At 43.8% G+C, this 71367-nt stretch overlaps 3 protein-coding genes across 5 annotated transcripts in view; all 3 read left to right on the forward strand.

The window, feature by feature from the left end:
* Positions 1-12244: 12244 nt before the first annotated feature.
* LOC121099730 (N-acetyllactosaminide beta-1,6-N-acetylglucosaminyl-transferase-like) lies at positions 12245-57784 on the forward strand. Of its 3 annotated transcripts, XM_040645038.1 has the most exons (3): positions 12248-13642; positions 37079-37137; positions 57514-57638. In XM_040645038.1, exons 1-3 carry the CDS (start codon positions 12718-12720, stop codon positions 57541-57543), a joined length of 1014 nt encoding a protein of 337 aa, XP_040500972.1. In that variant the 5' UTR covers positions 12248-12717; the 3' UTR covers positions 57544-57638. The 3 variants fall into 3 exon arrangements, with proteins under 3 accessions (XP_008691047.1, XP_040500971.1, XP_040500972.1); XM_008692825.2 differs by lacking the exon at positions 37079-37137 and having other exon boundaries at positions 12245-13642; positions 57514-57784; XM_040645037.1 differs by lacking the exon at positions 57514-57638 and having other exon boundaries at positions 12246-13642; positions 37079-37417.
* LOC121106075 (N-acetyllactosaminide beta-1,6-N-acetylglucosaminyl-transferase-like) lies at positions 39657-41437 on the forward strand. Its single transcript, XM_040645039.1, has one exon. The coding sequence runs from the start codon at positions 40283-40285 to the stop codon at positions 41297-41299; it is 1017 nt and encodes a 338-aa protein (XP_040500973.1). The 5' UTR covers positions 39657-40282; the 3' UTR covers positions 41300-41437.
* A 4903-nt stretch (positions 57785-62687) lies between the features above and the next one.
* Positions 62688-71367, forward strand: part of LOC103664926 (glucosaminyl (N-acetyl) transferase 2 (I blood group)) — a 31012-nt gene continuing 22332 nt past the window's right edge. Inside the window, exon 1 of the mRNA XM_008692822.2 lies at positions 62688-63915. Coding sequence (XP_008691044.2) covers positions 62838-63915 — 1078 coding nt within the window. The 5' untranslated portion in view covers positions 62688-62837. The remainder of the gene's footprint in view (positions 63916-71367) is intronic.

Here is a 71367-nt window from a genome sequence, read left to right on the forward strand (position 1 = left end):
TGGGAGCTGCAGCAGATTTGTCAGGGTCTTCACCTGAGGTTGGCCTACTCACTGTCCAGCTTTTGCTCCGTTGGCTCCAGTGGCTCATGTTCTCAGATCTGCTCAACCCCTTCAATGTCAGAGAAGAGCTGCAGACTTGCAGTTGGCAAAATTTCTTAAACGAGTGGCAAAATTTCTCTTCTTGTTCAAAATAACAAGTGGGAGTAGATTCCCTAACAATCTAGGGATAGACCTGCAGACTGACTTCAGCGATGGTATGAAGTCCAGCAAGTGACAAACAAAGAAGAGATGGTAGGAAAAATGAAGCTGAAGGTATTTAGGTTTGTCGAAGGACTCGTAGCCATTTCTATAACTCTTTTGTTCCTATATACCAATTTAGTTTCTCGAAAATACCTGCAAGTGAGGAAAATCTCAAACTCCTGTATTTGCAGAAATCTATGACATGAAAGGAAAGAAAATCCACTGGGATGAAAATATACCAGTGACACTGTAGGGGAGGAAAACGTTTCCCTTCTTCCCTTCTAGGTTCTTTGGCAGGTCTAATCATTAAGTTGACATAAGACAGATTAACAGGAGAAAAACAAATTTAATTTCATATGTAGGGGAGCTCATAGAATATGAGACTCAAAGAAGTGACCCAAGCAGGCAGCTTTTATACCTTTTAGACAAAGAAACAATAAGTTTGCAAAGAATCGAAAAGGCGAACAAGTTTGGGCTGGGGTAATAGATTCGTGAAAAAGTAACAAGGTTTGCTTATGCTGCCTTCTTGGCCCTAAACTCCCTATCTCTGGTGATAAGGATGTCTCTCTTTCTCCTAGTAAGTACAGGGAGGGTACCTTTCACATAAGAGATGTATTTCTCGCTTCCAGGAAAACCTAGGAGGGTCAGTGCCTCCTTCTCGCACCAGCTTTTTCTTAAGTAATTTTAATTCAAAATAATCAATCTGCCAAACAGGCATTTTTGGGGCAAGCTGCCCTGAATCCCATCAACACCACTGAGAACTATAACTTGGCAACAATACTGGCTCCAAAATCAATACCTAATGAAACCTCTGTCTGAAGATGAAGCTGAGTTCTCTTTGGTATGTGTCACGGTCATCCACAAAGATTTGGATACATTTTCAAGTCTCTTCAAGACCATTTGCACACCTCAAATTTTCTACTATGTTCATGTGGATGAGAAAGTCATCCCTGCTTTCAAAGATGCAGTGGGAAGGCCATTAGATCTGCTTTGCAAATGCCTTTCTGACTTCTAAGAGGGAGCCTGTGGTTTACACAGACATTTCCAGGCTTTGGTTTTGACCTAAACAGCCTGGTGGTACTTGTAGCTTCTGAATTTCCATGGAAATACACCAGCCATACCCGTGGGTGAGATTTTGCCTGAAAACCAGTGAGGAACTTTAGTATCTGAAAGCATTTTAAGGGAAAACTATAAGTCTAGGGGTGCTGCTTCCTCCTTATATTATCAGATGGACCAAATACATGCACTTAGAGCAGGGATGCTGTTTGTTTTACTTTATACTGCAGACTTGGATGAGAAAAACATAATCTGACATTTGCTTTGGCTCTGCCGATGTGTTCCTCACAAGAGAATTTGCTAATGTTGTTCTTCAAGACCAGAGGGCTATTGATTTACTTGAGTGATTGAAGGACCCCCTACTTTCCTGATGAACATTTCTGGGGGACACTCAATAGCCTTCCAGGTATGTGAAACTTGATTTCCATTCTACGTAAAGTCTGGAAGCAGTGTGTGTGTGTGTGTGTGTGTGTGTGTGTGTGTGTGTGTGTGTGTGTGTGTATTTTACCCTTTGAAAATGTGCTTGATAGCGTTATGTATATTCACCTGTTTCCAATCTTTATGGGCATCCTGTAGACTCTTTTATGTGTCTATTTCAATGGAATTCATATAAAATAAATTATTACACTTCTTACATATCAATAATACACTGCTTATAGAATATACTTATTAAATTTTTACTGCATGTTATGTCACAAATCTTTGATAGGACACATGAAACTTTTTAAAGCAATTATAGTGTGCTGTTTAGGAATTTAATTATCTTCGACATGGATAATTTGGTATGGTCTCATTTTGGGCAAATTTGAATTGTATCAGTTTGGGAAGTTCGAGATCTAAAAAATGTCAATAAGATCCCTATAAGAACAATTTGAAATAATGTAAATCTGTCCAAATTAATTTTTTTTAAAGTTATCAAGAATTTCAAGAATTCAGCACTGTCAGCCAAATGAAGTATAGACTGTGTTTAGGCTTGGCCGTGTGGCAGCCTCACTTAACTTGGTGGCTAGAAATCCCACCATCCATGGTCAGCTCTGTGCCCCAGGTGTGCCTGAGTCTTCAGGAACTCATCCTTCATGTAAAATTTGAAAACCCTATACTAGTTATTGGTGGGCAGAAAATTTTAAAAAACCACTTTTTTCTTATTCTAAAATACAGTCCTATTGTAGAAAATCTGGGAAATGAAGAGAAGAGTAAAGTAAAATTGCTAAATAGATAGAAATTGTAAGAAAACAAAAATTATACATCGTAAAAATTGAGAAGTAATTACTGTGAAAATATTTGTGTTACTAATCTCCTTCTCCATGTATTGCTTTATGTAGTTAAGTTATATATATACATTTTTTTTTTAAGTGGGCTCCATGCCCAGCATGGAGCCCAGTGCGGAGCTTGAACTCATGACCCTAAGATCAAGACCAGAGCTGAGATCAAGAGTCAGACTCTTAAGCTACTGAGCCACCCCGGGACCCCTGTAGTTAGGTCATATTGATTTATATAATTTTGTATCCTGCTACTTTCTTCTAATGATATAAGAGAATGATTGCCCTGTCTTCTGGGAAATACGACGTAACTGCTTTCTTTTTCGCTATGGATGCAGCATAATTTGCCAGTTGTTGAGCATTCATTTCCATTTTCCTACTGTGGAAAATGTTATTATAATCGATGTTGAAGGACATCGAAAGTAAGTAACACCTTTTCACATAAAGCTTTGTCACATTTTAATGTTACTGCCTTCGGAATGAAAACTTCATTAATTGAAAGATAGTGGAGTCACTATGTCACGTGCCTGAAGCTAACGTCAACACCGTGTGTCAACTCTACTTCAGTAAAAACGTCATAACACCCATTAAAAAAAGAAAGTGAGGGGCGCCTGGGTGGCTCAGTCAGTTAAGCGGCTGACTCTTGATCTCCGCTCAGGTCCTGATCTCAGGGTCCTGGGATCCAGCCCAGCACTGGGCTCCCTGCTCAGCAGGGAGTTTGTTTCTCCCCCTCCCGCTGCCCCTCCCCATGCTTGTGCTCTCTCGCTCTCGAATAAAAATAAATAAAATCTTAAAAAAAAGAAAAAGAAATGGAGAGATAGGAACATTTTAAGTTCTTGATACATATTGCAAGATAGTAGGTAAGGAAAGAGAAAACCTTGAGTTTACCCGCTTAGGTTCTTCTCCAAGGGTTCTAGAAATTACACTGACAAAACACAGGTTGTCAAGAGAAAAACAGTTTATGACCACATGCAGCACATTCGCACGGGAGAGACTCAGCAGTGAGTAACTCAAAGGAATGGTTGAAACTTGGGGTTTACACAGCATCTTAACAAAGAACGATACGTTTGTAGAGAAGGAACAAGGCAAAGGCAAAGAAGTTTAGGCTCCTTAGGGGTGGTAAATTGTAGTAAAGGAAAGATAAGATAAGAGCGAGTTAGTGGGGTGTATGATCTAGATTCCTCTGGTGCCTTGTCCATAAGGGTCTAGAGTTGTCTCAGTGATTAAGAATCATCCTATCACTTCATGACCATTTGATGAAGACCAAGCGTGAAGAATCATCCTGCCGTTCCTGCTAGACAGGGGAAGGGCAGGGTTTCCTGTGTGTGCTTCTTCCGAATCCCTTCAGCTCACAATCATCCTTACGTCAGAGTGGCAGACTTCGGGTGGCATACCCTGCATGCTCGGAACCCCTTCATTGCCTTCCGAAATATGCTCTAATTTTCGATCAGACCACCAGTGTACAAGAGGGCTTATGTCATCACACCGCTGCTCCCAGTGGATATTCTTAGAGGTTTCTTTTTAAAAGCTATTTGAATTAAAGAGAAAAAGAGCTACACTGTTGTTTTTATTTGCAATTCAGTGAAGGTGAATCTTTTTTTTTTTTTTTAACGTCTACTAGCTCTTTTTCTGTGTTGTTGTGGGTTGCCAAGTTTTCTCCACGGTGGGCATGGAATTAAATGTTCTCTTGTTAATTATGGAGAAGAGCAAGTAAGGTGGGTCAGGAGAAGGAAGGATAAGGGTATTTAGAGAAGAGAATGGAACCCCTAAAGAGCAGGGAAGTCCCAAAGTAATTTGAATGGGCAGGATCGGCTAAGTGGTACAGGGAAGTAATTAGGTCATGGCCAAAGAATGGAAAATCAGCTTTGGCTGAGATCATTTGGCTTGACTGGCTCTTTCAAAATGAGAGGACCCAGTCCTTAACCTTCAGAACAGCTGCTTCATCTCCCCCTACCCCCTCCACCTTCCAGCGCTGGAAGGGTCTGAAAAACACCCATGTATACACAAATAGTTATCTGATGATTTTATTCTTTTGTTAGTAAGAAGACGTAGAATCTCATAAAGCATTCTATTTACTTCTCGAGCAAGAGTCCTGTGGAGTAGGGTCTATATTTGCAGACTTTTGCAAGTGGTATAGAATGCCAGGCTGTGAAGAAATTGAGGAAGTTGAAGGTTAATGAGGAAGTTGAATTGTCAATCTATGTCAGACACATGCAGCTCTTCCGAGGATGAGGGGACAGATAACCAGCCGAAGCTGTTACAACTTTTCTTTTCTGATTAGAAAAGTAATCCATGACCATAAACACGAAAAACAGGAACAAGTATATAAAAACAGGAATTTCTCAGAATCCCAACACTCGAAAGAAAACGCTATTACAACAGTTGAGCTTCTTTTAGTCACTTCAGGAAAAAAGTTATTTAAAGAATTGCTGACTTGCTTTTCCTTTGGCATTTCTTGACTCTACTGCAAATTTTGTGTATGTGTGTGTGTGTTTAAGATTTTATTTATTTATTTGACAGAGAGAGAAAGAGCACGAGCGGTGGGGGGTGTGAGGGGGGGAGCTGCAGGCAGAGGGAGATAGAAAAGCAGACACCCTGCTGAGCAGGGAGCCCAACACGGGCTCGATTCCACAACCTTGAGATCATGATCTGAGCTGAAGGCAGACACTTAACTGAAATTTTGTTTTTGAAAACCCATTGGATTTTATAAGTTGCTTCGAGCCCTTTTTGGGAAGAGAGGAAGCTGGGTAAAAGTATAAGAGCACCTAGCTTGTTCCCTGGAACATGAATCATAATTCATTCCTGGAAGGGTATGTAAAGAGCACATGGGCCTTTTTGCCTGGCCTGAGACTCATGGTGAAGAAACTCGCTCAAGGTATGTAACTTGCATTATGGACGATAGAATCCAGCCTCTTAACTCCCAACCTAGGGCATTTTCTACTAAATCCTGTTGCCACCTTGTGATTTCCCTTCCTTAGTGGGCCAATCTGTGTGAGGAACACAGATCTAACTCCGTTATAATTCACTCTGGATCTGGGGCTATAGGATTTCCCATCTGGAACTAAGTTTAAGGGTGAACCACAAGCACCAATAATCTGTGAAGAGAATCCAAAAAGCCCTTCTCTGACGAAAGCAACCTTTGAGTGGGGAAAATGGCAGGGAGTCTCTGAAAAATACCAGAGAATAATTCTTATGCATCCTACATTAGAGCTTCCTAATGGGAGATCCAGTAATGTCAAGCACAACAGTTGCCCTGTGTAACTGCTTCGAACCTCTCCGGGGTTGGAAGCATTAGATTCAAAGCCCTTCTGGATTCTGTAGGGAAGGGATAAACTGGTAGTAACTGGATAACAGTAACTTGAGACATCAAGACTCCAGGCACAGAGGCTTCTTAGGCTCCCAGGCTAGCCCTTTGGGGGTGGGACTAAAGGCAAACAGAGCTTTGGGCATTCCAACTTTTGTTATCTCACTTCTAAACATTAAGGTTAATTTGGTTAACGTGCCTTTGCCTTAAAGAGAAGGAGGTATTTGCTGTAGGATGCATCTGGGCAACTTTATCTTCCTGGGAATGAGAGGGAGAGAGAGAGAGAGAGGAGAAAGAAGATTGGAGGGAGAGGTGTACAACATTCATTACACCCCCTTAATCCCGAGCAGTATACAATCCAGTAGGATTAAGCTCATGTGGGCTGCCTTTATGTTTTCTGTTTCTAGAACCTAGCACAGTGCCTGGCATAAATAAGCACACCAAAAAATGACTGTTGAAATGAGTGATGAATCATTCAATAGTGGTACACGGGATTTCCATTTCTAAAGGCTTTTCAAAGAATAGCTCAGGGTAGTGGGGGGGGTCTCCTTATGCCATGTACTTACTGGGGACTGTGATTTTTTTCATTTGCCTTGTTAAATCATTAGTATCCATACATATTTAACTTTTCAGTGGTTATTAAAAAACAATGTTCATTTTGAATTTAATGGTTGACATTATGTTCCTCAGTTTCCTTCAGGCAAGGGAAAATGCTTTCAGAATTTAACAAAGTACTTGGCACTGTGTGGTGGTTAAAACATAGTTCTATTTCATGAGTCCCCACAACATTCCTGTGAGGCATGAACTCCAGTGGAGAACAGGGAAAACTGGACCAACTAGAAAAGCAATGAGGTAGCTTTGTAAGTGATTTCTATGAAAATCCAGCTCCCAGAGCTAAAGACAGATCGACTACTTAAAGTCAGGTTTTGTCAAACGCAGAGCCACTTTTCTGTTTTCCTATGTTTTCAATCTGGGCCTGTCGCGAGCCCGCTCTGAAGGCAGGTCATGGTTGTATATGGTTCCACAAGGTCGGCTTTATGCAAGCACAGAGCAAGGTAAACACAGTAGTAAAGCAGGTTCAGGATTCCAAATTCAACGGCATTTCACCGTGCATTTAACTTGGCTTCATCCATGGCACCCAGAACAATGCCCAATACAGTTGAGGAAGGAAGACACAATAAGGAGTAAGAAGTAATGAACCAAAGGCGAAGTCAACCCACGAGCTCGCGGTGAGCTCTCGGTGACTGCTGCTTGTTATGTTCAAGCCGTGGAGGATCTCTGTCATGTTCAGCGATCAACCAGGCAGAGCCTTCGGTGGCCGCTGCCTTTCAAGTGCCGTCAAACGTGTGGAGAATTTGACAATTTGCTGCAAGAGTCCTCCCCTTTTTAAGACTTTAATCAGTCTTGGGACTTTGCAGGCCTCTTCTGAGTCTATTGTTTATTATCTCCAGGTTCTTCTAGGTTCATGTGGTCTTACCGATTCACAATCCTTAGTCCTGTCAGTCTGTGTCGCGTTGGGTGATATCTGGTCTCAGCAGCAATGTCCTTGGCTGCTTTCCTGATTATGTCACTACCTGACATGAGTGACTCCATCTTGCCCTCTGCAGGGCCTTTGGTAGTCACCTCTTGTAAAGAAGGCTTTTTGGTTTTTTTCTTTGCCATCCAGTGGTGGATTGGCCAAATAGGGAGTAGGCATCCAAGAATTTCTTGTAGACTGTGGGCTTTGAGAAGAAAAAATGGGGACATTGCAATTCCAGCACCTGGGGACCCTACCGATTAGGGGACCCCTGCTTTGCACTCTGTTCTGATTGAACAGCATGTTGCAATCGGAAGAAGGGAGGCTCTGTTCTTTCGTCATGTTATTTTCAAGGGATCAGAACCTCAAGGTCACCGCTATAGTAGGAACACTTGTGGCAGCAGCGGCCTTAAGTTCCTAAAACTTCCAAACCAAAATCAAGGACTTCTAGAGGAGTAGAGTGGAAAAGGGAAAGAATAGAAATCTTGAAAGGTAAAAAAGCCAAATTGGCACTGGGATTGGACCCCTCTTCTTTCTTGCCTGACACCCAATCTCGAAAATCCAGCCAAATCTCAAGCCTGAGGATTTTCTGAACCGGGAGAGGTTAGATTGTCCAAGCACCTGAGGTCCGTGGGCTCAGACTCCATTAACCCTCAGCATTTAAAGTGAGGGTGACCAGTTATCTCTTCACATGCAAATGAGCTGGAAAGTGATTCGGTGCCACAGACTTGACTTAACGCTGCTGCAGGGATGCTATTCATCTCTCAGCCCTTTCTTCAGCTCTGCGTCGTCCCAGGGCTATTTATTTTTTATTTTTTTTATAATAATATTTTTTTATTATATTATGTTAGTCACCATACAGTACATCCCTAGTTTTTGATGTAAAGTTCCATGATTCATTACTTGCGTATAACACCCAGTGCACCATGCAATACGTGCCCTCCTTAATACCCATCACCAGCCTATCCCAGGGCTATTTAATCAACTGCTTGGAAAGAACCAGCTTTTCCATGCATTTCCATGCTCTCCTACATCCAGTTACTCTGTGTTAAACTCCTGCAATCTTCCCCATGTGTTCCCTGCACTCTGTCCTTTCCTAAGCCTTTCCCTCAGGCTCTGATGTCTCCGGCCAGCCCTGAGCTGGGTGCTGGATTCCTCCCAGAATCCTCCCACTTCCACCAGGAGGTTGATGATGGAGCCTAGGTTTTGGAATTGAAAACCCGAGACTCAGAGGTGTGCGTGGCCTGGCAGAGAAGGAAGCAGCCACTGAGGGTTGGAAGCCCCGGAGTAACTGCAAGGGTGTTTCCTCAAATTTACCCAAAAGGGAGCTGTGAGGGGTGAGATCCAGTGTCTTGTTCAGGGGTTCCAAGCTGTCCACAATGGCGTTGGTCCAACTGGAGACTTTCTGACACCCAGTCCGGGGCTCTTCTCGTCTATCTTAAGCCCTGTTGCTTCAGGCTACTTCCTGTGGTTATAAAAAAAGCATTGACGAGGATAAGACAGGGTACTGAATTTAACAATAGTAAATATATCAATAAACAGAGGAAGAAGGAAGAGGAAGAGAGGAGAGCTAGGGCAGGGAAAGAGCTGGAAAAGTGAAAAAAGGCTAAATGTCAAGAGCACGTAAAATCAATTTAATCCAAGACACTCATTCCCCACGACTTCAACCAGGCTTCCATAGACTCTGAGCAAGTTTCCATGTGGCTTCCCTGGTTTTTCTGACTTGAGCGCAGAGGCGACGTCACGATGAAATATGTCAAATGTGCTCTGGGCATCCCGATGCCCCAAGAATAAGTAAGATGAAGACCACGGGCAGCTTATCCATGTCTGTAGAAGTGAAGCCTTTCTGCTCCTTTTCTACAACCAGTTGTTGAGATTAAACTCTAAGTGCAGTTTTCTTAGTGGAACAAAAATTAGTTTAAGTCTAGGGGTGAGAATTTATAGTGTATGTTAGTAATGGGCTCCTGTCTCGCTCAGTGGGAAGAGCATGTGGCTCTTGATCTCAGGTTTGTGAGTTTGAGCCCCATGGGGTGTAGAGATGATGAAATAAATAAATAAATAAATAAATAAATAAATAAATAAATAAACTTAAAAAAATACTAATAAGCAAGCCTATGTTGAACGCTGGGACAAAAATTTACACCCTGGCATTTATTGGGTGACCAAGCCACAAGTCTGAACTGGTTTCCAGTTTCTTCAGAATGCCATGCTACCGGATCCTTGCCTCCAATTTAGGATTAAGGGCATTCATTTTGATCTAATGCTGCAGCTGGGATGAAGAACCGCACTGTTCTTTCTGGTCCTCCATTACCCCCCCTTCTATTATTTCACACAAATGCAAGAGCCCAGAGCTCAGGATTTAGGAGGATGATTAGTGGTACCTTGCTTAGGGACTCAGGAAAACCAGGAGGAGCAGAACGAGCATTTCCCACGTGTCTTACACGAGCACCAAGAAGGGAAGCATCAGATAAACTAGGTTGATGGGGAAAAAAAAAACCTGGATTGGTACTAACTCTTTAAAATATGTGTAGCAATGTTGAGGGGCACCTCGGTGACTCAGCCCATTGAGCATCTGCCTTCAGCTTAAGTCATGATCCCAGGGTCCTTTTGGGGGGGGGGGTCCCTGCTCAGCGGGGAGCCTGCCCCTCCCTCCCCCTCTGCCACTTCCCCTGCTTATACTTTCTCTGTCTCTCTCTTTCCCCATCCAATAAATACATAAAATCTTTAAAAGAGATAAATAAATAAAATTAAACATGTTCAGCATTGTTGAAGGCTCTATTTTAAGTAATTGCGAATGTTTCTACAGCTCGAAATCAGAGTGCCTTGTAGCATTCAGGGAGGTACCATTAAGGACTGCACGGCAGCAAAATACTAAACAGTAAATGTTCTTCGCCCTCTAACGATAAGTTCAGGGAGCTGTTGATTTAGAGAAGAGCCAGCCAACTGTTAGATATGCATTTCTGCATGAAATGTCTGGAGGGATGGGACCGTGCTAAGAATGAAAGTGAGAGCCAAAATAAACACAGGCCATTATCTGGATATATTAGGAGAAGAAGCTGTAAAGGTTTGACGAGTTCAGGTAAGCATGGTTAGGTACTGATGGCTTGATTTAATCACCCCCGGTCCCTTTCATTTGATGTGGTCAGTGGCTACTTAGAGGGATAGTAACATTTTTTTTTTAAATGAGAGAAATTTTAGTCATCATTTCAGAAAAGATTCTTCTTGTACAACTACTCTATTGAAAAAATGACTTATTCAAAAGAAGTCTAGTTACACACATGAGAGATAGTTACGTGAATAGGTATTTGGGTTGATTGAATTCTATTTCGGGTCACATAGACAAGACTGTGCATCTGACTCATGCTATAGAAGCCAGTTACAAAAACAAGTAAGACTGACTCACCTAGTTCTGGAGAATTTCCCTGGGTCCATTCTTATCTTCATTTCCTGCGCTCCCAAAGATCCCCTCATCAATGCATAAAGCTATCAACTGGCGCGGGAAAAAACCAAATAATAACTCCAGTCTTGTGTTCTAAGGTAATGATTGTGAAGACAATACCCAATGAAGACCGAGGAGCACCACGGAAATGTGAAGCTATGACACTGACTGCACAACGCAGGAGGCACACTTGCAACTCCCGTGTTCTTGGTGAAAATCGAAACGTGTATGTCTACAGGCAAGAGGTAAATAGACTACCAGACATGAAAACACTGTGTTTACAAACACTCTGTACTATTATGTTGTCTTTATAACTAAGATGCATCGGGAAAACTGGTACGTTCAACCTACCCACAACCACAGACACAAAGACGAAAAGTCCGTCATACTTGGGATCTCGCACTAATGTGATCAGGGAAACAGGGAAATGAAAACTAGAGCACTCGATCAATACGTATTTGATTGTGCTGCTTGTGCAGACAGTGGTGGGAGCTAGAAAGAGATGAGGGACGTGTGAGCTCAGCGCTAACGCACCACTCATCTGAGTGTGCCCCACGTGCATTCACATGCGCAGGCAGCTCACTACCAAGTAAAGTAAAACTGATCTGTGCTATCTTTGATGTGTCATCTAACTGGCGCAAGCTCGCGGACGAGAGAATAAGGAAAGTGTAAAAAAGCTTCAAACGAGTGGTGGCGATTTTGTCATTTCTTGACACATGATGGGGGAGGGGCTTTGGTTCGCTCTGTCTCTCAGCCCTTTTTGTGGGTGGCCAGGCCCATGAGCTCTTACACATATTATCTTGTTTTATTCTCATGACTGACCTACAAAGGTGGTAAAATTATTTTCATTTTTTACATAGGGAAAACCCCTTTGAAAGGGTTTGTACATTTGTAAAACTTCTCTCCTTGAGTTCTGGAACTTCCCAGACTGAGACAGCTCCTCTCTCCTGCCTCTCCAGGCCTCAGGCTGCTCCGCAGATACCCAATTTGGGCTAAGGTGAAATCAACCTGGCATTTCACTAACTTCAGTTTTAGCCATTACACAATTTTGGGATAAGGACAGCTCTTTGGGTTTGTTTTTTGTTTTTTGTTTTTTTTGGTTTTTTAATTAGCCTTTATTTATCAAGTGCCCCGGTCACTTGGTGTAATAAGTTAGGTGGTGAGGTAAGCTTGCAAATGTGCCTTTTTAAGGACCTCACCTAACAGCAGAGAAAATTAAGCCTTGGAAAGAATTTGGCTCCACAGCCAGTCATATGCCTTGCTTTATTGCATACCCAGCCAATATAGGAAGGAGGGTGAGTATGTGTGGAAAAAGACAGGTTAAGCAATTAATTTTTAAGCACTAAATATTTATTGACAGAATATCTCTCCAGGCAGTGTTCACATGCTTAGAACTGAAGCTTTTAACTTGGCAGTGCTGCTTAAGCAAACAAAGCCAGTCAGTTGAACGCAATGATTAACAGGAAGTTGGGGAACTGACACAGTTGCCAACCTTTGGCCGGAGAAGAGGCTAGGGCAGAAGTCTTCGGGGGATGACTTGCGGAATGGTGATCTCACCGTTGGCTGATTTTACGGCGGAGGGATCGGACACATCAGAATCAGGATCACCCTGAGGCAGCTTGTTTTTGTGTGGTAACAGGTTGCAGGGTAACGGGAGCCCGAGCAGAGCAAACCCAAAGGAGCTACTTCAGAAACGTGTCCAAGAAAGGTGGGAGTGAAACACAGCGGCGAATGAGAAGGGAAGGAAGACAGCAGAAGGACAGAACGGTCAACTGGATGCGCAAGGAGCAGCTGATCAGAACTGCATCTAAGATGATTTATGGATTCTAGAGAAAATGTAAGTTAAATATATCTACACTCTGATCAGCTCTCGAGAGACATTTCCCTCACTTTCTGGTCTTGAATGATGGTCTCTCGGAAGCATTGTCTTTTTACCGTGTGTCTTCTCACTGCCCTGATTTTTGTCTTTGTTTACAATAACGAGTTAGGGGAGGAGAAGCATTTTCTGAAGGCATCTCTGTCCAATGCTTCTCTGTTAGCAGAAGTCTGTCATCAGATTTTTAAGGGGAAGGTTTTTTACCCAGGAGAGAATGCTTTGAAAACTACCCTCAGTGAATCTACCTGTTACGAGTACCTGGCTCAAAGTCACTATATAACAGAAACACTATCGGAAGAAGAAGCGGGGTTCCCTTTGGCATACACGGTGACCATCCACAAAGACTTTGGCACTTTCGAGAGACTCTTTAGGGCAATTTACATGCCCCAAAATGTCTACTGTGTTCACGTGGATGAGAAGGCGACCGTTGAATTTAAAGATGCAGTGGAGCAATTACTGAGCTGCTTCCCAAATGCTTTTCTGGCTTCCAAGATGGAACCAGTTGTCTATGGGGGGATCTCCAGGCTCCAGGCGGACCTGAACTGCCTCAAGGACCTCGCGGCGTCCGAGGTGCCGTGGAAGTACGCCATCAACACGTGTGGGCAAGACTTCCCCCTGAAAACCAACAAGGAGATAGTTCAGTATCTGAAAGGATTTAAAGGGAAAAACATTACCCCGGGGGTGCTGCCCCCAGCTCATGCCATTGGACGGACGAAATACGTCCACCGGGAGCTATTAAGCAAAAAAAATACCTACGTGCTTAAAACAACAAAATTAAAAACTCCACCTCCTCACAACATGACCATTTACTTTGGCTCTGCTTATGTGGCCCTCACAAGGGAGTTTGCCAACTTTGTCCTCCAAGACCAGCATGCACTTGACTTGCTTTCTTGGTCCAAGGACACTTACAGCCCTGATGAACATTTTTGGGTCACGCTCAATAGGATCCCAGGTATGTGTGTCTCTTACCTTTTGTTCTTATGGGTAAACTTTGCATGGTCGATACTGAATGAACTGCTTTTAAAAATAGTAAAAAGAAGAAAAAAGGTTAATAATTCAAAGATCTTTACAGTTTTAATGTTAATTAAAAAGAACTTTATAGTGGTTCTGCTCACAGATATCACTCATGATATGACTCATGTCCATTTTACCAATGAGGAAACTAAGGCATAGAAATTAGCAGGGCAGAGGTAGAGCTCAACCGTCTGACTTGATTTTGCTGATACGCCAAACTGCCTTTCTGGACCCACAGACCCACTTCAAATATGTGCGGCAGCCTTGAGACAGGGCAAAGGATTGAGGGAAAGTGGACGGTGCCTATGAAAGACTAAACCCAATTCTCCTTAAGTGTGGTGTCATTTACAATCAGAAATAAATATTATAAAGTAAATTTGAATGGCAGTTTCAACACTTTAATAATACTTTTGCGCCTGTCAAAGCCCTAATAGCTAAATTCACATGCTTCCAAAATGGGAGCAGGGTACAACTTTCAAACTTTTTATTTGCAGGCTCTCTCCTGGAATTGAATCAGAAATTTAGAGCCCCTTAAAGATTTGTAGACCCGTGCCTTCATTTCATAGACAAAGAAACTTCAGTCTGATTGCGTGATGTCCTCAAGCTACCCAACCATGAGCCATTGTGCCAATGATATAAACCAAATCGCCTACGCCTGATGTTCTTTTAGTTCAGTTAGATAGATCTCAGTCGTTACTAAATTAACTGCACCTTTCCTTTGGCCCAAGTTCTAAATGATGTGAATGATCTCAAGTTGTTTATAGTGAACTGACTCAGTCCTGCTAGTTCAGTTCAGAATAACTCTTCAGGTTCACAGTTCAAGGGAAAAGTAACTTGAATCGTTATGAGGATCAGACTCATGGTTTCTTGAGATTAGTGGTTCTACCCTTGATGCATACTACATTCACCTGGAGCTTTTAAAAATACCTAAGGCCAGGCCCCATTTCCCACAGGGCCTGACTTCTGGGGTGGACCTCACCTTACATATTTGTCTGGTCTCCATGTAATTCTCAGGGACAGCCAGGGTTGTGAACCACTGCAGATGCTTGTTTTAGATGTCGTTACACAAAACTTCATGGACTTAGAATGCTTTTTTTTAACCACTTGTAAACAACCTCTTATTTATTTTTAAGGTTTATTTTTAAGTGAGATATAATTGACATATCACATTATATTAGTTCCAAGTGTACATACGGCATGACCTGCTATTTATAGATATTGCAAAATGATCACCACTCTAAATCTGGTTAACATCCATCATCAAGTAGAATTGCAATTGTCTTTTGCTTGTGACGAAAAATTTTTTATGTGTGATGAGAACTTTTAAGAACTGATTTTTTGGCAATTTTCAAATATACTGTCAGAGAGGAAACAATTTACCTCTTCTCTTCAATGTTCTTCTGGCTGGTCTAAGAACTCAACTGACATGAGACGAATTAACAGGAGGGAAAAAACCCAAAGTTTAATTACGTGTGTACAGAGAACCAATAATGAAAGTAAGACCCAAAGAAATGATGGTGGCAACCAGCTTTCATATATTTCAGACAAAGAGACATAAATCTGTGAGAAATTGACAGGACAAAGAAAATTTATGTTTGGAAGCTTCAATTGGTAAGAAATTCTAAACAGGATTTGGGCTAGGGTAATAAATTAGTAAAAGTACCAAGGTTTGTTTCTACATTCTTCTCAGCTCTGAATTTCCTACCTCTGATGAGAAGGATGCCCTTTATTTCTCGATACAGGGAAGGTAGCTTTCACATGGGAAATTTATTTCCTGCTTTCTGGAGACAAAGGGTGGGAGGAGGGTCAGGATATTGCTCTTGAGCTGCCTCTTTCTTTTCTTTTCTTAATTTAAATTTTACTTAGTTAACATACAGTGCAATATTGGTTTCTGGAATGGATATCAGTGATTCATCACTTACATACAACAACCAGTGCTCATTACAACAAGTGCCCTCTTTAGTCCCCATCCCCCACCCACCTTCCCTCCATCAACCCTCAGTTTGTTCTCTATCATTAAGAGTCTCTTATGGCTTGTTTCTCTCGGTCTTTTTTTCCCCTTCTCATATGTTCCTCTGTTTTCCTTCTTAAATTCTACAAATGAGTGAGATCATATGATATTTGTCTTTCTCTGACTGACTTATTTCATTTAGCATAATATACTCTAGCTCCACCCACATTGTTGCAAGTGGCAGGATTTCATTCTTTTTGATGGCTGAGTAATATTTCTACATATATATATATATATATATAAATTCATCAATTGATGGACATCTGGGCTCTCTCCATAGTTTGGCTATTGTTGATAATGCTGCTATAAACACTGGGGAGCATGTACCCCTTGAAAGCTGTATTTTGTATCCTTTTGGTAACTGGCTCTTTCCTAAGTAACTTTAATTCAAAATAGTCAATATGCCAAAGTGACACATTTTTGGGGTGGGCTGCCCTTGGCCCCCACAATATAATACAATATTATAGTCACCACGTTGTACATTACATCTCTAGGACTTATTTATTTTAAAACTGGAAGTTTGTACCTTTTGACTACCTTTACCCATTTGCCTCCCACCCCCCCACCTCCCATCTCTGGAAACCATCAATTTGTTCTCTGTATTGTGAGTGGGTTTTTTTCCCCCAGATTCCACATATAAGTGAGATCATACAGTATTTGTCATTCTTTGTCTGACTTATTTCACTTAGCATAATGTCTTCGAGGTCCATTTATGTCACAAATGGCAAGATATCATTCTTTTTTATGCTCAGTAACATTCCATTGTATATATATCTTCTTAATCCATTCATCCACTTATGGGCACTTAGGTTGTTTCCATGTCTTGGCTATTGTAAATAGCACTGCAATGAACAGGGGGTGCCATATCTTTTTCATCTAGTATTTTTGTTTTTTTCAGATAATTACCCATAAGTAGGATTGCAGGATCATAGGGCAGTTCTATTGTTAACTTTTTGAGGAACCTCCAAAATGTCTTCCAGAGTGGCTATACCAATTTACATTCCCACCAACAGTAAGAGGGTTCCCTTTTTCCCACATCCTCGCCAAGACTTGATATTTCTTGTCTTTTTGATAATAGTCATTCTAACAGGTGTGAGTGAGGTAATATCTCATAGAATCCTTTTTAAATCTGTTTTCCAAAAGCTGTAAGGGGTAATGTTGTAGTGATAAAAGAAATCAGGACTCAAGAAAGTGGGGGGGAGTCATGACCATATAGTTGTTTATATGGAATGAGGGAGGAATAACCCTGGTTCTGACTTACATGTTGCTTGGATCTAGCATGATGTAGACTGTTTTAGGCATGAGCACCATACTTTAAGCAAGGATATTGACAGTGTAGTTTCCAAAGATAGCAGCCAAGAAGGATAAAAGATCAAATCCCATTTTTTTTTCTAGAAAGGACCAAGGCAAACAAAAATTTTACTCAATCTGAAAAAGATTTGAAGAAGGATCACTGCCTCCACATAATTAAAAGACTTGCTCATTTGGAAGAAGAATCTAGGGTCAGTAGTGGGAGATTTAAAAAACCTGTCACTCTGGGATTAGAATGGGTGGTGAAAAAGCCAACGGATATGTAGAAACAAAGTAGGAGAAATGCAGTAAAGGCAGCTCATTTATCAGGTGTTAGACAAGATGACCTATGAGTCTCTTCCACTCTGAGAGTCTGTGATTCTAAAGGATGATTCTAATCAGTTTGTTGAACAGAAACTTAAGGGTAACACCCTAGCTCTCAACCTGGTTTATCTATTGGAAATGGATTTTTACACCACTAGTGCAGTTACAGATCAGTGAAGCAATGGAAAACCAATGTACTCCTCCAAAACTTAGAAGAGTGAGCCCTTGAAGTAGTTTCTGTCTTACATGTATGAAGGATCCTTTTCTTTCTTTCCTTTTTTCTTTTAAGATTATTTATTTGTTTGACAGAGAGAGAGAGAGAGGGAGCACAAGCAGGGGGAGTGGCAGCAGAGGGAAAGGGAGAAGAAGACATCCCTGCTGAGCAAGGAACCCAACGCAGGGCTCGATCCTAGGACCCTGGGATTACGACCTGAGCTGAAGGCAGATGCTTAACAGACTGAGCCACCCAAGTGCCCCTGAAGGATCCTTTCTGGAAGCTGATGTCCCCTCACTGGTGCAGCTGGCTCATGCAGGACCTGGGTGAGCCTGAGGAGAGAGCTTGGTCATGAGGAGGGAATGGAACTGAAACCTAAGTGTCTGTCTTGTTTAACTATCCCTCCTGTTATATGGATATCGAAGTCAATTCTGTTTTGAGGACATTTCTAGTTGATGTAGGAAATTGGCTGGTTAGTTGTTTTGGACTCTTTAAGATTGTTCTAGTTGAATGCAGTGACTGGGGGTTTATTAGGATTCTCAACAAAGTAATAGGCCAGGACAAAAAATCTCACTGACAAAAGGGCCTCCTGGGGAGCTAGAACAGCACCACCCAGTAGAAATATAATGTGAGCCATATACATAATTTTACATTTTCTAATAGCCACATTAAAAGAAAGAAAAACAAACTGGGTGTTTTATGCAACTGATAAATTATGGAACACTACATGTGAAACTAATGAAGTACTATATGTTGGCTAATTGAATTTAAATAAAAACTTTTTTAAATATACAAAAAATAAAAACAAAGAGGGGAAATTAGTTTAAATAATATATTGTATTTAACCCAGTATACCCTAAATATCATTTCATTTGTTCATGTGGCTGTTGTACACGTCACAGGCGTCCTCCTCGCTCTGGGTACAATGGTCAGACAGCAGCGACGCCATCCCAGCAGCACCGAGGAGTCAGCCACGCTTGTGTGTCAGCGTCGACACCTCTGCTGCTTTGCCTTTGCCTGCTTCGTTTTCCTTTTCTGAAATTCTTACCCTGGCTCCAGAGCTTCACTTGCTGGTGCTGTCCACTGCCCACGGCTCGTGCTCTCTGTGTCTTCCTGCTCCACTGCCAGGTTTTGTGCTGTTCTGTTGACCACAGCCCCTCCGGGCGTCCCCTTCCAGGTTGCGCAGAGAGTCTTGCTTTGGGTCATGTAGGAACTGCAGGGTGAGTCCCTGTGCTCACCGTACATCCCTTCACAGGGTGCCACTGCCTGCTCTGTACATGGCTGCCCTTCATTTAGGTCTCAAGTTGTTCCAGTCAGCTGTGGGTTAAAGCACAAGACAAAACATGTCCCCCCCCCATCCATAATAAGTGCCTTACGAAGTGGCAGGTCCCCTGGAAGCCTCAGAAGGTAAGAATTTGTGCAGAGCCCACACAGGTGAAGGTGCTCATGAGGACAGAAGGGCCACAGAAAAGGAGTTCACCTATGGTCTTCTTTTTTATGTTAAGATTTTATTTATTTATTTGAGAGAGAGAGAGAGCATGCATGCACAAGCACGGGAAGGGGCAGAGAGAGAGGGAGAAGGGCTCCATCCCAGGACCCTGAGATCATGACCTGAGCTGAAGGCAGACGCTTAACCAACTGAGCCACCCAGGTGCCCCCACTTATGGTCTTACAGAGATTTCCCCCTCCCCAAATAAATAAAAATTAAAACGAATAAAGAGGTTGCCCAATAAACTCGACTAGCTGTTTGTAATTAGGGCTTCCTGCCCTCCCTGCTTCCTCTCTCTGCCTCCATCTTTCCCCCACTTTTCTCTAAGCTCTCTCCTCCCCACCTCTTTTCCTTCATCTAGTCTGCAACAAGATGGCAGCCTCTTAATCTTCTGACTCAGCTGGGCATTTCCAATTAGGGAAAAGATCCATTTGTAGGCCCGAGGTGCAAGTTCTTGGCCTCCCACTTTCCTTCTGAGTTTCTCCTCTTGTGTGCGTCTGGCTTGCATGGCTCTGCCTGGTTTAGGGACTCCCAGTGGGTGTTACATTCGTCGAGTGTTCCTTGGATTTAAAGACTTAAAAACTGACCAATGATTTCTGCCTCACTTGCTACAAAGGACTATTTGGAATATGATTACGTGGGAGTTTATTTGAAATTCATATTAAAATCTGAACAAGTGAAAAAAGAAACCCGAGCAACAACAGGTTTTGTTGGAGAGGGGAGGAGAAAGGAACGCCAAGGTGCCTGAGGGGAAGGGACAGAGAGAGGAAGAAAGCTGGAGATCAGTGGACTGAAAGGCAAACTCCCTGCTTCTCATTTTTCTTTCCCCCTGCAGCCAGCTTACGGACCAGCCCCAATGGTTTTCTGTGTCATACATGCACCCCTGTGCCCTTGATAGGGAGACCTGCTGCTGTGGAGTCCATGCTAGGGTGACTCTACTATTCTCTGTGACTGGCTAATCTCTTTAACTCCCATTTTTGTAGCAATCCAGTGCGGAGTTGCCAAGCTCTTGAGAGAAGCAACTACAGGAGTCAGGGAAGAACAGATCTGAATCACGATGGTCCTGGGAACTCATGCTTGGGGCCCCAGTGATTTGGCTGGGATCTTGCTATGCCCAGAGGGAATTTATGTTCTTCAAACACATTACGCTCACAGAGCTTCCAAGAGCCACTGGGTGTATGGGCAGACTTGAGGTGGGGGTCAGTGTATGTCTTAATATTAGCTTGAACAGTATCTTTTTATGTCTGGTGGAAAATACCAATTTTGTCAACTTACAGGAAAGGGAATTGGTGAATGGGGCCCCCATGGGTTCTTTTCAAGGAAATACGGTGTCTTGAGAAGGTGAGAAATGGCGTAAAACAGTTCACCTTTATGTAGACAGATTAGCACGGAAATAGTAGTATTAGTTTTATTTTTCCAGAAGAAATGGGGGCAGGGTAGAGGGAAGTGGTTTGTAACGTTTGAATGATCTTATCTGTATTATACTTTTGTCTGCCCTCCTCCCCTGGTCACTGAATTTGCTCTTGGAGCATTCTGCGGCTCATACTCTATCCTTCCTTTCCTCTTTATCCTTCCTCACTAAGTTAGACTGTTCTTTCCCAGTTCTTTTCTCCCAAGAGGATGACCTGTATTATCTTGACAGTCACAGCCTGGTAGGACTGAGGTCACCTGCAAGTTCAGTGGTTTAAGTTGTGGAATACTAGGCTTACTTGCTTATGATGACTCAGCAGGGCCAAGGACGACTAGAGATCTTGACACTTTTTTGAGTTCTTAAACTCAAAATACTAATAGTTTCTGCAAATCAGAAATTGCCCTAAGATGCAGTTTAGTTGATTTATATGCATTTTACATATCCCCAAATATTACTATCAAAATGGTTTGCATCACAGTGACGACATATACGAACAAGTTTGCTTTGTTAATTAGAGCATCTTCCGGGATTTCTGAGGAATAACTGGAGACGTGACCCTAGAGTAATTAAATCAAGACATTAATATTAAGATTTAATTAATTTAATGAAGATATTACTAGTACTTAATATTCAGAGATAACATTTCCTCCTGTGGTGACCCATCTTAATTTTATACTGAGGAAGATAAAAATAGATTGAAGAGAAGGAAAAAGGAAGGGATAGGCCTAACTGAACTAGAGTCAGTGGTCAATGAGAATGCCTTTTAGACTTCAGTGGTCTGTGGAGAGTGTTGAATAAATGATCTAAAGATCTGTTTATTCTGTGGAGTCAGAGGGTGGCTTCTGTTTGCTGGTGGGATTTAAAAGCAGACCGTCTTGGCTCTGCCACCTACACTTACAACTTCGGGCAAGATGCCTAATTTCTCTGAGACTGATTCTTCATCTTATCTTGATGATAAAATATCTCCTTGTGGGCCTGTTGGAAGGATCTGGCACATTGTAGGAACTCAATGTCCAAAAAGAGGGGAACAGACTAACTTATTAGATGTTGATTTTTGAGGTTTTAGTGTTACTATTCTAAAACTTCCATGTGTGACCAGAAAAACCCATGAACATTTGGTTTTGAAGGTGCAGGGATAGAAATCAGGTATGGGGGGGCACCTGGGTGGCTCAGTCATTAAGCATCTGCCTTCGGCTCAGGGTGTGATCCCGGCGTTCTGGGATCGAGCCCCACATCAGGCTCCTCCTCTGGGAGCCTGCTTCTTCCTCTCCCACTCCCCCTGCTTGTGTTCCCTCTCTCGCTTGCTGTCTCTCTCTCTCTGTCTAATAAATAAATAAAATCTTAAAAAAAAAAAAAAGAAAGGAAAAAGAAATCAGGTATGGGGCCCACGAAGTTACCCCCAGCTGTAGCTTTTCGTGGCCATGTCTCATGTGTAGAGCCTAAGTAGATGGTTTCTTTTTCCTCTTATTAGAAATGGTCTGTGACTCGTTGAAATCCTCTCACTCTGCCAAGCCTCTGTCGCTCTAGATTGGTCCAAAGACAAATAGTCTCTCCACCCTTGCTGGTGCTGTCCCCTTGTTCTGGAATGTTCTTTACTCTCATTGCCCATTCTAGCCACTTGTTAAGATCCAGCTGAAATGTCACTTCCTCAGAGAAGACTGCTCCTTTCCTCTCCCACAGAAGCAGGCACCCTCACCATCCACTTCACTCCTAGTTGGATTATGACTCCTCCATGCATCTTAACTTACTGTGTGGATCCTGGTCTTCCACCCACCACATGCACCCCAAATATGAGAATGTGAACTGAATGACTGGCGCCAGGACTGAGACACTTGCCTAGCCTCACCCTTCTGTGGGGTTCCCATATAACGTTGAATGAGGACCAAGTGAGTGAGAGAGAGGAGACCTATGGTGTTTGTACAGTATTTTCTGCAAATGAGGAAAATGCCTCTTAAGCTTTGCAGAAAGTTTATTTTCTTTTCAACTCTGGTTCAGCTTTGAAGCAGTCCACAGGGCAGGACCTGTCCCCCCACTTCCCACCTACTTCCCCAAAGGAAACGCCTATGCTGCATCCATTCAGAAATGCTCTTGGAAGTGCCGTCAGCCTGTGGGAGTTATTAGTCATCTGAGTGCTGAGGTCAGCATAAATTACCCTTGATGCATTTTGAAAATCGCAGTTGTACATTTTGGTTCGGGTCTAGAAAAGTGACATCAACAATTAAGGGAATTTGCCAGAGTCATGTTGGCCTTGAGAGGCTTTGTTTTAAAATATCCAGGGGGTGCCTGGGTGTTTGAGTCAGTTAAGCGTCCAACTCTTCATCTCGGTGCCGCTCTTGATCTCAGGGTTGTGAGTTCAAGCCCCACATTGGGCCCTAGGCTGGGCATGGAGTCTACAAACAAATAAACAAATAAATAAAATCCAGAAAACACAGGTAAGTGGTTTATTTGACTACCACTTGAATTCCGTGTATAATTGCTAGGCCCCAAACAGACCTCTTGGCCTTTCTGCCAGTTTCCCCCCTGGAGCCCTTCTTTGTCTAGAGAAATCCTAACTATCTTGGAGGGCCCAGCTGAATCGTACTGTCTGCTGTGAAACCTTTGACAAGCCATAGCCCCAGGCAGAGTCCCCCGTGCCCTCTGTGCCCTGGTTAGGTGTTTTTACCTGACTTTATAGCCCCTATCTTCTCATTAGGTTTTTGTCACTTAAGCCTCTACAGGACCTGATGGAATGCAGCTCTGGAAAGTCTAGAGAGCTCTACGTCTTTGCCAGCCTCAACCCACACAGAGTTTGGTGTCAGGTTGAATTGGATTCACCTGACGTTGTTAGTATAAAATAAATAGGATGTTGCTTTCATGCCAATCCAGAAGTTTCCTACTGTCTAAGTCACTGACAGCATATAATAACCTGACAGAATTACCAGCTGCTTTTTCAGCCCCACATTTAGGTACTGTGAAGCCTTTCCAGAAGGCGTGAGTCCTTACAATGTCAGGCACTGGACAAGTTACCTCTCCCCCAACTTAACAGCTTCGTTGAGGTACAATTTACATACCACAAAAGTGAGGTACGTGATTCAGGTGTCTTGTTCACACCCCATAAAACACCAAATTCACCCATTTTGAACGTACAATGATTTTTGTATGTTTACAGAGTTGTGCAACCATGACCCCCATCTAATTTAGAATATTTTTTTAAAGATTATTTATTTATTTGACAGAAGGAGAGAGAGAGACAGAGAGACAGAGAGAGAGAGAACACAAGTAGGGGGAGCTGCAGGCAGAGGGAGAAGCAGGCTTCCCGCTGAGCAGGGAGCCCGATTCCGGGCTCGATTCTAGCACCCTGAGATCATGACCTAAGCCAAAGGCAGACACTTAACCAACTGAGCCACCCAGGGGCCCCTAATTTAGAATATTTTTATCACTTCCAAGAGAAATCACCCGTCCTTTATAGCCACTTTTTTCTTTTTTAAGATTTTATTTATTTATTTATTTGACAGAGAGAGAGACAGCCAGCGAGAGAGGGAACACAAGCAGGGGGAGTGGGAGAGGAAGAAACAGGCTCCCATCAGAGCAGGGAGCCAGATGCGGGGCTTGATCCCAGGACCCTGGGATCAGGCCCTGAGCCGAAGGCTGACGCTTAACGACTGAGCTACCCAGGCGCCCCACCACTTTCTATTTCCACCCCCAAACCTTACTTTCCTGTCTGTATGGATATGCCTTTTCTGGACATTATATATAAATCAAATTACATATATATTTTTCATGTTTGGCTTCTTTTGCTCTGTGTGATATTCCTGCAGTTTATTCATGGTGTAGCATGAATCAGCATGCTTTATATGGCTGACCTCTTCCATCAGATGGATATACCACTCTTGTTTATTGATCCACTGATAGACATTTGGGTTATTTCCCCTTTTTGGCCGTTATGAATAGTGCCAACTGTGAACATTCCTGAGCAAGTCTTTGTACAGACACATGTTATCTTTTCTCCTGGGTAGATCCCAAGAGTGAAATTGCTGGTCCATGCGGTAACTCCATATTCAACATTCTGAAGACCTGCCCAGCTGGTTTTCAAAGCAGGTGCAACATTGTAATTCCCACCAGCAGTCTGTGAGGGTTCCAATTACTCCACGTCCTCACCAATGCTTGTTACTTCCTGCTGTTTTATTTATACCATTGTAGTGGCTGTAAAATTATAGCTTGATTTAGATTTGCATTTCTCTAATGAACAGCGATGTCGAACATCTTTTCATGTACTTGCTGGCCTTTGGTCTATCTTCTTCCGAGAAGATGAACTGCCTTTTGGACCTTGTTTCCTTGCATCTCAGTTATATTGCAATCCTATGTTAGAGATGAGGAAACCGAGGTATGGAGGATTTGGGGGTACTTGCCCTAGGACACCCAGTTCATAAGTGGCAGAGTCAAGATGATTAAATTTGGTTTGAAGATGAAGTGGATTGAGAGATGAAATTGTCCAATGCTGAATTAAGAACACACTGCATGGCCCAAAATGTTAAGGTTTCTGCCTCCTGAATTCTCTAAGCAGTTGGCTAAGACTTATTTTAAAAAATTGGCTAAGACTTATTTTAAAAAAATAAATAAAATAGGGCGCCTGGCTGGCTCAGTCGGAGGAGCCCTCGACTCTTGACCTCCGGGTCGCAAGTTCGAGCCCCACGTTGGTTGTAGAGATTGCTTAAGTAAATAAGCTTTAAAGAAAATCTTTTAAAAATAAATAAAGCAGCCCATGTAAACAAGACACAGTTCCTGTGATAGGACCCTTTTTCTCTGGGTTTATGCAAACCACAATTCCTCCTCTTTTTAAAAGATTTTTAAGCAAATGGTTCCAATTCCCTCCTTTCTGATAAAACCCTGTGGGGTGTCTTAGCCTTCATCCTTATCCTCCCTCTTCTTTATAAGGAAGGGTTTGTGCTGGAGTCTTCACTGGTGTTTCTGCAGCTTTTCCTTTTTCTTCCTTCCATTTCTCAAGAGGTGCCCCATGGCTGTGGTCTCCGTTTTGGGGGCTATGCATTGGTCCGTGCTCGCTGCGTTCGGACTCCTGGACCCTGAGGAGGGAGGTCGTTTCAGTGCACCTCAGTTTCCTGCTCCCAGTGCTAATTCTTGGGTTACTGAGCTTGACAAATTCAGGGCAGCCTCTCACAGGGTTTCACAACCAGTTGGGGTTTTTTTTGTTTTTTTTTGTTTTACCTCAGAGGTTTCATAAATGTGTGTCTGTAGTTTTCTCCTTATTAGGACTGAAGCGAGCTTCAAATTCCTATAAATCTCTGCAATCCCGACTAACCGCCTTTGAGCCTTGGTGAAAAATCCTAACAACTTTTACGGAAGGTAATGTCACTCTGGTAGAATTTTCCATTCAAATGCCGAGCTGTGCACAGCTGTTCGTAAGTGCTCTTGCCACCTCCCGGGGCTCAGTCCTGCTCTGTGAGACTCCAGCGTCTCCAGGCTCATGAATCAGGCAAAAGCGAGGCGACGGATGGGGTCTAAGACTCTCCTTGTTTTCTGCTCTGAAGCCATAAAACGGAAGGTTAGGACAGGAGGGGAAATGAAATCAAGGACACGGCAGGACTGGGAAGGAACTGACTTACAATGATAGGTCACTACTGACAAAATGTGGGTCCTGGGAGTGGAGACCTTGACTTGTTCTGAAGGTCATAGGGCCCAGCACAGCCGAATGCAGAGCGCAGTTAGAAACAGCTCAGGCTTTTTCCAAAGTGCGTGGAGTGCTTTTAGCTTGTTCCCAAACTGTCTCCCGTAACAGCAGCCTCTTTCCTTGTTATGCTTCGTGCTCACTGCTGAACTTTCCAGCTGTTCTGTGGCTGTGCCATGCTGGCAGTGGCTGTGCGCAAGGCCCAGGCACTTGGTGTCCCTTGGCCAGACACCTCTGGCTGAGAGACCTTTGTTTTTATATGTATATATGTATATGTGTGTGTATATGTATTTTCAATCCACATCTTTCACAAGTGCCAGACAAATGATTGTTTTTGGTAGATATCACAGGGTAAAAACTGTGGGAAAGTATTCCCTTAATACACCACTCCCACACTAGACCCTAGATTTCAGAATCTCACGGGGGCAACCTTTGCATTTGGTCATGAAATGTAGGGAAGAGCAGAATCCGGTAACAAGGCATGGATCTTTAGTTAGCATCAATGTCCTGTGTTAATTCTGTAAATGGGGATAGTTCCACATTCTAGACGGCCCCAACATTGGCAGTTTTGTTGATGTCAATAATGTACATTTTCTCAAAGAAGAAATTCTCTAGAACAAATGCTTTCTCCAGGAGAAAGCAGAAAGACTTCACATTGATGCTTTATGAACTGAGTCATTTCAGCCTCACAGAAATCCTCTGAGGGAGGGGCGCCTGGGTGGTGCAGGTGGTGGGACAGGTCATGACCTCAGGGTCCTGGCATCGAGTCTCCGAGTCTCCGGGCAGGCTCGGAGCTCAGCAGAGAGTCTGCTTGGGATTCTCTCCGCCCCTTTCCCCACTCACGTGTGCTTTCTCTCTCTCTCTCTCTCTCTCTCTCAAATAAATAAATACTTAAAAAAAAAAAAGGAAATCCTCTGAGGGAGGTAGATATTATTACCTTCAATTTGCAGGTGCAGAAACTGAGACTCCAGAAGGTAAAATGACTTAATTTCTAGGTTTGTGTGACCCCCACTTCATGGTCAGTCTAATCCACCAGGCTGCCCCACAGAAGTTCCCACGGCTTATTTAATGGAATATGACTCTGAAAAACAAAAACAAAAACACAGAGAGAGAGAGAGACAAACCAAAAAACAGACTCGTAACTCTAGAGAGCAAATTGATGCTTCCCAGAGGGGAGGTGGGAGGGTGGGGGGGGGTGAAATGGGTGAAGGGGATTAAGAGAGCACCTGTTGTGATGAGCGCTGAGTAACCTATGGAATTATTGAATCGCTATATTGTATACCTGAAACTAATACAACACTGAATGTGAACTATACTGGAATTAAAATTTAAAAATTGGGGGTGCCTGGGTGGCACAGCAGTTAAGCGTCTGCCTTCGGCTCAGGGCGTGATCCCTGCGTTCTGGGATCGAGCCCCACATCAGGCTCCTCCGCTATGAGCCTGCTTCTTCCTCTCCCACTCCCCCTGCTTGTGTTCCCTCTCTCACTGGCTGTCTCTATCTCTGTCGAATAAATAAATAAAATCTTTAAAAAAAATTAAAAATTAAAATTAAAAAAGAAGAAAACATGAGTCTAATTACCTAGAGAAAGTTTAAAGATCTCAATGAGTTTTTAAGCTTTTATTTTAAACTCTTTTCAAAATTATCATACTTACAAGAATAGTATAGAGCTCTCCCTTACCCTCCGTTCCATACCCCCAACCCATAACATTTTACCATGTTTGCCTTTGCCTTATCTTATTCTTCCATCTCTCTTTTATAAATTTTTCCTAAACCATTCGTCAATTGCTCCTTGCTGTTTCAAACAGTGTTTCCAAACCACAGAGATACTCTCCTATATGACTAGCACCACCGTCCAGGGACACGTCAGTGCTCTTCAAACCACAGACCCTATTCCGGTCTTACTGGTTGTACTAAAAACACCCTTCATAAACTAGGATCTGAGTAACGATCTCAAGCTGCACTTAGCTGCCATCCCTCTTTGACCCCCCCTTAATTTGGAACCATTTCTCAGCCTGTCTGTGGCCTCCCAGCTCTTGTCATTTTTGAAGAGTGCAGTGTTGATGTTTCCTAGTGATTAGATTCAAGTTATGCCTTTTGGGCAAAGATACCAGAAAAATGAGGCCATGGAAGCATGCAATGTTTATTTCTTCTAGTAGTGGGGATGTTAACTGTTGTCACTGGGGTAGGGTAGCACCGGCCAATTGCTCCACTATAACGTTAACAGTAAGATTTTGTATTTATTACTAAGTCATTAGTAAGTATTTTGTGTGGAGACAGTTTGAGACTATTTAGATATACTGTTCTTCATCAAGTTCACTCCCCGGTTCTACTGTCCACCGATCGTTCTTGCCTGGCTCAATTCTTGCTGCGTGGTTGCCAAATGGTGATTTTTTTTCCTAACTCCCTTCTTCTATGTTTATTAGTTGCCGTTCATCTATAAGGTAGAGCCTTCTCCTCTTCCCATGTTTGTTTTTTTATATCCCTATGGACACGGATTCCCACTTTACTCAATGGGTTACAATCCATTACATTTTTTACTTATTTTGCTGCTGAAGTTGTCTCAGACTCAAGGTGGGTCTTGTTTCCCTTCAACCATTCCCATTATTCTTTGAGCACTTCCTTACTTGTACCCCGCCTGGGTACCCCGTCTTGTAATCAGCCCTTTTCTTCAAGGAACCCTGGTTCTATTTCATGGAGAATGGTATTTAGAAACCAAGGTCTGGGCACTCAAGGGCACTATAAATTCGATGCCTTCTCAGGGCTTAGAGCTAGGAAAAAATATATATGTATATGTGTACACACAATGTCTGTATATACATATGACACCCATGTGTGCGTTCTCAAACATGCACTCCAAGTCACTCACACATTCACGCACATGCCCAGCTATAGCTTAGCTTTTCAAACAGATATTAAAACCACAAGTGCTCACTGGTATCTCCACTTTCAGCCCAACAACACAGGGTTGATTCCCTCCCCTTCCTTCCCTAGCAGGGAGGGACCCAGCCCCCGGTCACCTCACTGCGTTCACTTCCATTCTTGCTTCCACTCTGTGAAACCAGTCCTCCCCCTCACGGTGCTCGGCTGAAATCCTGCTCCCAGGATCCACCTCCCACCAGCCGCCGCTTTGGCTCCTGGGAAGAGAGAAGGAGCTCTGAGTGAATTTCAATACCTTCATAAATGTATTCGTATTGGGAAGCAGGTGAATACATAAATACATAAAATACAAAGTTAGGCTTCAACTCTACCTGATTTCATGACCTTGGGTAATTTGTGGGGCCTCTGTGAGTCTTACTTGCTCATCTGTAAAATGGGGATAACAGCAGTGCTTACTTCACAGGATTGCTATGAGCATTAATGATGTCCTATGTGAAACAGTGACGGAATACTTGGCACCTGACAAGTATTATCTCAATGTTATCTTTTCCTACTGTTGTATCAGTCAGAGCCCCAGCAGGAAACAGACAGCATGCTTAAGTTAGGCTAGTCAAGGGGCGCCTGGGTGGCTCAGTTGCTTGAGCCTCGGACTCCTGGTTTTGGCTCAGGTCATCATGTCAGGGTCATGAGATCAAGCCCGCATTGGGCTCCGGGCTCAGAACAGAGTCTGCTTCTCTCTCCCTCCTCCTCTGCCTCTCCCCCCACCCTCACGCGCGCACATGCTTTCTCGCTCTCTCTCAAATAAATAAATAATAAATTAGGCTAATCAAGAAAGACTTACGGAAGAGACTCTGTGGGCAGAGTGGAGGGAAACTGTAAAGGGCATGGTAATACCCAGGGCCAGTAATAGTGGAACTATTATTACCATTTCTAGACCTGAAAGAAGGAGTGGTTGGAAAAGGTGTTGTGGACAGGCCCCTTTGAGAAGAACTTCAGACACAGGAGGCAGCTGTCCTGCTGTGACTGACAAGAGAGGAGCTGGGGAGCAAACACCTTGAGCCCTCTCTCGTGCCCTCACTGGCAAACCCAGCCGGAGCCAGAGCTGCTTGATGCATTCCCTATAAGCCAGCCCTCCTGCAGGGTGGAGAACAGAGGGAGGGATCTAAAAGGGCCAAATGGGGGGGTGCCTGGCTAGCTCAGTGGGTAGAGCATGTGACTCTTGATCTCAGGGCCGTGAGTTCAAGCCCCATATTGGGTATGGAGATTACTTAAAAATAAAATCTTTATTTATTTATTTTTAAATTATTATTATTATTTTTTAAGTAGGCTCCATGCCCAGTATGGAGCCCAATGCAGAGCCTGAACTCACGAACCCGAGATCAAGACCTGAGCTGAGGTCAAGAGTCAGACACCCAATTGACTGAGCCGCCCAGGCACCCCCAAAATAAAATCTTTAAAAAAATAAATAAAAGGGCCAAATGGAAGCTATTCAACTCCATTTTTCAAGTTTGGGGGTGGGGGTATGTTTCAGTCGAACTGATAACTGATTCTGATGGAATTCTTGCAATAGTGTATCAAACCCCTGTCAGATATATCAGTCATGTGGATGGTCTCAGACCTAGTCTTCCGGAAGAAGGAAAACTTAAAAAAAAAAAAAAAGAAAGAAACTTAGCAGAAATCACCAAGACAGCAGGTATCTGAGGATTGGGAAGGGCTAGGAATCCAGGGAGCATGAGGCAAGATCTGAGCGCCTGGAGTCCCCAGGTCAGATCAGAACAGAGGAAGGAGTACTTTGGGTGTGGGGAACTGTTCTCTGCAGAAAGAAAAGAGAGAGGGATGGTGCATGGGGCCCCTATTGCTTCAGATTGTTACCAAGCATCTGGTAATTAGTGCAAGGGCCAGACCTCGGAACCCAGTTCAGCCTGGGCCAGGAATTCCCTAGATCCTGCCTTCTGCTTGTGACCAGTCAGAACATGCAGAAATGTGGTCACCGGAAGAGGGGAGGGAGGGATGGAGTTTGGAAATGAATCATAATATGAACCCCAAGGAAAAGATTTGTCCAGATGGTTTTTCTGAGCTATAGAAAAAAGAAGTTGAAAAGAAAGGAAATTTCATAGTGTTTCTGTCTTAAGTGCTTTCTCAACACTGCTGGCTGATTCAACTTGAAACAGAAAAAAGAAGTGTTGGAGGAAAGGAATGCCTGTGTCTCACTGGAAGTGAACCCAGCCCCCCTTCCTTCTCATGATCTCTCCATGAAGTCCATCTGGGTACTGATGCCATTCCTGGGCCTGCCTGATGGCGCACAGGATGGCACAGTGACTCCCATTCCAGTCCCAGGTCACCCCTCCCCGCCGAGTGACCCTGGGCTGGGAGGTCCCTGAGTCTCAGTTCCTCATTGGGCAGGTAGGGGTGATAGCCCCAGATGCCAGCTTTTGGCTTCGTCGTTCACACATTCTGCTTGTCCGTGTCTCCTCCATTCTCCTTGGCTCCTCAAGACAAGTGCCGTAAGTGCTGGCACTCAGCTCTGTGTTGAGGAGTGCAAAGGGCTTTTGAATTTTTGACCTCTTGTTCTGTTTTCTCTTCCCTCCTTTTCTTCTGGACGTTGCTCACGGGCAGGAAGGAGAGGTGGCCGGTTGGGTTGTGGCCCAGGGTGGCTGGTGTCAGGAACCAGAGTGGAGACACCCTTAGTGGTCCATCTGCTTGAGGAAGAAGTGAGTGGGCTCTGGTATGTGTCTGCAGAGTATTTGATCAGTCTGGATAATAAGCCATAAATACTTCGTTTTCTAGAACTCCTGATCCCCACTCACCTAGAGGACTCACCTGGTAGAGTTTTTCTGGGAGAAGGACCATGACTCATTTCATTCATTCATTCATTCATTTTTGGTGAAGAATTGTATAACATGGGAAGGTACACAGATCAGGAGTGTTTCACCCACTGAACACACCCAAGTAACAACCGTCAAGCCGTGGAACGTGACCTGCCTCCCTGTCATTACCCTGATGTCTAACACCATAGATTACTTTTCCCTGTTTTTGTCCTTTATATACATGGAAATAAACAGCGTGTACTCTTTTCTGTCTGGCTTTTTTTGCTCAATGTTATATCTGTGAGATTCACTTTTTGTGTTGCAAGCAGTTATATTTTTCATTCTCATCGCTGTGTAGAGAGAAGGAGGTGCATGAGGTGAGGAGGGATGGTTTTGCCCCCCAGGGCTCTTTGGAGGTATCTGAAAATACTCTTGGGTGTCACAACTTGTGGTTGAGGGCACTTAGTGGGTCAAGGCCAGCGATGGTGCTAACATCCTGCGATGCACAAGACAGCCCCCGCAACAGCAGGCATATTCAACCCAAAATGCCAGTAGTGCCAAGGTTGAGAAACCCTGATGGGCATTTGGGTCTGTTGTGAATACAGCTGCAGTGAATACGGATTTGTATGTCCTTTGATAAACATGGATGCATTTCTGTTGAGTAAATCCCCAGGTCAGAGGACCTGCCTGTGCTCAACTTTTTATTTATTTATTTTTTAAGATTTTATTTATTTATTTGAGAGACACAGAGAGAGGGTGCATGAGAGCAGGGAGAGGAGCAGAGAGAGAGGGACCAGCAGACTCTAGGCTAAGCATGGAGCCCAACATGGGGCTTGATCTCATGACCCTCAGATCATGACCTGAGCCGAAATCAAGAGTCTGACGCTTAACTGACTGTTGTTTTTTAATCTTTCTCCTACACCCTTCCTCTAATTCAATTTATGGCACATTAGAGACCCAAAGCATCGGTATCTGTCAGTCAATAATCCTGTTCCATATTTTGCAGGAGATTGGGATCATGCACAGCTCTGCTTGCTGTATGCAGTAAATCAGAAAAGGCATTTGGGGCAGCAGGACCCTTGCAACTAGGGCTTCTCTCTCTCTCTCTCTTTTTTAGACAGTGGGGTAGGGACAGAGAAGGAGAGAGAATTTTATGCAGTCTCCCTGCTGAGCATGGAGCCTGAGGCAGGGCCTGATCTCATGACCCTGAGATCATGACCTGAGCTGAAATCAAGAGTCAGCCACTTAACTGACTGAGCCACCCAGGGGTCCCTCATTTAAAAAGCAGCATACAGTACCTTTCTGTATGTCCATTTTCTTCCATTCTTTCTGGGGGTGCTGATAAACTTTCCATAGTACATTTTACACAAGGGATCTGATTATCCACCATTTGAGCTCATGCTTAAGTATTTTCAAATTGTGCAATATTATTTTTCCCAAAACTTCAGTTTTTTTTATGATAAATTACATAGTCACAGGAAAATAGATCCAGTAGAGTCTTTGAGGAAAAACAAAACCAAAGAATTTTGGTCTTTGATCCATTGGTTCTTAAATAGTTAGTCCCAAGAGCTTGTTAAAAACACACTGTTGGGGCACCTGGGTGACCCAGTTGGTTAAGCGTCCAACTCTTGGTTTCAGCTCAGGTTGTGATCTCAGGGTTGTGAGATCAAGGCCCTCGTCAGGCTCCACACTCAGTGCAGGTCTGCTTGAGTTTCTTTCTCCTCCCTCTCTCCTTCCCCACCCCTCTCAAATAAATAAATCAATCTCAAAAAAGAAAAGAAAAGAAAAGAAAAGAAAAGAAAAGAAAAGAAAAGAAAAGAAAAGAAAAGAATGCTGATTATTAAGTTCCACCTGGAACTTACTGACCACTTGGGGTGTGGGCCCTGCAACCTATATTTTCACAACCCTATCCAGGGGTTGGGATGCTTCACAGAAGTTTGCATGACTTGATCTGGACAATCTTTATCCCCAAGCCAAAGACACACCTAGTTTGGCTGAATACTTTTAGAAACAAATGTTTTGGTTCTTCCAGGGTTAAGCAATTCACTTCCACATGTAAATTTAGTGGCAGGTTTCCTCTTGGAATGTTAATTTGCTGTGACTTATTTGGGGTAATTTCATTTTCATTTTCTAAGCCTCCCAATTTCAGGCTCTACCTATTTCCAACTGGTACATGTACGCTACCAGAACGTTGCTGCCTATCTGCGCATGCTTGGACATTTGCCTATTTGAATATTCATATGCTAGCTTTGGCACGTATTTGCATAGCATCCTTTAACATCCAGGAAGTGTTTCCATGATACCTTTGCTCCATCAAAATCAGATGCAGATCACTTCAGCTCACACCACCGTGACACGGTGTAGCATATCCGTCCTCTGGACCTGCTCTCTAGGTTTTGAAAGTCTGCATATTAAACTTCTTCCCGCCTCTGAAATGAGAGTTTGAAATAATGCTTTGGGTTCTGTGATCTAGACAACAACTTCTTCTGTTGCTAATTAGATGGATAGTATAGAAAGCAAAATGATTGGGTCTCAGGAGAAGGTGGATTTTCCCCGGAGAACCCCATCAGAGGACTCCTCAGTTACGGGAGTTGTTGTTTTAGTTGAAGATGTGTTTTGGAAATGTCTTCTTTCTTCTCTTTAATATCATGATCATCATTATGAAAAAGAAAACCAAAAACCTCCACTTAAAAACTACCTGGCCACCTGAACAGAATTACGCAGTTGGCTGTCCAAAGTGGTTTGGATTGTCACCATTCTCTACTTCCTGTGAATTACCCTTAGTTCCAGGGAAACAGATATTTCCCTNCATGTTATAATTAAGAATAAATCCCTGAGTCATTTGACCTACTTCAATAACAAAGGAAACCACACAAAAATGACCTTCCAAAGGACAACCTTCAGCGAGCCCAAGAAATGATAACATCTCACCTCATTCACCCCAACTTTTCTGCCATGGGACTTATACTCTCAATGTTACTTGGATACACTCCATCAGACCCTGTCCTTGCGGGGCCCTTTCTGCTGTTATTTAACATTTTAAATGTTGTATGCCTGCGCAAGCCTGTGTCCCCTCCATTTCTTTCCCAACTGAAGGACAGCAGTTAATTGAGAATGGAAAAACAAGTCCCAGAGCAATTATGAAACCATAATGAAGCTTGCAAAAGTCCATGCAATTAAACAAAGAAAAGGTATGTGAGGAAGTGCAAGAGAGTTCAGGGCCAATGTGGTACATTCATAGTTAGGTCTCTGCAGGTGTATGCTGAAACAGAAGAGCAAAAAAAGGAATACTGGAACAGTAAAATCACAAACCATGGAGGGCTCTCCTAGCCTATGCTGTTCTAATATACAAATTAGAACAATGGGCATATATAGGTTTTAACACTGCTTTTCCCATCGCTGAAAACTGTATTTTCACATGCCCAGATGATTCTGCACCCATTCTACAAACATTGAACCTAGTGTGTACCAAATGGCCTACCTTCCAGAACACAAGGGAAGGCTGTTTGAGCTGCTGGACCATGGCAGAAACAGGGGGGAAAAGTCCCCACTCTCCTGCAGCTCACCTTCTAACCATGACTGGTACCCTGAGGTCATGGTTCACTGATGGGAAGGTTTTTATCTGCTGTTACACCAGAGAAATTACAGATTCACAACTCTGCCTGGGGAAATTTCTCCGCATGGGCTTTCTTGTTCTTCTGTTCTTGCTTGCTCTTGTAATCTCTCCAGTTGGAATGCCTTCTCCATGTTCTGAGGGTCAGAATCCTCCCACTGGAAGTCCTTTCTCACTGTCCCAGCTCCAAGGGAGCTTTCTCCCCTCTGAGCTCCCATCACATTTACTGGAGAGCCTCTTGTCTGGAACTGATCCACAGTCTTCTGTGTTTTGCTGGTCGTGTATTTTCAGCTGTATGTATTTTGAAGCCTAGTGAAGATGTAATTTCCTACAGGACAGGGGCCAGTCCTCACACTTCCTGGATTCCGTTACTGCTGCTTAGCGGATTCACCATACACACACTGAATTATAGCTCATTTTAGCTAAAAGGGACTATAGAGAACATCCTTTTGAAAGATGAAGCAAGTAGGGCCTAAGACCACATACTTGGTTAAAGTTAGAAAAGCAACTAGGATCCAGGTATCCTGTTAGTAATATTGTGAGGGTTAATGGGCAACCCTTATTTTTTATTTATTCATTTGACAGTTGGAGAGAGAAAGAGAGAGTGAGTGAGAGCATGAGCAGAGGGGAGGGTCAGAGAGAGAGGATCAGAGGGAGGGGGAGAAGCAGGCTTCCCCTGAGCAGGGAGCCAGACATGGGGCTGGATCCCAGGACCCTGGGATCATGACTTGAGCCAAAGGCCAGCGCTCAACTGAATGAGCCATCCAGGCGACCCTGGGCAACCCTTCCTGACACACAAGTGAAAACGCATCTTGCATGGTTTCCCACAGAAACTTGATTGAAAGTTGTGGGTTTTTTAATATCATTTAATCTATCCAGTCGATCAATCTGGTCAGACTCTTAATCATAGGAAACAAACTGAGGGTTGCTGGAAGGGAAGGGGGTGGAGGGATGGGGTAACTGGGTGATGGACATTAAGGAGGGTATGTGTTTGTAATGAGCACTGTGTGTTCTATAAGACTGATGAATCCCAGGCCTGTACCTCTGAAACCAATAATACAGTAGATGTTAATTAATTGAAAAAAAAAAAAAGAAAAAGAAATCAATCTGGTCAGAGTTTTCGTTTGTCAAAATAAAAGTTGCTCTGTTCCCAATTCCAGTGAAGAGTGCATTTACCTATGGGTATCTGCAGCCATGGGGGATGTGGACTCCTTTCATTCATTCACTCATTCATTCAACACATACAAACAGGTAAATAGTATAAATACTCTAAGATACATATTTCTACATTACAAGGTTGAGCGAATGGAAAAGTAAGTCTAGACCTCCCACTAATTCCCAGCCCATGAATTCCTCAGTGACCCTGGGACTTTAAATCCTTCCTCTATTTGTATTTTTTTATTTAAGAAACAACTCAAAAGGTGCAGTGTCTGATGTTCTGTGACTATTTACACAACTAAAGCCTCATTAAAGCCTCAGGGTTGTTTCTAGGAAACATCGTTAATGAACACATAAATAATGAATTTATTTATTATTATTATTATCAGTGAGTGCAGTATGCATGTATGGGCTGATGAATACTTCCTCACTGTGATTTATTTTGCCTTTGCTCCTCCCTCCGCGGGGAGCGCTTCTCCACCTAAAAATGTCCTCGATGATGCTCCTTTGCAACAAGATGGAGGCCCAGCTTTTCTCGCAAGGTCTTTTACGACAGTCCGACAGTCCGACAGTCCGGTGAGCCACGATCTCTGTTGTGCCGCCCTCTTCCACGCGGTCCTCTCTGGGTCCTCTGCCACCTTGCCCCTCCCCACGGAAAGCCTAATGGTGCCGAGGTGTCAGAGGATATTCTTCTGTCCCCTTGACGATTTCTTTATCTCATAGGGATTCTGGGTCTTCCATCATTTCCAAGAAAGGATACTCTCTTCATTTTGGGGCTGTGTTCCAGATAGCTCCAGAGCTGGAAGCATTCTTTACAATTGTGCAAAAAATAAAAACTGGGTGGAATGAAGAGCAAGTGTTTAAGGTGGCCCCGGGGGAGGGTATACACGTCTCGCCAGATTAATTGGCTAGTTGGGGAGTAATGGCTTCCAAAGTGAGCGCCAAAGCTCAGTTGCTAGGCCTACAGGTGCCAGCCTGGTCCTTGCCTGCAGTCAAAGGCATAGAGGGAAGAAAGGCTGAGCTGTTCAGTCTCAGTAGCAGAAAAACACATGGTGTCTGTTCTGGGTGAACAGGTCTGATGACCTATTAGGAAAGAAAGGTAACAATTAATGGCCTTTCTCTGTTTTGACTTGCGGTTTCTTCAAAAGTTCTCCTGTGGGTTATTTTTATTTTTATTTTTTTAAATACCAGAACCTGGGGGTGGGAAAAGTTGGCCCAAGGACAGCCAAAAGGGCAGAGAGGGAAAACAGCTATATTTTCAACATACAAACAGTGCCATTTGAAGTAATAGATTGAATACAGAAACATTAGCATAACTCCTAATTTGGCTGGTGTGTATTTCTTAATATAACGGCATTATAACGTCTGTCCCCAAGCCTGTGTAGATCCGAACCCCTGTGTTAATGGCCGAAACAATAACGTAAACAGCCTCTGTTGGCCTAATTAACTTATGCATCTGCACCCTGAACACTTTGTCAGGCTGCAAATATATTAACATTCATTCTAAGCCCAAAGGCTTTGCCAAACTAGATACTGAAATTACTCTCTGTTGTTTTGAAATAAAATACACAATAACCTAATACTTAAAGGTTCTATTTGGAAAAAGAGAAGCTTGGGATTGACTTTTCCTTTATCATGCACTTGGCTGTCATTTTCTTTGCTTTATTTCGTGGAAGACACTAAGAATTAGATTTATCTGTTTTACCCACATAACGGCTACATTTTTTTTTTTCTACTTTGCCTAAAAATCTGAAGGTGGGTTTTACATGGAGTTTATTTGTGACAGGTCTTAAAGAATGAGGAGGATTTAGTGAAGGGGAGAGGAAAATAAGGTACAAGTTGGAAGAATGAAAAATAGGAACAATGGAAACTAGCAGAAAGAAAAGCTACAGAGGGGCACCTGACTGGCTTGGTCATTGGAGCATGTGACTCTTGATCTCGGGGGTTGTGAGTTCGAGCCCCGTGTTGGGCCTAGAGTTTACTTTAAAACAAACAATACAGTATGCTCAGAAAGTCTATCACTTGGAGTACGGTGGCTTGAATGGTGGGGCCTCACACTGGTTTTTCTATCCGTGCCAAAGTAAGGAATCAGCATATTGTCCTCTTTATTCCATGAATAGCAGGGTAGAGACTTTTCAAAAAGAGAAAGCACATTGAAGGACATGATTTCTTCATGGGGTGGGTGGGGGCTCGGTCTGCACTGTGAGTTAAGGCCATAAGGTAGAGGGTCTGAGGTATTACATTCAGAGAGTGAGGAAAAATGGGGAAAAGAGTTGGCCGGCATTTTAGAAGTCATCGTAAATAAAATACATTCATCTGTATTTTAAAAAAACACCTGGTAGGGGCACCTGGGTGGCACAGCGGTTAAGCATCTGCCTTCGGCTCAGGGCGTGATCCTGGCGTTATGGGATCGAGCCCCACATCAGGCTCCTCTGCTATGAGCCTGCTTCTTCCTCTCCCACTCCCCCTGCTTGTGTTCCCTCTCTCGCTGGCTGTCTCTATCTCTGTCGAATAAATAAATAAAATCTTTAAAAAAATAAAAAATTTAAAAAAAATTAAAAAACAGCTGGTAGAAAAGTGAAGAGTTGAAAAACGGGAAACTTCTAAGTCAAACAGCTCTTTAGCCAAAACACCAAGGTTTACAGGTGGCGGGAAACAGGGTTCATTTCCTAGGTGGTCAATAAGCCTGACTGGACAGGTATAAAGTACTTCTCTGAGTATTAGATGATAATCTCTGGGTGTTAAAAACCTAAGTGCCTCCCAGGCCCCCTAATCTGAACATCACTTGTGGCCAGGATTCCAGTTCTTTCCAGGGAAACTGTAAAGCCTTAAGTAAATCAGGGGATGGGACTTGGGACTTGCTCGTGTGACCCCAACATTCTGTGACAAGCACCGCGGTGGATTCCATAAGGGGAGGAGAGGGGCTGGCAGCTGATCTCAAAGTCACAGCACCGGGAGCCTGTGTTGTCAGGCCCTCTAGGACTGGGAGTCCTGTAATCTCTTGTTTTCCAAAACGGTAGGGCGGGGCCCAAAAGCATTACAAAGGAGCCAGGATAGATGCTGTTGCTCTTTTCTTTTAGAGCTTGCCTCTTCAGTCACTTTTGTCATTAGACCATGTTTTTCATGAGCGTTTGAGCACGGAGGCCGCATTGCATCCCGTGGATTGTCCTGGAAGAGCCGAGGGGCCAGGTGATGGCCGTGAGCAGCCAGAGGGGACCGCGCCGCAGCCCGCGGATGACTGGCAGGAAACGGCACGCCTGCCCGAACACATTATTTCAACTTTGGCTCTCCCGGCTCTAATTCCCTGAATGGCAATCACAAGGGGGTGGGAGGGAGAAACACACGGGAACTGAAAGCAAAGACGTCTGAGAAGCTCAATCTGAGGCGGGGGAAGGGAGTTGCTGGAGTTTGGGGGCCACAGCGAGCCGATGCGGGCAGGGAGGCAGAGGGAGGGAAAGGCTGGGCTTCGGGGACCTGCTGCTGGGCTTTCGACAAAGGCGGTTTGAGAAGCAGAGAACGAGGAGGGACCGGTTGATAATATCAGCACGGGGACCGAGCCAGCGGCTGGACTCCCAGCACAAAACGGAACCAATGCCCAGCGTCTCCTTCAGGCTAGGGATTACCGGAGTATGCACCAAACTAAGAACTCGGAGGAAAAAGTAAGTTTGGGGAAGGACTTGCAGATTTTGCCCGTCTTTGAACTCCTGCTCCTCTGTGAGGCATGCCTTCCATGCGTTACCTCTTTATAGTTTCTGTCTCTTGCGTGATCATTTTTATTGTGTTCTACGTGTTCAGCTTTGGGGCAGAGCAAAGCTTCCAGTGGCTGAATAACTCGGACACGCTGCTGCTGACTCAAGTGTGCACATCCTTTATCAGAGGCAAAACGCCTTTCCTGTGGAGAAACAAACTGAGGGTGCACGAGAAGGCTTCTTGCAAGGATTACCTGACCCAGAGCCACTACATCACGGCCCCGTTATCTAAAGAAGAAGCTGAATTTCCTTTGGCATATATCATGGTCATCCATCACAATTTCGATACCTTTACAAGGCTCTTTAGGGCAATTTACATGCCCCAGAATGTCTACTGTGTTCACGTGGATGAGAAGGCGACTGTTGAATTTAAAGATGCAGTGGAGCAATTACTGAGCTGCTTCCCAAATGCTTTTCTGGCTTCCAAGATGGAACCAGTTGTCTATGGGGGGATCTCCAGGCTCCAGGCGGACCTGAACTGCCTCAAGGACCTGGCGGCCTCCAAGGTGCCGTGGAAGTACGCCATCAACACGTGTGGGCAAGACTTCCCCCTGAAAACCAACAGGGAGATAGTTCAGTATCTGAAAGGATTTAAAGGGAAAAACATTACCCCGGGGGTGCTGCCCCCAGCTCATGCCATTGGAAGGACGAAATACGTCCACCGGGAGCACCTGGGCAAAGAGCTTTCCTACGTGATCAGAACCACAGTGCTCAAACCACCCCCTCCCCACAACCTCACCATTTACTTTGGCTCTGCCTATGTTGCTCTATCAAGAGAGTTCACCGACTTTGTCCTGCACGATCCACGGGCTGTTGACTTGCTCCAGTGGTCCAAGGACACTTTCAGCCCTGATGAACATTTCTGGGTGACGCTCAATAGGATCCCAGGTATGTGCGGTTCCATGTTTCACGTGACGGCAACGTGCTGTACTTGGAAGGGCTTTTCAAGAGTCTGCTCCTTTTTAGTGGATGTAGAAGAGGACAAGTGAAATCCATAGTTCTCCCTCTAATCCTGTCCAGATGCAGAATCCTGGTCTAGCACGGCCAAGTAATACCTTTCAGTGGTATTGCTTTTCAACGTATCATGTTCTTTTGCGTTCATCTTATTAAACCTTTACCACAATAGATATTACTGTTTGCAGTCCACAGCGGTGTTCTTGCTTTCCCCCAAATTTGTCCGACTCGCTCTTACCCGGGGCCTTTGCCTCAGCCCTTCTCCTTCTTACCCTCAGACCTGCACAGGCTCCTTGTCAGCCAGATGTCTATAGCTCACAGAGGCTGAGCTGACCACCCCACCCTGTTCTTCTTTCAAAGGAATTTGGAATAATCTTTCTTTTTTTTAAATTTGGAACAATCATATTTACTTATTTGCACGGGTTTGTTCTTGGCGTCCTTTGTGTCATAAGCTCCATGATGTTGGGGTCATTTTCTACCTTGTTAATGGCTGAATCCTCAGTGCTTAGAACACAGAGTTAATGGTTGATAAATTCGATAAATGATTGCATGATGGATGAATGAATGAATGAATGAATGACCAAGCATAAGGCTTTACACCATAGTTGCCTCCCTAAGCCCCAGTGAGCTGAGAAATATTTGGACTCATGCATGTACTATATCACATGTGTAGAGTTGTGTGTGTGTGTGCGCGCGTTTCAACATTGTACTTCAGATCGATAATGAGATTCTAGGAGCAGACCTTTACTAATGGACCAGATCAATTATTTTTAAAACTACATAAACCGTGATAGGATTTCTTCTGAAGGAAATCGCATGCTTTGGACTCAATGAAAAATACAAAATGGATCTCTGATGAACTCAACAGCATTATTATAGCAAGAGAAAAGCAATCATTGTTCTGGTTTTGGGGGGCTGCCAACTTGGAAACACTGGTAGGTGCTCTCAGGCTGCAGGGCAGGGCCTGCTGGGCGATAAACATGCCAGCATTCTCTGGAAAATACCGTGTTTGGTCTCTGAATCCCAGGGTGACTGGCCTGGTGAATAGGGTTTGCTCTTGTACTGTACGCTCAGGCTTTCCTGACCTCCCTCTCTGTCTGGCCCTTCTCTTGTCTGCTATTCCATCGTTGGCGTATAATTTGGGAGCATTAGGTGTGTGGAAGCTGATTTTCATATTTTAATATGGAGTTCCTTTCTATTCTCACTATTACCTTTTGATTTATAAAAAGTTGGTACTAGCTATGTGGTTCCTTACACATGGTTTGAGATGAAGGCATTTTGTTAACTTAACAAAAGCCAGAATGGCCACTTTTTAGAAGAAGAAAACTGTGGATTTGGATCTGGGCTGGTGTTAAATGTCTGTGGTTACTGTGACAGGTGGGTGGTCAGTCTTTTCAATGTCAAATCAATAGCAGAAAACCAAGGGGAAAAAAAATCTTTCACCACCTCCCTTCTTTAGTCCCCCCTTAGTCCCCTTCTCCTTGCCAGCCGTAGCCAAATAGACAAGGTGGGAGACCAAAACTGATTTGTAGATAACCCCAGGAGAGGAAACCATTTTTGCTATAGGCTGTGGTGTGGTACGCTCGCTAGCTTCTGCCCTCTTGGCATAACCGTATCACTCCATGTAAATCACATAACCTCTTGGAACCTCAAATCTCCCCAACCACCAAATGAGCGCCCAGGTAAGAAGACCCCTTTTGTCTCTGCTTATGCCTTTCATTGCAGAAGGCACAATGCCCAGAACCATATAAACCCCCAGCACAGCGCTATCAGGAATTTGTAGGAAGGTAGAAGTGCTGGTGAGTCTGGATTCTCTGTTGCCTATTAGCCTTGGCGAATGCATTCCATTTCCTTCTGTGGTGAGAGCTCCACCAAGAGCGTCCTCCAGGGAGGAAGGGAAGTGCAGCCCAGATCAGTGATTCCTCAGGTCTGATTCTGCAGGGGATGTTTTTCAGGATAACAGGACATCTCCCGTGGTTTTGCCTCCTTCCTTTCTTAGACCCTGGATGGCATCCTGGTTCAGGGAGAAAGCAGAAGGATATCCGGCTTGTAGGTGGGGCCTTCCCAAATTGCAAGTTATTTTTAAAAAAACCAAATCATCAAACGGTCTAGCCCATGTTGGATGTCTCCATCTTCAAAGACAATGTAAAATCGAATCACACACTCAAGGAAATCAGGGTTTTAAGCTTGAGTATTCCTTGTGACCTAAGATGGAGTGTATGAATCTGGCTTTTTGTTACCAGACAACTTTGAACGACATCAGCTCTTCTGTTTTCAGTGTCATGTGGAAAGAGGAAAAGTCCTTCAGCAAGTACAGTGTCAACATCTTCTTTGCAAACCGTGCAAGTACAGATAGTGTCGTTGCCTTCCTACCTCAAAAGTTCCTTCCTCTCTTCCACTATCATCCTAAATTAAGGTGCCTGTGTTAGAAAGGCCGTGCCAGAGAGCCTCAGGTTCCCCGAATCACCCAGCAAAGTAATAGGACCACGAAAATGACTAGAAAGTGACTAGTTCCCTCTAATTAGATGACATCAGAAAACCGAGTGAAAACAGTTTAAAGTTGGTGAGATTCAATGGAAAGTCTATTCACAGAAGTGGCCTCAAATCACATAGCTTCATGTGGCTTTTTTTTTTCCTTCCATGTTCTCTTTCTATTGAGAAAATGATTTCTCTCTTGGTTTTCAACCGTTCGGCTTTTTCCATTCTGCATTAGAATTAGAAATGGTATTGAAACAGGCCAGAAAGAGTCCCTTGGGGAAAGAGGCCCCAGTCTCGCATCCTTCTTCAGGGGAGGCCAGGCAAAGAGGCTATCTTTCTACTCTGTGTGGCTTCTGTACAGACGACTGTCTAGACCTCTCCCTTCTGGCCATATTCCCAGAGGAAACCCTCCAGGAGTGCAAATTTCAACACTTCTCTGAGGGGCGCTGCAGAACACCGGGTTCTGCTGGCAGTAGTCCAAAGACCATGTGTTCGAGCTTTTCTGGTTATTCCTACAGCGCTGTCTTTGGCCTGCCTGCCCCATGGTGGAGAGCCAGAGGCCATTTAGATTTTTGCTTTAAATCTTGTGAAATTGATTCGTATCTGCGGAAACAGCTGTTGGGCTTGTTTTTTGCAAGTCCATTCCTGTGGCCTAATTGTCTTCTGGTCCCTCTTCAGGACCGGCTCATCTTCAATGGGAAGTCAAAGCTGTTACTTTTTTTTCCCCGGCTACTTTTTTTTTTTTTTAATTTTACCCCCCTCACTGGTAAGTTTGTTCTTTTGAATTTTTGCTCATGCATTACTCTGACCTTTCTCATGCCATGAGGTTTTTCTTCCATAAAAGTGTTTTCATTTGCCTCTCTTCCTTTTTCCATTTTGTATCCATTTTTTTTCCAGAGCCCCTTCTTCAAATAAATTATCTCAACCTCAGAAGTGACTGCATCATCACATTTCCGCATTTTTTAAATCTAAAAATAGCATGTTTCCTACTTCGATTTATTTTGCTTCTTTAACTTCGCGTTTTATTTATATGTGCGCATTCTTTGGGAGTGTGTTCTGACTCCTTCCGTGGCAAGAAACACAACTCAGAGTGGCTGAAATAGACACCAGAGCCCACTGGGTCACAGAAGTGAGATGCTCGAAGGGCTCCAAAAAAAGCTGGATCTAGAAGAAACAATATATTCAGGACTCTTTCTTGCCAGGTGTTCTCTCCAGGGGGTGAAAAATGGTCCCCGTTCGCCCAGAGCTAAAGGGAGGTAGGTATGGGACTCCCAGTGCTACCATCAGGAAAGTTCCGGCAAACTGGGACGAGCTGGTGACCCTCTCTCTCTCTCTCTCTCTCTGTGTCGGCCCCATTCAGGCAGGTTCTCCCACATGGTGTCAGAGATGGCCAGAAGTATCTCCAGGTACTTGGTTCTGACAGCTGGCACTCTAGGGGACAAGAAAATCCTTTCCCTGAGAGTTCCAGCAACAGTGTAGCGGAGTCCGCAGATTGATCCTGCTTGGTCCAAATCCCTATCCCTAACCAAACTGCGGGTGGGGGAGGGAGCGGCAGGGGTGAAGAATGTTGACCAGCCTTTCGTAGATCACTTTCCCAAGGGTCAGGCTACAGTGGAAGATGCTTCCTTCGTGTGTGCGGGTCAGACTACCGCACACTCCCCACAGCAAAATGGTTCTTTGTCCTGAGGGCAGAGTGTTAAGGACCAGATATCTCCACCTGGTATTAGAAGGGCAAGATTTAGCTGAGATATTAAACTTTATATCTTGAGCAATTGTAATTTGGAGACTACTAATTAAGTTACTTCTGTGGAAGTGGCATGATTTCAATAAGCATATCCCTTCTGACTCATAAAAGTGTATTTTTTAGGATTGTATTTAAGTTAGCTCTATACCCGATGTGGGTCTCAAACCCACAACTCTGAGATCAAGAGTCACATGCTCAGGGTGCCTGGGTGGCTCAGTGGGTTAAGTGTCTGCCTTCGACTCAGGTGATGATCACAGGGTCCTGGGATCGAGCCCCACATTAGGCTCCCTGCTTATGGGGGGGGGGGGTCCTGCTTCTCCCTCTGCCCCTTCCCCCCCCCCGCTTGTGCTCTCCCCCTCTCGCTCTTAAAAAAATAAATAAAATCTTTAAAATAAATAAAATAAAAATAAAAGAGTCACACGCTCTACCAACTAAGCCAGCCAGGTACCCCCACAAAACATTTTTTAATAATGTTCCTTTGTTACGTTTGGAGAGTACTTATTTTGCAAAAGTACTCACACGTGATCTCCTTTCATCCTTGTAAGACCCCTATGAAAGGACTACCATTCCCATTTTGCAGATGAGAAACTTGAAGACTAAAATATGTGACTTGTCCAGAGACAAATATTTCATATACCTAACAAGTACTAAGAACAAAAAGAAACACCTAGAGGAAGGAGAGGGGAGACTTGTGTGATACATTTAGATTAAATTGTACCTAGTTTGATGAATTCTTCATTTAATTTTTGCAAAAACTGCAAGTGTTCGGAAGGTGAAACTTAGCTCCCCATAGGTCTTATTAAGTTTGTGGGCTAGTTAGATGGCTGGCCCCTCTCCGGAGCGTGTTCTCTTTTGTTCCTTATGTCATCTGGATTGTTAGCCCATTTTCCTGGAACTTAGGCTTTTTCGTGTGAGCGGAACGTCCAGGAAAAATGAGGGGACTATTTACTGAACATCTGCCCATGGGTCTGCCTTATCTTAGTTTAATCCTCTCAAGAATCTTGTCCGGTCAGTACTTAAACCCACATTTTATCAACAAGAAGATGAACTCGGAAGGGTTGAGTAACGCGCCTTACTCCAAAAGTAGACGGCACAGTGAAGGAGAGAGTGGGTACGATGAGAACCTCAAATCCTGCACACTCAGACCTCAGCCCACACCTTCACCTTTGTGTGCCCTTGAATCCCATCCCGCCCTCTCTTAGTTCCGCCCCACAGGCTGGATTCCCGCTTTCTCAGCGGTTCGCACTGCCCCATCCTTGTGGATCCCGCTTTCCCCGGAGCTTGGGTTCCAAGACTTGGAGGGACTCAGGTTGGAATCCTAGCTCCCCCATCCGCAGCCACGTGGCCTGCCATCTCGGAAAAGCATCGGCTTCGAGTAGTACTGCCCGGATCTCAATCCCCGCTTTACCGTTTCCAAGCTGTGTGACCTCGGACAGGTTACTTGAATTTGGGGGCCTCAGTTTCCCCATCTATAAAATGGGGAAAATAATAATATGTATATCGAGTATATGAGGCTTAAATGAACTGGACTAGTGCCTAGCACCTATTTTTTTTTAAAGATTTATTTATTTATTAGACAGAGAGAGACAGCCAGCGAGAGAGGGAACACAAGCAGGGGGAGTGGGAGAGGAAGAAGCAGGCTCCTAGTGGAGGAGCCTGATGTGCGGCTCGATCCCATAACGCCGGGATCACGCCCTGAGCCGAAGGCAGATGCTTAACGGCTGTGCCACCCAGGCGCCCCAGCCAGCACCTATTTTTAAGTGTTAATTTTTATTATGATTCTTGTTGTTATTGTGTCTTCATCTATAAAATGCACACTCACTTAATAAATATTTCTTGAGCACCTAGATACTATGCTAGGTATGGAGGTATATAGTAGCCTCCTGGAGCATATGTGCTAGACGGGGGTATGGATAAGAGTAAGCAGACAGATAAGATAATTAGAGATTATGGTAAGTGCTATGAAAACACAGGCTGATCCAGAAAGGGACCTGCTTTAAATGGGGTGGGACTGGGAAGCCTTCTTGGGGAGAGGAGCGCATGAGCTGCTCCTCGTAATGTGAACGAGCCAGCCATGCCCTTGAGAGGAAGGTGCCAGGCAGAGGGGCCGGGGCTTGCCAAGGTCCCAGGGAGCAGGCGCTCTGGGTGTTCAGGAGACAGAAAAGCAGCCACGTGAGTGACGGTGAGGGCTGGCGCTGGCATGAGGTGAGCCAGGCCCTCGTGAGACGGCCACGGGGATGACATGACCTGGCAACACCACCTTGCTAGGCTTCCTGGCAGAAAAAGCGAGACGGTGAGTACAGGTTCTTGGCAGAGCACTGGATACAGACTAAACAGTCAATACACGGAAACTGGCTCTCTGCCTCCTCCCCCCTCCCCCCCCACCCCGGCCTCTGGCGCTGTCATCAGTGTCCCCTCCTCTCTCTCCTGCAGCCGTCTCACTCCTTTCTAACCACGGCTGACCTGTGAACGACACGGGTTGGAACCGTGTAGGTTCACTGACGCGTGGACTTTTTACAGTCCAGTGCTGTAAACGTATTTTCTCTTCCTTATGATTTTCTTAATGACATGTTCTTTTGTCCAGGTGGCTTGATTGTTGGGATAGAGTATATGATACATATCGGATGCAAAATATGGGTTGACTGGTTGTCATGGTTAAGGAAGGCTTCCAGTCAACAGTAGGCTCTAAGTGGTTAAGTTTTGGGGGAGTCGAACGTTGCATGTGGATTTTCTCCTGCACCAGGGGTGGGCACCCCTAACCCCTGCATTGTTCAAGGGTCAACTGTATTTTCCCTGATTCCATTCTCAGTCTGCTTTAACCCATTCTCCATAGTGGCAGGATGACGTTTATAAAAGTTGATCATGCGATCATCTCTCTCCCTGATGACCTTCAATGGATCCTCACCACCTCCAACATAACACCCCAGCCCTTCACTGGGCACAGGGCACTCTTAGCCTTTCTAGCACCTTCTCTTCCTATGCACCCCATCCCATGCTGTACTCCAGCTCTACGAGATGGCTTGTGAGTTCCAAATGTGCCACTCGCGCCCTGTATGCCTTGACTCATGCCAGACCCCCTGACAGAATGCTCTGGACTTTTCCTTCCCCTCCCTCATTTGACTGACATATGCTTCTCTCTTAAGATTCAGCTTACAGTCAGTCTCTAAAAAGACTTCTAATTCTCACTCCCATGGACTCGCTCCTCCTGTATCACACTATTAATGGTCCTGGAAGGCAGTTTGTGTTCCCAGAGCCTTCTAGACTGAGCTTCAAAGGTAGAACCTACTGATTTTTGTTTTCTTTATACCTGGTGCAACTCCTGCTCCATGAACAGTGCTCAGCACAGTGGAGTCTCAACTTACATTCATTCAACTTGCACAAACGCAGCTGTATTCACACATACACGCACATGAGCACGTACTGTGCGTGCGCACATACACAATGTGTACATTTAAATGGTTTTGGCCATCCAGCTCTGCCCTCCATTCCACCCAGTTTGTCTGGGGTTTAGCGTGAGCATGAGCTGGATTCTGCTTATTCCCATGATGGCTCTTGGTTCCCATGGCTCCCGAATGGTAAAGATACCGTGTATATCTCATAAGACAGTTCCTCAGCCCGAGCCAACTTCTTCATCTGGTGCTCGTTAGAAGAAACCACCATCTGGACCAAGATTAAAGGGAAAATCGGTCATGTTGGAATTACGGAGACTCCGTGTCATCTCAAGGCGGCACATTCCCAAGGGATTTCTCCAGAGGAATTTTGACTGTATGTTGTTTCCCCTTTATACACTGACTTTTTTTTTTTAAAGATTTTATTTATTTATTTGACAGAGAAACAGCCAGCGAGAGAGGGAACACAAGCAGGGGGAGTGGGAGAGGAAGAAGCAGGATCCTAGCGGAGGAGCTGATGTGGGGCTTGATCCCAGAACACTGGGATCACGCCCTGAGCCGAAGGCAGACGCTTAATGACTGAGCCACCCAGGTGCCCCATACACTGACTTTGCAACCTAAACTCCCTGTAGGGTGCATATTGTTCTCTCAGTATGTCTTGAATTTATTGAACAGCTAGTAATCGACAAACTCAGAATATGAATTCAGATTGTTTTAGGGCTAATCCAGTGTTCTCTCTCCTCCTTACAGTGAATGTATAGAATCATTCTTCTCTAAAAGTCATTTTTAGGGATACCTGGGTGGCTCAGTCGGTTAGGCATCTGCCTTCAGCTCAGGTCATGATCTCAGGGTCCTGGGATCAAGTCGCATGTCAGGCTCCCTGCTCGTTGGGGAGTCTGCTTCTCTCTCTCCCTCTGCCCCTCCCCCCTCCCCTGCTCATGCTCTCTCTCATAAATAAATGAATAAATAAACAAATAATTAATTAATTAATTTTAAAAAAAGATTTTATTTATTTATTTGACAGAGACAGCCAGTGAGAGAGGGAACACAAGCACAGGGAGTGGGAGAGGAAGAAGCAGGCTCTCAGCAGAGAAGCCTGATGTGGGGCTCGATCCCAGAACACTGGGATCATGCCCTGAGCCGAAGGCAGACGCTTAATGACTGTGCAACCCAGGCGCCCCTAATTAATTAATTAATTAATTTTTAAAAGTCATTTTTACTTAAAAAGGCAGGTAGGGTAAGAGCCACAAAGAGATAATTATCAAAGACTGAAGCCAGTAGTCTTTGAACAATACTTTGTCATGGAAATTTTTTTCTTGAGGACTATCTAGTTTTATTTATTGATTTATTTTTAATTTGTTACATATTTGAAGTGGTACATCATCTTTTAAAGTTTTATTTAAATTCTAGTTAGTTACCATACAGTGATATATTGGTTTCAGGTGTACAATATAGTGATTCAACTCTTCCATACATCACCCGGTGCTCATCACAATCCCCTTCACCTGTTTCATCCATTCGCCCCCATCTCCCTCCCCTCTGGTAATCATCTGTTTGTTCTCTAGAGTTGAGTCTGCTTCTTGGTTTCCCTCTCTCTCTCTCTCTCTGTTTTTCCTCTTTGCTCATCTGTTTTGTTTCTTAAATTCTACCTATGAGTGAAATCATATGGCATTTGTCTTTCTCTGACTTATTTCTCTTAACATAATACTCTCTAACTCCATCCATGCCGTTGCAGATGGTAAGATTTTACTCTTTTTATAGCTGAGTAATATTCCATCGTATATAGACATCACATCTACTTTATCCATGCATCCGTTGATGGACACGGCAATTTCCATAATTTGGCTATTGTAGATTATGCTGCTATAAACATCGGGGTGCATGTACCCCTTTGAATTAGTATTTTTGTATTCTTTGGGTAAATTCCTAGTAGTGCACTTGCTGGATCGTAGGGTGGTTCTATTTTTAACTTTTTCAGCTATGATTCCAACATTATGTGAAGGCTATCACGTTGCCAAATGTGTTAAAGGGCCTTGCTTTTATAATCCCTCTTTGAGAATCTTGTATTTAAATGGATAATTTTGTTCTTTTCTTACTCTTGTTACCGACTGTTAAGTTGAGAGTTGGTTAATAGTTGATTTCAGAGTCACTATTCTCAGAGAAATTCAGAATTAGGGAAATTTGAATTTTCGGTAAGCATCCCCCTGGAGTCTTTCCTCAGCTTGCTTTTTTGGCTGTTAATGTTCTCTCTCCCTTGGTGATTCTAATTTATGTCTATAGCTCCTCACCGCTTGGGTACTGATGAATCATAATCCTGCATCGTGCTCCCCAGGCCCTTTCCTACATTTCTCCCTGTCTATTGGATATCTTCTCCTGGGGCTCCCGCTGACATGCTCCCCCTTCCATCTCCCTACTCCCCACAAACCACCTCTCGAGAATCTCTGTGACTGCCACCACCATTCTCTCCTGTTAGCCAATAGTTTTCTGCCCCATATCTAATCAGCACATTCTGTACATTCTGTCCGGGATGGTTTCTAGTGAGTATCACCCGGCCTGTTCCCATCACTACCACTGTAACTCCAGCCCATCATGCGCTCAAATAGATTGTTAGACCCGCCCAAGTGCACTCTCTAGCCCAGGTCTCTCTCTTCAAACCATTTTAACACTCTTGACATATTTTTCTAATGAAGCCATGGCTCTAAGAATAACTTCTCAATCTCAAATGCTTTAAGGAGTTCCCACAGTTTACTGAATTACTCTGTATAAACATCTCAACATGGCATGTTGGATACCAGCATATTCTTAGTAAATATCACTTCATTATCACAATATCACCTCATTGTCGATTCCCACTGCTCTTTCCCAGAAAAATCACTGTGCCTTGTGTTCCTACCTTGGGCACTTTTCTTCTTCATGTCATTCTATCTACATGGGCCATGGTCCTCCATCTCTCCCATTTAAATAATGGTTTTAATATGTCTGCATTCAATGACTTGTCATTTAGGAAGGGTTTCCGATTTTTTTTTCAATTATACACTTTGTAAACCTTTGTCATAACTCATTTATGTCATTCTATAATCTTCTCTATATTATCATTATGAATGTGAATATCATATTACCCTGACTGAACTATATAATCTCTTTTGGGGTCTTTTATATTTTTGGCAGCCTAACACAGTGAACATCCAGTGGGATAAGAATAGTTACTGAATCGATTTAAATGGAAATAATTTTTTATTCAAGTATAATAAACTAATATTGTTATATTAGTTTCAGGTGTACAATATGATGATTTAACAATTCTATACATTGCTCAGAGCTCATCAAGATAAGTGCATTCTTAATCCCCTTTATTTATTAACACCCCGCCCCCCAACATTCCCTCTGGCAACCCAGTTTGTTCTCTGTATTTAAGAGTCTGGGTTTTTGTTTGTCTCTTCTTTCTTTATACTTTTTTTCCCCTTAAATTCCACTTGTGAGTGAAATCCTATGGTATCCTGACTTATTTCACTTAGCATTAATACCCTGTAGGTCCCTCCATATTGTCACAAATGGCAAGATTTCATTCTTTCTTATATCCCATTATATATACACCACGTCTTTACCCATTTATCTGTAGATGGACACTTGGGTTGCATCTGTATCTTGGTTATTGTAAATAATGCGGGAGTAAACATAAGGGTACACATGTCTTTTCAAATTAGTGTTTTTGTTTTCTTTGGGTAAATACCCAGTAGTGGAATTACTGGATCATATGGAAGTCTATTTTTAATTTTTTGAGGAACCTCCATACTGTTTTCCACAGTGGCTGCACCAGCTTGCCTTCCCACCAACCGTGCACGAGGGTTTCCTTTCTCCACATCCTCGCCAACACTTGTTTCTTATGTTTTTTACTTTAGCCTTTCTGATGGGTGTGAGGTGGTATCTCACTGTGGTTTTGATTTGCATTTCCCTGATGATGAGTGATGTTGAGCGTCTTTTCATGTATCTATTGTTCATTTGTATTTTTTCTTTGGAAAAAATGTCTATTCACGTCCTCTGCCCATTTTTTAATCGGATTGGGTTTTTTTGGTGTTGAGTTTATGTGTTCTTTGTATACTTTGGATATTAATCATTATCAGATATATTGTTTGCAAATACCTTCTCCCATTCAGCAGGTTGTCTTTTGTTGCTTTCCTGCATTGTGTAAAATGATTTTGGTGTAGTCCCAATCATTTAATTTTGGTTTTGTTTCTCTTGTTCGAGGAGACATAGCTAGAAAATATGTTTCTACAGCGGATGTCAAGGAAATCACTGCATATGTTTTATTCTAGGAATTTTACCATTTCAGATCTCACATTTAGGTCTTTAATCCATTTTGAGTTTATTTTTGTATATGGTGTAAGAAAACCCGTTTCATTTTTTTACATGTAGCTGTCTAGTTTTCCTGGCACCACTTGTTGAAGAGACCGTCTTTTCCCCCGTTGTATAATATTGCCTCCTTAGCCATAGAGTAATTGACCATATAAGCCTGGGTTTATTTCTGGACTCTCTACTCTGTTCCATTGATTTGTGTGTCTGTTTTTGTGGCAGTACCATACTGTCTTGGTTACTACAGCTTTGTAGTGTATCTTGAAATCCAGGATTGTGATAACTCCATTGTTGTTCTCCTAAATGGAAATAATTTTTAATATGCTGCTCAGCCCTGCTGCCCAGTCAGCTACAAATCATCATCCCCTCCACCGCCACCCCCATCAGACACACACAGACACACCCCACAACCTAGATTACTTTGCCACATTCTGAGGGATCAGTTTCAGACAGCGTTTTCTAGCCATGTTCAGTCTTTCTGGGCCATTTCCTGAAGTCCTTTCTGCTCCTGGTCAACAGCAATGGAACTGTTCTCTCTCCTTCAGTTTTTCCAAAGCATCTTGTTCCCCTTGAGAATGCTTCACAATGCCAAGCTTATTTTGGGAGCAGTACAGGCTTATGCCAGACTATGCTTCAATCCGAGGTCTACCATCCCTGAGTTTACCAAACTGGTGCCTTATTCTTACCACCAAAGAGGTAAAAAGAACAGCCCATCAGTAGAGGCCCCTGCTTTAAAGACCATATCTGGGTTTTCATAAAGCTGTTCTAAAAAAAAAAAATTATTTATTTATTTGAGAGAGAGAGAGCAAGGGAGCATGCATTGGGGAGGGGCAGAGAGAGTCTTAAGCAGACTCCCAGCTGAGCACAGAGCCCAGGGCAGGGCTCAATCCCTAGACCCTGAGATTACAATCTGAGCTGAAACCAGGAGTCAGGTGCTCAACTAACAGTACCACCCAGGCCCCCATAAGGCCGCTTCTTTGATGGAAAAAACTCATCAGTTGGTTAAGGAAATGACCTTGCTGAGATTTTGGGTGATTTTGTTTCTCTGAGACTCAGCGTAGACAATTTGCAATCGTAGAAGGTGACATCCAAAGCAATAAATGTATTAGTGACTTTCCTAACTAACCATTTCTTAATGTGGTTTCTCAATGCCAGAGCTGTTTATAAGCCTGTCTTTCTCTCATCCTTTGACCTGCAGAGTATATGACATTCTTTCTTGAGATGCTTTTGGAGAAAGCCATGAGTGGCAGGTTTTCCCCAAAATATATTTATCCTATATCCATGTCAGTGCCATGTTTTCAGAGAATAGATGGATGATATCCATTTCCCATAATCTTTCTTTTCAGCCAGATTTAAAAGATAAGAACTTAATTGTGGACATATTAGAGAATAAAACTGCCATTTTTTATATAGATTTATTTATTTATTTATTTAAGAGAGAGAGAATGCACACACGTGTTCATGTGCAGGTGAGCAGGGGAGGGGCAGAGGGAGAGGGAGAGAGAGAATCTCCAGCAGACTCCTCACTGAGCATAGTGCCCAATGCAGGCTTGATCCCACCATCCCAAATTCATGACCTGAGCCAAAATCAAGAGTTGGACGCTCAACAGACCGAGCCACCCAGGCACCCCAAAACTGCCTTTTTTTAATTAAGCAAGCTGAAGATACTCAGATCATCCCAATGCAGTTAGCTTCCTGCCATCATAAGTCCCCTCTTCTAGACACTTCCTTTTCCCCTACCCACTTCCTTAGCCCCAATCCTCATGGGATTCCTCCTTCATGATGAAAATCTGTAATTCTGTCTTTGAGTCAGAGTTCCTTGGGGGTCTGCAAAAGGAAGGTCCTCCTGCCCGGGACTCCAAACGCTCTCCCACATCCCACCTGAAAACTGCCCAGCTTAGACCCTGAAGTCCTGGTTAGGTGTCCGGTGATCTTCTGGAAAGGCTGTACACCCCCATCTGGTTTCTCCTCTCCCAGGACTTTGGTCTGTCTGAGCTAACTGCCCTCCACCCACCTCCAAGTCTTCTTGATTTTATCACGGGTCAGTTATCCTACCACATTTTGGACTTTCTCCTGCCCTCAGTGAATCTAAACAAAGCTCCCCAGAGCAGTTTTCCTGTAAAAACAGCCTCCTCTTTATTCTGGGCAGAATTTAGAATAATCACAGCATTTAGAGCTGAAAGAAGCCTAAGGGAACGTCTACTTCCAATCCTAAGGTTGTACAAATTTGGAAATGGAGAGTGGGAGAGCTCAAATGGCTGGTTGACTCTGCTGCTCCGTAAATAAGTGAACATTTTCTGGCTTTATTGCCCCATTTACTGCAAATGTTAAAATAAGTGTATCCATTCATTAGACCCCCATATTTATCTATTAGTCTCATTTTAACAGAAAGAAGACGTCTCAAGTCACATGTGATGTGGAGGAGAGGGGATTTCAGTATCTGTTAACACTATAGTAACAGTTATTTTCCTTTTGGGTTCTCCCTTCATTATGTAGGTTGTTATTAAGACATTTTTATATCCACTGGGGAACATCTGTATGGGTACAACAATTTGTGTGTCCTTTTTGGTTCACTGAGAAGCTTTCCTACAAATGCTAATCATTTTGTCCCTATTCCTCGGTGGTTTGGGCTATGTAGGGAAGGGTTATATAGTTTTTATGCATTACAGTTTGCAGACTTTGGATGGTCTGATGCTCCCACACCCAGATCAATGGCTTAAACATTTCTTTCCCTTCCACCCTGATCAGTTATTTATTTTTTAAGGAATTATTTATTTGAGAGAGAGAGAGAGAGAGAGAGGGCACATGCGAGCTCATGAGCAGGGGAGAAGCAGAGGGAAAGGATCTCCAGCAGACTCCCCACTGAGTGAGGAGCCCTATGTGGGGCTCAATCTTGTGACCCTAAGATCATTACCTGAGCTGAAATCAAGAGTCAGATGCTTCACCAACTGAACCACCCAGGTGCCCCTGGTATTTTTTTTAACCTTTCTTTTCTTTACTTTTCCTTTTTTTTTTTTTTTTTTTTGAGGGGGGGGGCAGAGGGGAAGAGAATCTTAATCAGGCTCCACGCCCATCATGGGGTAGGGGGAAGAGGGGGCTTGATCTCACAACCCTGAGATCATGACCTGAGCTGAAATCAAGAGTCAGCCGCTTAACCAACTGAGCCACCCAGACGCCCCAGGCACTGATCAGTTACTGAATACTCTTTAAGCAAATATGAGTGGGCAGGACTGCTGGTGTCTAGGGTGACCAATTCATCCTGATGTGCCCAGGACTTTCCCAGTTTTAGCACTGAAAAATCCCACATCCCCAAAAATCCCTCCCTCTTGGGCAAACTGGGACAGCTGGTTACCCTAAGCACTGCCCCAACACATTCCTGCTCACTTCCCAATGCCCAGGTCATCTCAGGATCAAGATATTTATCTTCCATAGAACAGCACCGATTAATAAACTGGAAACAAGTTATAATCAAACCACTCAGTTATGCAGGTTCCATCATACTAAAGACTCGTTGAAGGGTAATGATTGAAACTGCGCTACCAGTCACGAGGGCCCTAACCAAAGCAGACTGGGACCAAGCCTACTCTACTTATAACAATTTTTCCATTGTTTTTGAGGAGAAAGGATAAAGTTTAAGGAAGTCATTTAAAAGGATAAATCAGTACACATAAAATCTGAATCTAAAACTACTTTATTTTCTTAAAAGATTTTATGTATTTATTTGACAGACAGCGAGATGGGGAACAGAAGCAGGGTGAGTGGGAGAGGGTGAAGCAGGCTTCCCGCTGAGCAAGGAGCCCAATGAGGGGCTCCATCCCAGGACTCCAGGGTCTTGACCTGAGCTGAAGGCAGACGCTTAACGACTGAGCCGCTCAGGCACCCCTAAAACCACTTTAACCAGTGGGAGAATCAAATGCAAAGATCTCCAATGAAGTGCAAACACAGGACATATCTTGGAGACAAATTTGTTCCAGCATTTTAATGTCTAGGAAAGAAGTGTCCGCTTTTTGGGATTGATCCAAGCCCTCTGCCCTAATAAACTGTCTAAACTCAAGTTAATGACAGGTTCTGTGGGAAAGAAGCTAGTAGGAGAGTGGATTGAATAAACTGAACACGAGTCAAGAATTTAATAGGGCTATTAAAAGTAGAAGTTGGAGGGAGTCACTGCCTATCTCTATTTTAAGACTGTTTTGTTTCCACTTATTTGAAAACGTTCAAAAGATAAAGAATATCTTCAAGATACAGTTCTCTGGCAGCTGCTGAATGATAAACTACTGTCTCTTAATAGAAACACCATCCCCTTGCAATGTCAGTCTGATGTTCAAAAATATGGAGATGGAAGAGTTCGGAGATGGTTGGTGTCAGAAGGGTGGCAGAAGACTATCCCAGATCTGGACAGACCTTGTACATGCAAGTTCTCGTCATGAATCTGCAATCTTTTTTTCTCAAAGGAAACATTCAGAAAAGTTGCCTAGAAAGACACACAGTCCCTTATTCTGTCCCTCGAAATTTAACAGAATATAACCAAAGATAAAATTTTGTTTGTGATGTGTGTTTGGTTTTTGCTTTTGTTTTTGTGTGGGTGATTAGAATTAGAATTGCTTTTGTTTCTGTGTGCAATTCAGCCCAGAAGGGGAAAGAACTTGGCTACCCGAAGAATGCTACTGTTAGGGAAGTAAGAAAAGGAGTGTGACCCCAGAAGAATGAGGTGGTGCTCTGTGGCATACATAGCAGGAGGGGAAGAAGGCCTCTTAGCCAGATTGGATAGACTACTCTTTTTTTAAAAATTGGAAAACTAAGGCAAAGTGATTCCAAGAGACTTTTTCAGGGTCATGTAGTAAGCAGCAGAGCCTCGGGTTTTTTTTAAGAGATTTATTTATGCATTTTAAAGAGTGCATGAGCCGAAGGGGCAGAGGGAGAGGAAGAGAAAATCACAAGCAGATGCCACACTGAGCCCGATGGTGGGTTCAATCTCATGACCCTGAGATCAGGACCTGAGCCCAAACCAAGAATCTTGCTTAACCGGCTGGGCCACCCCAGCAGAGCCTTGTTTAAACCCTGCTCCAAAGCCTCAGTCTTCCCCACCATTCTGTGTATTTGTCTCTATCATAACCTTTTTGCGGGGTGGGTAACCATTTGGATGTGGTTTGGAAAATGGGTGGAAGGGGCTGCAGCTGGGAATGAAGGGTACCTGCCGCCCCCCCCCCCCCCGGGGCAGGGGGATAGGGCAGAAGAGGCCAATGTCGCCCATGATGATAACAGTGGCCTTGAAGACTCCTGCCTAACCTTCGGGATCTTTTAGGTGGCAGAATGACCCCTCAAGTACAGCTGCTCGGCTTTACTATACGTACCTAGGATGGCGGACGGGGCAGGTGGTTTCCTGGGTGAGCCAAGTTTGCCAACAGAGAGATGACTTAAGATGTGTTGAGTCATTCTTATGTGCAAGGTGTGTTCTAAGCTCTTTTTACATCCCAAACTATTTAAAACTCTTTAGAACCTGGGGTGCCTGGGTGGCTCAGTCAGTTAAGCCTCTGCCTTGGGCTCAGGTCATGATCCTGGTGTCCTGGGATCGAGCCCCACATCAGGCTCCCTGATGACTCCAGGGAGTTTGCTTCTTCCTCTGGCCTGCCACTCCCCCTGCTTGTGGTCTCTCTCTCTCTCTCTGTGTCAAATAAATAAATAAACAAAATCTTAAAATAAATAAATATATAGATAAAGAAAGAAATCTCTTTAGAACCCTATGAGGTCAGTCTTCTTAGCATCTCCATTTTCTAGAAGAAAGAAGGACACTGAAGCCTGTAATCCAGGGCCCTCACTGTAACCCAGAGGGTGGGTGGAAGCAGCTTCATGCAGGTGTAAGGATGACCAACATCGCTATCTGCCCTCATTCCGCATTTATCTGTAAAGATACAGAAATTCTAGGTGATTGCAAAGACTCCAATACGGCAAAATGTGGGCCTGGAGGATCAGACTGCAATCTAGAACAGAGATCAGCAAACTACATACAGCCCCTGGGCTAAACCTGGCCCATTTCTGTACTGTCTGCAAACAAAGAGCGACTTTACATTTTTAAATGGTTGGGGGAAAAAATCAAAAGAAGATGATTTGGTGACATGGCAATTATATGAACTTTCGATACCAGTGTCCATAAATTAAGATTTAGCAAGACACAGGCACATAGTGTTATGGCTACTTTCATGCTGTGATAACAGCTCTCCATGGTTGCATCAGAGAACAAAAGTCCTACAAGCCTAAAATATTTACTATGTGGCCCTTTATAGAAAAAATGCTGATGCCTGATATAGGATCATGTGTTCAACATAATTGCCTAATACTTTCAGGGAAAAATTCTTGTCATAATTGTGAGGTTATTAAATAACCAAAAGCCTCCCCTTTTGTGCAGAAAATGGTTAATTAAAAAAAGATTCTGAATAAACATATTTCACAAATGACTTTTTATTTTATTTTTAAAAAGATTTTAGTTATTTATTTGAGAGAGAGAGAGAGCTCAAGCAGAGGGAGTGACAGAGAGGGAGAAGCAGGTCCCCAATGAGCAAGGAGCCCGATGCAGGACTCGATCCCAGGACCCTGGGATCTTGACCTGAGCCAAAGGCAGATGCTTAACAGATTGAGCCACCCAGGCGCCCCTACAAATGACTTTTTAAATAACATCTGCAGCACATATGCATAAAATATAGAAATACATTTATATTCCTATTCGCTAGATGTTAGTACTCTGCTTGTTTTCAAAGAAAGTCTGGTTGGCCCAATGTTTGCAGTGATCTGTACGGTTGTCCAGCCGTTTCATAGTGACATTAACTTATTTGATATTTTACAATACTGGAGGTCCTTGTCGACAGTAATAAAATGGTCACCGAGCTGTAGGACTGTCAGCCATCCTTTAATGGAATGATTGTGCAATGCTCTGCTTCTGGAGCTTTTCTGGAACCTATTTCACCCTCTGTCCGCCCCTTCTCGCTGACCACAGGGTGCCCCGATCCCCAGTGCTACATCCCTCTTTTCATCTGTGACTTTTAATCTGTTCAGTTCTGAGTCAGTTTGTTATGATTATGTCTAAGCTAAGAGTCCATAGGCTAAGTCTCAAGAGGGATTCAAAATACATGACCTTTAATGCTGAAAGCAAAGACGATAAACCGGCATCCTTAGGCCCAAATGCAGTCTTCGGGAGTGAATGTACACGCATGTGTCTTACAAATGTGTTCACGACTTGGTAACATTGAAAGAGTTTGGGATATATATATATATATATACATATTTATATATATATATAAAACTCAGCTTTCTCACTTCTCTTAAAATATCTGAAAAGCTGGCAGCACTGGCCCTATGACCAGCATGGCATTAATAGCCAGCACTGAGAGGGAGCTGCTTGCTTTAGGTGGGACCCAGGCTCTTCCCTGAGGTCCGCACACTCCCTCTATGTCCATGACACCTTGGCCAAGTGTTCGCTGCCACTCGTGAACTTACTAGCCCTGCCTTTCCCTTCCTCCACCAGCTTCACTTCCACTAGAACGAAGGGAAGTGAAGGCGTCCAAATGGACGGTTCAGTTCTTCCCTTTCTATAGCCACATTTCTACTTTTTGTCTGGGCCAAAAGGGCTAGCAATGGGAGGGAAAGAGCAAGATTTAACCTCCCCTCGTGTTCAGTGGGAATCAATCAACCCAATGGGAAGCCTTAACAGGATAAATGTTTCTCTTTTCCATTACTAAGAACAGAAGTCAAAATATCAGTTCATTCACACGGTGAGAAATGTTGGGTATTTTTCAAAAGAGAAATGACAACGGTAACTGGTAATGTGTAGTGAACACTTGTGATCGTATACCCAAACCCAGAACAAGCATCATCTCATTTACCCGTTCTTCACACCACGCGAAATGGGAACTGCTGTGATTTTTTCATCTCACAGATAAAGAACCCCGGGGCTAAGAGAGGTTAAGTAACTTTACCCTGGTTTCGTAGCCGGTCACTGACCAGCGGGGATTTGAAGCCAAATAGACTGGAAAGGGAGCTGCAGAATGAAGGTTTCTGGCTTCTGTCCAGCTGAATGACTTTGGAAAAAAATATTCTTCTTGGCTTCCATTTCCTCATCTGCAAAATAAGGGGTGCGTTAGATGATCTTTGGGTCTGTTTCCAAATCAATATTGGTCACCTCCAAGCTACTGTTGTCATTCATGAGCTCCGTGAATGCTAGTAAGCTAAGGGGGAGGGGGTGTGGGATTGGAAGGGGGCAGGGAGATTGCTGCATCATACACCAAACACTTTCCTGACAGAGGCAGCTGCTCCCAGGGCCACATGGTGCCCAGACAGGTAGGATGGATGGGTGACTGCGGGCTGCGAGGGGAGCAGGCCACTTTTAGCTACCACTGTGGCTGCCACAATTAATTTTTTATTTTTAGCTGGACAAGTCACTTCCCCCCCAGAAGTGTCCTTACCACCCTCAAAAGTCTACAGTGCACTCCGCATTTGCTGAGCGCTCCAAGCACCGGCCCAGGTGAGCGACAGCTCCTGTGCAATGTGACCAGACCTGCTGGGCTTCCCTTCCTGCCTCCCCTGGGTTACACTGACTGATACTTCCAGGAATTTTGCAGCAGCCCTGAAGCCTTTGTTTTTTCTTCAGAGTAAGGAAGTGGGAGAAGAGGGGGCTGGGTGGGAAGCAGACTTCTTTGATTTGGATGAAATGACCTCAAATCTGAAGATGTCAGACCTTGCGAAAGACCAGGGGCGAGTCACTCCACATACTGTAGATACTGGGGTGTCAGGAGTTCAAGCTCTCTGAAGCTCTGTGTGAAATGAGAACCAACTTTCTGGGAACAATGACTCTCACCTTTCCCTCTGGCACGCAAACTAAGGTGTTTTATTTCATTTATGTCATCCACACAGACCCTTTAATGTTACAACTCACTGCTCGCATCCTTCTGCCCTCATCTCATGCCCCAAGCGTTTAATTCTTTTTTCCCCTCTTCCGTAGCCTACGCACACATGCATATGCGAGGTAACACCATCAGACTGTCTGATTTAACCCAGGGAACACCCACCTCGCCACAGACTCCTCGGCCGTTGATGATCTTCTACTTACGCCTATTACAAGTGCGTTTTTTCTTATCTGTGTCTGTGTGCCCAGAGGTAGAAATAACACTGAAATGCTAAAGAGGGGCAGAGAAACGGGAAGACGAACAAAGCCGAGGGGCGGAAGTCCTAAATGCCGTGGTTCCCAAGGGCTGCTAGCAGGTTGCGGGGCGAGGCAGAAAAAGTAGAAGCACTCACTCTCCAAGCCGAGGAGAGCGCCTGAGAAGCGCAGGGAGAGCAGATCGGAGGAGACGGGATGGAAGGGGGGCGGGGCGAAGCGAGGGAAACTCAGCCCGGGTGAAAAGGACCCGTCAGTCCGTTCCAGAACGTAATTTGCTAAGATCCGCCCCTTGAGTTTCGTATGCAAATGAGGAGGTCCGGGCGGGAGGCGGGACCGGGCTGCGCGGCGCGCGGCTGGCTGCTGGGGATTCTGCACCCAGGGTCAGAAGAGCAGTGCGGGCTGGAGCAGCATCTCTCCTCCGGCCGGCGCCGCGGGGATGGACGCCACGCCGCAGCAGACGGTCAATGAGGCTTGAAGGACTCCAGCCCTCGGGAGCAGCTTGCCGAAATTCAAGACTGGGAAGAGAAGTCAGTTCAACCTCTTCACACGTGTGCTTTCAGGGTCTGGTCATTTCTCAATCCCTGGAGAGAGATTCCTTCCCCAAGGAAGTGAAAATAATGAACTTTTGGAGGTACTGCTTTTTTGCTTTCACTCTGCTCAGTGTGGTTGTTTTCGTGATACTTTATAATAGCCAGTTACACCTGCCAAAGAGTTTCGGGACGCTGAATGGCTCCAGTCACAAGTATTTTAGAATAGATGCCTGTGATTACGCCTTAGAAGGTAAGTCAACTTTTTTGTGGGGAAAGACCTTGTCATCACCTCTGGGGAGTGTCCCGTGTAAGGACTACCTAATCCAGAACCACTACATCACCAGCCCCCTGTCGGAAGAAGAGGTTGCTTTCCCTTTGGCTTATGTCATGGTCATCCATAAGGACTTTGATACTTTTGAAAGGCTCTTCAGGGCTGTCTACATGCCCCAAAATGTCTACTGCGTCCATGTGGATGAGAAAGCCACAGCTGAGTTTAAGGAATCTGTGTGGCAGTTACTGAGTTGCTTCCAAAATGCTTTTGTTGCCTCAAAGATAGAGCCAGTGGTCTACGGGGGCATCTCCCGGCTCCAGGCTGACTTGAACTGCCTCAAAGACCTAACTGCGTCCAAGGTGCCGTGGAAGTACGCCATCAACACGTGTGGGCAAGACTTCCCCCTGAAAACCAACAGGGAGATAATTCAGTATCTGAAAGGATTTAAAGGGAAAAACATTACCCCGGGGGTGCTGCCCCCAGCTCACGCAATTAAGCGGACTAAATTCGTCCACCAGGAGCACATAGGCAAAGATGGCTCTTTTGTGAAAAATACTAATATTTTGAAAACCTCACCTCCACATCAGCTGACCATCTACTTTGGCACTGCCTATGTGGCCCTTACCAGAGAGTTTGTCAACTTTGTCTTCCATGACAAAAGGGCCGTTGATCTACTACACTGGTCAAAAGATACTTACAGCCCGGATGAACATTTCTGGGTGACACTTAATAGGATTCCAGGTATGTGCCGATTTCCATTCCAATTTTTTCTTGAGTTCACTCTTGTCCAACACTTCTAGGGAACAGACTCCTTTGAAATTACTTGAAAAAAAATTTTTAGTGCTTAGAAAACCATCATCTGGTTGCTTTTTAGTGACCAGCTTCATGCCAGTTTGCTGTCTTGTAACTGTGTGCAATATAGTGATCTAAGAAGTACGCAGAGCTGCAGGAGCTCTGGCAAAGCTGTCTTTGATCGTGTATCGCGTAGCTCAGTCTTTTGTTTGCGTTTTTTTTTTAAATTGAGGTGTAATTGACATATACTAACTCAGCCTTGTGAATGAATGCTTTTCATCGTCCTTGATAAGCACAGCTATGATGTGTTGAAATTGATTTTTAATAAGCATTCTAGAATTTATGAGTTGAAATAGGTATGTCACACAGTATTCCATTCAGAGCATGTCACACAGTATTCCATTCATCCTCAAAGTCATTGCTCAAAGTTGGTGGGGCTGCTTTTAGAATCTGTGAATCTTCTTTCGAAGTTGATCAATTATCTCTTCAGTTAAATGTCTCTAATCTAAGACCTAACCAAGTGCCGACTCAGTTCAACAAAAACAGTCTAATATTTTGTTGTCAAGAAGAATGGGTAAAATGAATTGGAATACACAGAGTCGATCAACAGCTGGAATTGATCCAAAGTAAATTCTCAATTTCGAAGTCACCAATTATTGGAAATTCCACTTTGCAGTCTCTTGATTTCATAGACTGTGAGGTCTTTTCCATTGTTTATGATCATTTGGAAAGGGGGCCAAGGTATGCCGGACAATTGAACACAGAAAACAGCACCAGATTCCCTCTTTGATTCAGGACTGAGTTTCTTTTCAAAATTCTGTTTTCTGTATGTTGTCTGAGAACACCTGTGTGACCTGTAGCACCTGTTCCTGGTGATGTCCCAATAAACGAGTTTCCCCTGTTGTGACAGCACGGCTGTGAGTATCAGCCCTGTGTGCGGGTGGCCCTATGCCTGCCATATGTGAAATGACTCCCTCCCTGCTCTTACATGGAGTATTGTTACCATGGACACATTTGAGTGCGGTTTGAAGCTACCTTCATAGCCGAAAGTAGATTCAGAGCAGTGACTCTTAATATGCAGCATTCCTAAGAGCCAAATTGGAGTGGTGGTCACGAAAGTCTGCTCAGAGCAGAAAGAGGACAGGCAAGGTGACTGGAAACAGACATTCTATCCCGAGGGCTACTAAATCGTCAGATCAGAGAGACCTGTAGGAGCGGGAGTAAGCCAACATTTATCAGAGTGTAGTGAGTGTTCATTCTTATTGTTTGCAAAGGACTGTTTTAAACACATGTAAATATGCTGTAGGTGGCATCTAATATTGTTCTGGTTGATCTAGTTTGTTTCGGTTGTATGTTCTACATCATTTCAAGGATAAGAAATAATCATTGTCCTCCTTCTATACAGAGGAAGAAAAGGAGGCTTAGAGAGATTGAAGTAATACCCTCCTCTTTATACAGCTTGTCCAAGCAAAGCTGGGATCTAATCCTGGATTCCTGTGACCTGAAGTTTGAACTTGCACCGGGAAAGGAGGGAGTAATCATTTCTTCTTTCCTATATCTAAAGCAAATTCCTGGGGCTCTTGGGTAGCTCAGTCAGTTAAGCGTCTGACTCTTGATTTCATCTCAGGTCATGATCTCAGGGTCCTGAGATGGAGCCCTGCATTGGGCTCCAAGCTCACTGCGGAGTGTGCTTGTCCCTCTCCATCCCCCTGCTTGTTCCCACGCACTCACTCTCTCTCTCAAATAATAAAGAAAATCTTTAAAAAATAAATAAATAAAGCAAATTCCCCAAATTCCCTGCAGAATCCCAGAAAGGGGGTGGGGTAAGGATGGAAGGGTGAGGGGGAGAACAGTGGAAGTAAGCTCCACCTGACCACTTAGGCTGGAAATAAGGTTAGCAGGAATATGGGGTGCTGGTGTGTGTGTGTGTGTGTGTGTGTGTGTGTGTGTGTGTGTGTGGTGTGAACACAGTAAACATGCTGAGGCTTAGCAGGGCCAGTGTGCTAGCTGGAGTCCTTGCTAGAACTGATTGCCAACCCCACACAGGCTTCTCTGCCAGCTTCCTCAGTCCCCGTCTGGAACAGGCCTTGGTCTGGCTCTTCTTCGGTGAACCAGTGGAAATGGGAGGTGTTCTTCGGTTAATATTCTTACAGAAGGCTGGCGAGGGGAGAAGCAACCAAGCTGAGACTTTGAACCTAATCATGTCAAGTATCTTGAAAATTTTGTCTTTACGATGAGTAGACGTCTTCTTTCTTTTTCTTTAAATTCTTTTTTTTTTTTTTTTTGTTACGTAATCTCTACGCCCAGTGTGGGGCTCGAACTTACAACCCCAAGATCAAGAGTCACACGCTGTACGGACTGAGCCAGCCAGGCATTTCTTGTTCATTTTACATGTACCGTTTTTAAGTTCACCACAAAAATACGCAGAAAAAGAGAAGTAATCTTTATTTTAGGTACCCTATTGTCTGTGAGAAACAAAGGGCTACCAGATGTGTTCTTTATTTACATAGATCGTATGCAGATATTTAGGAAGCTAATTTTAATTGAAATGCTTAAGTTTTTCTTATTTGGAAGCATTTTATAAAGCATTTTATAATCTGGGGCCCAAACAATTTGGTGGAACGCAGTTGCCAGGGACCTTTGCTTCCCAGAACCCAACAATGGCCAGTGCACCGGACTCTCAGACAGGTTAGTAGAATGAGTATCTGTTGTTTCCTTGCTTCAAGCTTTCCGGTGGCTTTTCATTATCATCGGGAGGATCGGGTTGAAGTTCTTACTGTGACGTGACCTCCATGACCTGACTCCTCCTCCTCTCCCCCTCCCCCCCCACTCATCTCTCTACTTTCATTTCTTTTTACTTGGTGTCTCAGACTTTCTGTTCCAGCAACTTCTTGGCCCTACACACTTTGCAGTTTTCATTTAATTTTTTTGTGTGGGGGGTGGTGGCTTTTCGTGATGTCCTCTCCGAGACATCCCTACAACCATCCCTTTACAATCCGCCTTGGCTGGCGCCTCTTGGGGCCATCTCCCATCACCTACCTCCCGGATGGTTGGTACCCCAACTCTGGGTTCTCCTCTACTCGAGGCCCCTGCTGCCAGCGTTGGATTGTAATTTCCTTTTAAGTGCATGTCTCCTCTGCCCTACCCCCTCGGTGTTTGGGTTCCTTAAGGGGACGACCATCTTTGTCTTCCCCATCCCTACCCTGTACTACCACCTACCACGGTGCCCGACTTGAGGATTTGTGGCTTGCTGGATGGCTGTGGGGTAGGTTGGGGGAGGGGCTAGATAGTTAGGAGAAGCTTGGAAGGATGTATAAAAAGTGTCCTATCTCAGGGTGGGGTGGGGCGAATATTTGATAGTAAGGATTAGAGAAACAGGAGGTAAGATACTGCTTGGAGGTATCATTCCACAAGAGCTAAATCGCACAAGTGATATCAGTAAAGAGAAAGAGAAAGATAACAGAAAGACCTTGCAGAATTGGCAAGCCCCAGAGTTCCAGCTGGAATAGGGCCAAGTTCCTCCTTAAAAAAAATCTGGTTTCCAGGTAGTCACCCTGAGCCCATCATGCGGTCGCTTCTGATTCCAAGAGAAAGTACTAGCACCCTATGTGGGCACCTCTAGTTAGTTCCCACCTTACTTGCACCTGGTTTGAGTTTCTCCCACAACCTGGTGCTCATCCAGTCCTGCTGGTAGTACTTCTTCCTGGCCTACTCACGGTTCACGCAGTGGGCTTCTACTGTCTTAATTTGATCTAGGCTACTTCTTAGCTACTGGATTAGGAAAAAAAAAACACCTGAGTATAAGAAAATGAAAGGTTAGGAAAAGACAACAATAGAAAGAAACTTGAAACATTTCTCCAGGTGTAGCTCCCGGCGAACGTAAACAGTGAGCCATTGAGAAGGTATGTGTTCTCCACGGAAAGGTTACCAGGCCCTTAAATCTGGGCGGGGCTGGATCCGTCCCAGTCATTTTCAAAGTATGCATTGTGTGCTCTGTACATCAGCCTAAATTTAGAAGTCTGTTTGTAGAACCACAAGGGATGCATTCAGTCATGCCAGTTGTACCAATGACGGAGAATTAGAAACATGGATGGCCTGGTGGAGTCCTGTCTTCATGAATGTCATCAGAACAGGCAGGTCTAACAAAGCTGAGTTTGTGTGTGTCCAGGTGACAATCCACACTGGCACTTCTTTTGTCAATATGGAGATAAATTCTGATTGAAGGAGAAATTATATAAAATAGAAACTTCCCTGGGTTCTTATCCATTTAAAGAGTTTTAAAACGATACCACTTTAGGGGCACTTGAGTGGCTCATTTGGTTAAGCGTCTGACTTTTGATTTCAGCTCAGGTCAGGAGATCGAGCCCCGTGTCAGGCTAGGCGTGGAACCTGCTTAAGATTCTCTGTCTCCCTCTGTGCCCCCCACCATGCACGTGCTTTCTCTCTCAAAAAAAATAAAATAAATAAAATGATACCACTTTTGTGTAGCCAGGTAATACTAAGTACACATAATAAATTTGGACATGATTTTTAAAATATTATATCAGTGATTTGGGCCTTCTGGCCAGTTTACCTCTATTAGAAAAGGGCTCTGGGCTCTTCTTGGGCCAGGAATTTGGGGAAGATTTATAATTTACAATTCATCCTGGCTCTTGAGTGCCTAGATTGATGAATTTATATCATAAAATGTTGAGTTCCTGGTAGAGAAACCTTAGGCAGGTTGCCTACTATTTGCATAATTAAGCTCTGCTGAAGCTGTAGGCAGTTGAAGGATCATTTATGATGCCTCCAGCCATTGGCTCTGCTGTACTATTTGGATCATCTTTATTGGGGAGTCTATGCCCAAACATTCTTTGCTCCCCACCCCTGTGAAGGAAGTAGTCCGGAAACACTGCTCTTAATTAGCTTTTAATTCCTAATCTCTAGAACGACATTATGCAAGACAGAAGAAATTGGATTAAAGTATATATGAAGATTTAATTAAATATAAATACCATTATGATTGGTACATAGCCACTGAGCTTAACATGACTTGATTTCTGGCAGAAAGGATTAATGTAGCTACCACTTCAGGACTGGCAAGACCATTTGTCCAACATTCTTTCACCCTGTCATCATTGTCTACCAATTGTATAAGACAAATATTTTCTAGAAGCCACCGTTGCCTTTATTTTAAACAAAAACATAATATTGCATTTCAATGACTCTTTAAGCAGTAACATAAAATATTTTGTATATCAAAGCCCTAATAGATATATAATCAGTGTCAAAATTATCTCTGTAACATCAGTATCTCTACTCTGTTTCTCTGAGCCATTACAACAGCATTCCCTTCCATCTGCCTTTGAGTCCCCATGATACTAGGAAAAGGACTTGGGAGCCCGACAAACAGAATTGAAGCCCTGGCTCCTATTATTTGCTGACTAAATGGGATTGGCCTTAATGTATGCTGACTCTCAGTTGACCCATCTGTGATGATGGGAATAATAAAACAGCACTTAGTTTCCAGAGAAGGTATAAGTATTAAGTAAGGTCATGCGTATGGTGTAGGGTTCTGGGACAGAGCCTGGTGAAACACAGATTGCTGATTTCAGACTTTCTGATTCAGGAGGTCTGGAGCAAGCCCCAGAATCTGTATTTCTAACAAGCTCCCAGGGTATCCTGATGATTTTTGTCTAGGAAGCACACTTCGAGAACCGCTGATCTAGACCCTTTTTGACAGAGACTAGCCCATTTATAGATTTGCAGCAAATGTTGGTTCTGCTGATTGCCATCAGAGACTCTCTTGACTGAGAAAAAAGGCAGCCACCAGAACGAAGGAAAGTGAGGGCATATCAGGAAAAGCTGGACGGTTGGTGTTGGCTGCATGTAGAGGATGTTGTAAAAGTGGTGTGCAAAGGGCTGACGGGAAAGTACTCTTATTGAGCAAATATCCCCAGGGTTCAGGAATGAGGCAAACCCGCTAATGAATTTGAGATTTGTCCTTACTAGCTTGGTGACCTGGGTAGCTCTAACCTCAGACTCCTCATCTGTACAGGCCTGATAACAACAGCTACTTAATAAGTGGTTCTGAGAGGGGCACCTGGCTGGCCCAGTTGGTCGAGTACGTGACTCTTGATCTTGGGGTCGTGAGTTCGAGCCCCATGTTGGGTGTAGAGATTACTTAAAAAAATAAAACAAAAATTTTTTTAAAAAAATAAGTTGTTCTGAGAATTAAATGAAAAAGTTGAGAGCCAAGTGAGTAACACACTTAATACTATGAGTATATATAAAGAAAACCTTAATGTGACATAGAATGCCTAAACAACGAGATCCTCAAGGTGTTAAATAAAATTAATTTAAATATCTTTTTACTATAAAAGGATGTCTACACCATACCTCCACCACCATATACAACTGGATGTAGATACACCCAAAGAAAACCAGGAGGAAGTACAGGGAAATGTAAGTGTTGGGATGGGCACTTACTTACTTACTTACTCTTTGCAATTTTGATTTCCCTTAATGTAACCAGTGTAGTTTTTGAAACCACGAAAACAGCTCACTTCGTCCTCACGTGAATATTGCTAAGTGTGTATTATCCATGAGAAGCGTTTCCTTAAAAATCCAAAGGATGTCAGTAGTGTCTTCAGGACTTTATTTTTGTGATCACATCAGGTGCGAGGAACAGGAATTGGGATTCATAGGTGGTTTTGTTTTCTGAAAGCATACCGCGCACCAGAAGGGACTTACATGGTGTTTGTTTAGAGCATAATACAGTTTCTCAGAAAAGGAAATCAGCACAGCCAGAACCCGAAAGAAACGAGAGTTTTTTCACAATCATTCTATACAGGTTTTTGCTGGCAGCCACATCCTTCCCATTTTGGGTGTTCAACTTCCTCAAAGTTAAAACAAACGTTGCCCCTCCTAGCTACTACACAGGGATAATTTATAAACTCGCATAGGAAATTCACCAGCACGCAGCACCGTAACCCTCTTGTGCTCATCAACCAGTTTCTGCAACTACAAACATACTACACAAACTCAAAGCCAGAAAACAAAATGTATGAAAAATCATTGCGTTGACTCTATAATTTTCAGGCTTTTTGGAAAGAGTAGCTTCCTCTTTTCAAAGGAAATATAAAATTCCAGTAGTCCAGGCTGAGGCTTTCTACATATCCCATGATAATGATTTGCTGAAAAGTGAAAATCTTTTTATCCAGCCTAAACTTCTAGGATATATTACATCAACCAGACTGTATTTTCGTCTTCCTTTTTTTTTTTTTTTTTTTTTTGTGGACAAAGCTGAATCTACAAACTCTTTAAGCCTTAGGAGCAAGAGTCAGAATAATGCTTGTTAACATTTCCCTTCTCTTGGCCCTCCTCTTCCTGCAGGGAAAATGGGAGGAGTATGTTACTAGG

Source organism: Ursus maritimus, unplaced genomic scaffold (genome assembly GCF_017311325.1).
Source record: "Ursus maritimus isolate PB19 unplaced genomic scaffold, ASM1731132v1 scaffold_30, whole genome shotgun sequence".
Classification (NCBI taxonomy): Eukaryota; Metazoa; Chordata; class Mammalia; order Carnivora; family Ursidae; genus Ursus; species Ursus maritimus.

Bases quoted from the DNA above. Each gene is read 5' to 3' on its own strand.
- LOC121099730 (XM_008692825.2), top strand. From the start codon at position 12,718: ATGATGGTCTCTCGGAAGCATTGTCTTTTTACCGTGTGTCTTCTCACT. The intron at 13,643-57,513 runs GTATGTGTGTCT...GTCTCTTAATAG, and splicing joins CACGCTCAATAGGATCCCAG to AAACACCATCCCCTTGCAAT.
- LOC121106075 (XM_040645039.1), top strand. From the start codon at position 40,283: ATGCCTTCCATGCGTTACCTCTTTATAGTTTCTGTCTCTTGCGTGATC.